Consider the following 72089-nt stretch of genomic DNA (forward strand, 5'->3'; position numbering starts at 1 on the left):
TACACCCAACATTTTGCAGTTTACAAAAATAATCGAACAAAATAGTGATAATACGGCATGCTGTGGTCTCCAGCCGGAATCGAACAAGGGACTTTGCAATAGTGTGATAAACGCTGTATCCTCTCGCAGATAAAAGTGAACGAACAACAAAGCAAACAAAGTGAGATAACAAGACACAATGTCATATCTACATAAGGCGCATGGTCAAAATAGAAAATAAGAATGAGGCAGAATATCACAGTCTCTTATGCAAGTAGAGGCAACACTTAGCAGCAGGTATAACAACAGGTATAGAATCAACATCTGTCGTGCAATACACGTCTGTTGAGACATTTGGTAGCAAATATCAGACATCAGACATACGTTTATGCATAGAGATAGGGCTGCAGTACAGCCGCAATGGAGTGTATTCATAATCATTATATCGTACATAAAAAGAAGCTGATGCTGCTCCATAGTCTGGTGAAATGACTTTTGATTGATTGATTGATTGATTGATTTAGTATTTTATTGTTGAAGCAGGCAGTACAATGGGTTAAACGCAGCAAATGGCTGATACCAAAAGCTAGAGGCTTGTTTCCATTGTGATGCATTAAACATTCAACACGAATTTGGCTAAGTCCAATTTGAATGTTCGAGCTTTTAAGTCATCCTTAAACCTTAAGACTTGTATGGCTGTTGGTGTCACGAAATGAGAAAAGTGTTGGACCCAAGTGCAGAACCACACAGGCAGGCAGATCAAGTTCAATCATGTTTTTGCGTCAAACGGTTACGTTTTGTGCATTTGTGGCGCCCCCTATGGATCAAAGTGGAAACGCTTTTAGGGATTCGTTGAGTAAACCACCCTTGACATGTGATTAAGATTTGGAAAACAGGCCCCTCCCGCTAACTTTGGAAGCCATTTACGGACGAACGGTATGGACTATCAAAATTCCGCTTGAGATGTTTATCGCATGGGTCCAGAGATCATGTGTACCGATTTTTGTGAAATTTGGACAAAATATGTGGGAGGAGGAGCTAAAAGTGTGTTTTGAAGAAAATTCTAAATGGCGGAAAATTTAGCCTGACGCAAATGGGCGTGGCCTACATGGGGAGTTGCGTCATGACCCAAGGAATCTAGGGGGAAAATGATTTTTATTCTATGACCTACGGTTCAAGCGTTATAGGCCAAAACGTAAAGTGGGCTGTTATAGCGCCACCATGAGGCCGACTGGTGTAAAAAAATAACCTTCCCTCAACGTTTTGTAACTCCCTTTACGGTTTACGAGACAAAAATACTTGAATTTGAGTTTTTTCATTGGCCCATTAAAGTGGATGGGGAAATTTAATGCACTAATAAATCAATATAAATTAAACTATACAACCTATCTCTTAGAAAAGTACAATATATGACATATAGCACTAAATTGGGAAAAATAAACTGTGGGAGGAGTAGCACTTCAAAATAAAGTTTATCTAGAAGAAGAATAAAGTTTATCCACCTGTTTCCTAGGCTTTTCACTTCCTATGTGTGTTCCACTTCCTGTCGATTTGATCCAATGAAATCCAATGAAACTGGTCAGATGACTAATGATATCCAATGAAATCCGACAGGAAGTGGAAAACACACAGCCTAGGAAACAGGTGAATAGAGTACTATAGTCTGGTTGCCCTGTTAGGGCAACCACACTAATGACATGAATGAATGAATGAATGAATTAGTTTATTTCGGTCATTAAGCCATGTACAGAGTTTGTCATTTTAACATTTCCAAGGAAGAAAAAATAATAAAATTCATGGACCGAAAAGGTGTAGGCTGAAGCCGTAGCTTATAGTGCCTACCCTTATGATATTATAAAACAAACAATAACAAGACATCAATCAATACTCAAAACAAAACAAAACAAAGACAAAGACAACATTTGTCTTTTCATCTACAAAAAATAACATGTAATGGTTTATAATTCTTTTTTATATTTATCTACAATATTATCTTTAAACATTTTCTTGAATTTATGGATCGAACTGCATTTCTTTAGGTCATTTTCACAACTATTCCATATTTCTCTTGCCATAACCGATGTACATTTCTTTTTAATATTTGTTCTAGCTGTAATAATTCCAAACATAAGTATACCCCTCAACTCGTACTGATTTTCTTTAATTTGAAACAGATTCTGAATACATCTTGGAAGCAGTTTCTTTTGTGCTTTGAATGCTAATAAAACTGTTTTCTGTGCTACTATATCATAGAATTTTAAGGTATTATACTTAATAAAGAGTTTATTAGTCGGTTCATAATATCCTGATCTATTTATTATCCTTATGGCTTTCTTCTGTAATAAAAAAATAGGGTTGGTATTCGTTTTGTATGCATTACCCCATATCTCCACACAATAAGTAATGTATGGAACTATGAGTGAACAATATATTAAGTACAGTGATTTCTGACAGAGGATATATTTAGTTTTATGTAATATTGCAATAGTTTTGGACATTTTTATTTTTACATTATTTATATGTGATTTCCAGCATAGTTTATCGTCTATTATTACTCCCAAAAACTTATTTTCATATACTCTTTCTATTTCCATACCACTGATTTTAATTGTAGCTTGATTTTTTATTTTCCTGGTGCCAAATATTATATACTTTGTTTTAGTTAAATTCAATGATAGCTTGTTAATGTCAAACCATGTCTTAATTTTCTTTAATTCCCCTTCCACTGTATTCAGAAGCTGCTCCAAATTCTTCCCAGAACAATAAAGGTTTGTATCATCAGCAAACAAAACATAATTTAATATTGGTGACACTTTACAAATCTCATTTATATATAGTATAAATAATTTCGGACCTAGAACCGAACCTTGCGGGACGCCGAAGGTGACTTTTTCTAGTCCCGATTTTTCATTATTTATTTGAACATATTGGTATCTATCCTCTAGGTAACTTTTTATCCATGAATTAGCTATCCCTCTTACACCGTATCTCTCGAGTTTATTTAATAATAGGCTGTGGTCTATGGTGTCAAAAGCCTTTTTCAAGTCAATAAATACTCCCACCGTATATTCCCCATTCTCAATGGCAGTTGAAATTCCCTCCACTAATTCCATTACCGCCATTGTGGTGGACCTATTTGCTCTAAATCCATATTGATGATTGCTCAAGAGGTTATGTTTTTCTAGAAACTGATCTAATTTTTTAACAAATAGTTTTTCAATAATTTTGGAAAATTGTGACAGTAGAGAAATTGGTCTGTAGTTATTGAATTGATGTCTATCTCCGTTTTTGAAAATGGGAATTACTTTTGCAGTTTTCATTTTGTTTGGAAAGATACCTGTTTGGAAAGATTGATTACAAATGTGGGTCAATGGTTTTACTATATGCATTATTATATTTTTAACTAGTGACATGTCTATATCTGTCCAGTCAGTAGACTTTTTGTCGTTGAACTGATTTACTACTTCAATTATATCTATTTCATTAATACCACTAATAAAAATTGAATAATAATTACGGTCAACAATATCCTCTATCCCATCTTTATTTGTCGGTTTCACAATCTTATTAGCCAAATTATATCCTACATTTGCAAAATATGTATTAAATTCATCAACAATTTCCTTTGGTTTATTAATATTTTCATTATTGTCATTTATAAAATAATTAGGATAGTCAGCTTTTCCAGTAGGCCTACCTTTTCTGATTACACTATTTATTACCCTCCATGTCCCTTGAGTGTCACTCCTATGGTGTTCCAGTAATTTGCGGTAATACTCCTTCTTCTGAAATCGTATAATATTTACTAATTTATTTTTATAAGTTTTATATCTATTTTCAGTTTCTTTTGTTCTATATTTTAAAAAGCTTTTGTATAATAGATTTTTCTTTTTACATGCATTTTCAATCCCCCTTGTTAACCATGGCTTATTGACTTTCTTGTATTTTGTGGCTTGTTTCCTTATGGGACAGTTTTTGTCATAAAGCTCAAGTAATATGGATAGAAAGATGTCATAGGCTTTATTGGGGTCTTCATTGGCATAAACCTCCTGCCAGTTCTGGTTACTAAGGTCCAAGTTGAGGGCTGCAATGGTTTCCTGTGTTTTTAATCTTGAAAAATTACAAGTATTTATTTTTGGTTCCTTTTTGTTCCTGAAAAAATTGTGAAAAATTGCAAAAACGGGAATATGATCGGATATGTCATTTATCAACAGTCCTCCTGTTATTTCACTGTCAATTTCATTTGTAAATATATTGTCTATTAAAGTAGCAGTGTCTATCGTTATTCTACTTGGTTTTAAAATCAGGGGAAAAAGACTACTACTATACATTAGATTTATAAAATCTGTTGTTTTTTTATTTCCATGTGGATTAAGGATATCTATGTTAAAATCACCACAAACTACATGTACTTTACTATTATTTAAATTTCCAAACATACCAGCTAGTTTATTATTAAATGTATCTAAGCAAGTACCTGGAGTTCTATATACACAACTGATCATTATATTTTTACATTTCTCAACAATAATCTCAATAGTTAGATATTCTATCATATTATCTATAGTGTTTGACATGCTTTTAACCATTCTGCATCTTAAGGCTGTGTCTACATATATTGCAACTCCACCTCCTTTTGTGTCCCTATTTGTTGTAAACAGCTCATATCCATCTAATTCCATATCATAGCCTTTTTTATTATCAAGCCATGTATATATAGCTATAACATTGAATTTCGTGAATTTTGAAATATATTTTTTAATATTTGAGAAGTTACTATATAGGCTTCGGCTATTGAAATGTATAATTGATAGGGCATCATCCATCTTAACATTACTGGTAAATTGTTCGTCTGTATAGTACTCACAATTATTACTTATATTATTATAGAAGTGGTTGTCAGGATCAACTTCATTTTCAATCCCATATATTTTATGCTCTTTAATATCAAACGTTTTAAAGTTCAGGTTTTCATATTTACTATATAATCTGTGGACACTTTCGGAAGTGTTATCTATGTTTGTAATATCCCCATCCTCCATTCCTTCAAACGGTAATATATAGTCCTCATTTGAGTCTGCCATCATTAATTAAACTATTCCATAACACATTTTTGCATATAAAGTCCATAGCAGCATTTTTGTGGGCATCAGAATTACAGTGTAAGGAACTCATGCATTTAAATCCAGCCACACAGACATGCAAACCCAGGTACCTGCACACTATCTCATCGGACCCACACAAAGACTCTACTTTTCTGCACCCATACACACACTCACACTGTTGTAAGCATATGCTCAGGCAAACACACGCACACAAGTTTAAGCATGCACATTCATACACATACATACAAAAGAAGCAGCCAGTCAGTGGGGAAGGTATTGTCCCTGCGATGACAATAATAATCCCAACATACAATAATCCCATAATAATGGCCATAAAGTGTCCTTCCACATAAACGGTATAAGTTCCATCGAAAAAGAATGTATTATAAAAGTATGATCCTTGCAGGAAAAAAGGAGAATTTTCATTCCAAAAAAGTAAAGGCCATGCAATAATATATTTCCAAAAAATCATAGAATATAACATCCATGCAGAAGAAACGAAAAATAAGAGTTTAGTATAAGGAAAAAAGGAGAATAAGGAAAAAAGGAGAATTGACATTCCACAAAAAAGGCCATGCAATAATATATTCCCAAAAAATCGCAAAATATAGCATCCATGCAGGTGAAACAAAAAATAAGAATTTAGTATACAAGTACGATCCTTGCAGGAAAAAAGAAGAATTGTCTTTCCACAAAAAGAAAGGGCATGCAGTATTGTATTTCCAAAAAATCAAAAAATATTGCATCCATGCAGGAGAAACGAAAAATAAGAATTTAGTATACCAGTATGATCCTTGCAGGAAAAAAGAAGTATTTTCATTCCAAAAAAACGAAAGGCCATGCATTGAAGTATTTCCAAAAATATATAGAATATAGCTTCTTAGACATACTGGCGAGACCAGACAGGAAGCGGCAATAAGGCAAAACAGGAAACACTAGGACATTACTACAAAATAAGAGTATACAACACAGGTCATGAGAGTTGGTAGAGCATTCCACTGTGTTGTGGCTGCGTAGTAGAATGCATTTTTACCCTTAAACGAATTGAACTTGGGGGGGACGAGGTCAGAGGAACTACCTCTGGTAGAGTACCTATGAGCATCCCTTTCTCTGGAGAAGTAGTTCGACAAGTACTTAGGAACTGCATCTTTGAAAATCTTAAACCACACACATTGATAGCTGCAGACTCTTTTTTCCACCTTGAGCCATCATAGCCTTATGACGTGGTCTGGGGTTAGGTGAGACCTGGGGCGCATGCTAAGAAGCTTCTTTTGGGAGGTCTGTAGAACGCGTTTTGACAGATATCTACACTATCAATCTGCTCATATATTAACCTCTCTATAACCTTCGAGATGGAACAGAGGATGGATACAGAGCGGTAGAGGGGTTACTCTCGCAAGCTTAAAATAGTTTGGGGTTTGACACTGACTGATGGATACATTTGATATGTGGGCAACAATGGGAGCAATAGAGACAGCTGCGTCTCTGAGGAACCTGATGGGGATATTAGCGTGGCCGTTGGTTGCAGGCCTCTGAGTTTTTTAGTTTTTTTTTTAGCAAATCTTCAGTTGTTACCTTGGTGAATTAAAAGTAGCCATGGCATAATACTCCAAATAGAAACTTTCATTCCCATTTGGCCTTCATATGGGTTGAGACTTATTCACTTGAATGAAACTTACAAGGGTTCAATACCAACGAGTTGAGTCAGAGTTCATTGTAGATGTTTTTAAAATAAAATATCGAATGCTGTGCCTTACTATACAACTGTATAGCTTTGAGCTATTACTACCACCTCTTGAGATTATCAGGTGTTTCCCCCTACGGTGGCCAGGGATCACTTTGCCAATTCCTCTGTAATGTCATGCCAATTAAGGGCACTAATCCCAGACCACACTTGCCGTTAAGAAATGTACAAGGAGGAAATAACCGAATTATTTCACCTATAAGATGTAAATCATAGTTTGGATTGCACACTCTTGTGGCCTTCGTATTTTTGGTGTCGAGGTTCCTTTTGCACACTATCTGTTACATCCCATCAGGGACTAGTAAATAAGGGCTATAATGCTCTTAGAAAGGTTGATCTTGCCGTGTGCCATGACAAAGGTCACGGGTGGCCTGTCCTCTGTTTAGCGGATGGCTGACAGACTGACAGCAGAGAGAATGTGAGGATTACAATGAATACTGAATGGAGGTAGGGAGAAGGGGGATGAGTAATGGATTTCAGGGTGAAAGTCCAGGCAATGCAAATGTTCTGCACTTATGCAAATTCCAAACAAGGAACAGTCAAATTGCACTCTGCCAACCTCATAGACTTCACACGATTTCAACATCTCTGGAAGTTGGAACAAACAAAAAAAAACTGATTGTTAGACAATAGAGCTAACAATTACTTTCTATGGAAACCCTTCTACAGCTCTAGGAATTCAAAGTAATGCCTCTAAATAATCAGTAAGCCCAATTTATGTTGGACAAAGTGAAAGAAGCTCTTTGTGAATGAGATTCAAATCTTTGCACACAAGATTTAACTCTTGCAGGAACCCATCTGATTCAAGCCAGGCTAATATAATGCCATATTGACCTTTGGAAAACCCAATCAATCTTGGACAAAACCTGTTTGATCAGGGGGTCCATGGACACGGACAAGCAGTGGGGAGCGACCAAATGTGGCTTTACTTTGTGGACATTTTCCAATTAGGCTGTGGCTCGCCAGCAGATCAGAGTGAGGATAATCCTTGGATTGGATCGAGTGGCTAGTAGTATATGGGACCCAGATAATGTGAGTGAGTGCCAGTGGGGGCCCGGCTTGACAAATGAGAGTGTCACCATGAGTTATAGGGAAGGAGGAAGTGGATAAGTAAGGAGGAGGGAAGGGAGCAGCGTGCAAAGTGGCGAGATGGGGAAGTGATAGCGAATGAAACTCTCTCATGAGTGTGAGCGGAGAGAGGCAGGAAGAGGGAGAGGTAGGCTACTGTATGGTTGGAGCGCTGGTGCGTGACGTCAGCGGCTTGTTGGATTGAGGTGCCGTGTCCTGCTGATTTTAATCCCATCTGATTAGGGAACAGAGAGCATGTGTGCCCGTGCAAACCATCAGGGGAAGAGAGAGAGAGAGAGAGAAAGGAGAGCTACAGAGAGGAATACTGAGTGTTTCATTAAGGGAGATAAGTGGTGCTAATTTACAGCTTGAGAGACAAGAGGGGGGGTGGGGTTGTCAAATATTTTGTCCTTTGTTTGACCCCGTTCCATGCACACTTCTCCCCTTTTGCCCTTCCCCTCGTTTGTCCGGAACAGTTTTCACTTCACTTTCACTTCCAATTTTGAAGTGAGGAACGGATCAAAGCATGCCCACAAACGGAGTCAACAACGCCCTGAAGCTGCAGTTTGGCCTCATCAACCATGAGAACCGCTATCTGACGGCCGAGGCCTTTGGCTTCAAGGTAAACGCCTCGGGCTCCAGCATGAAGAAGAAGCAGATCTGGTCACTGGAGCACGACGACCACGAGGGACAGACAGTGTTCCTTCGCAGCCACCTGGGACGGTACCTGGCCTCAGACAAAGACGGGAAGGTCAGCTGCGGGGCAGAGAGGCCCGACGCCAACTGCCGCTTCCTCATCGTGGCACAGTCGGACGGTCGCTGGGCTCTCCAGTCGGAGAGTTACACGCGGTACTTCGGTGGCTCTGCCGACTACCTGTCATGCTTCGCCCAAACCATCGGAGAGCCTGAGCTGTGGGCCGTTCACTTGGCGCTGCATCCGCAGGCTAGCCTGCTCAGCGTCACCCGCAAGCGCTACGCCCAACTGTCCAAGTCGGAGGGGGAGATGTCGGTGCAAAGCAACATTCCCTGGGGGGTGACCTCCCTGGTCACTTTGGTCTACGTGGAGGGGAAGTACAGCCTGAAGTCCTGCGATGGCCGCTTCCTCTGCAACGATGGTAAACTGGTGAAAGAGAACGCCCCCGCCACCACATTCACCCTAGAGCTAAAATCTGGCAAGCTGGCCTTCAAGGACTGTGATGGGAAGTACCTGACCCCAATTGGCCCCACGGGCACCCTGCGTTCCGGCCGATGCTCGAAGCCCGGAAAGGACGAGCTGTTTGATTTAGAGGAGAGTCATCCGCAAGTTGTATTCCAGGCTACCAACAACAGATTTGTCTCCGTCAAGCAAGGTAATAAGCCTACAGTGCTGTGCTGAGGAAAAGTTAGGTTTTGTAGCGCAATCACTTGTCCCTCTTGTGTTCCCTTAAGATGGAAGAGTTTAATATGGAGTATTAGATCATCACAAAGGTGATCGATTGGCATGCTTTTGTTTCGGCCCCTATGGTCAAAATGTTTTGGTGGTTTGACGAAAGCATGACTTTCACAATGGGATACATTTTAACTTTTAAGACATGTGTGGTTGAAGCGAGTCCTGTTTGCTAGCAAATAATTGCTTTAACGTTTTCTCTCAGATATTCTCAAAATCTTGAACAGATATTTAAGAGTCTATTGCAGTCTAGCGCAAGAATGTGGACACCACAGGTCAAAAGGTCCTCTCCATTTTGAGACACTTTGGAAGGTATCTTCAAAATGAAAGGTCTTGTATTCATGCCAGTCAAAGTTGACAGCAACAGCTGTCAGTGGCGTTGCATTGCTGTTTGCGCTTATCAAAAACAGAGTGATGTATCTCCTTTAGGAAGGTAGATATTACCAACCCCATTCTTTGGCAAGTATTAGTGGGTAGAGAGGCCGTCTGGTAATCAAAAGGTCACCTGTTCACTATGTGTCACTATGTGAGCGAGACACTTATCCCCCCCCATCATAATCTGAGCAGGAATCAGCTGGGTGAATCAAATCAAATCAAATCAAATCAAATCAAATCAAATCAAATCAAATCAAATAACTAATATTCTGGTCATTATCCACTTCTTCATCATACATTGTTTTACTCATTTGCATTTAGGAAAGCTAATGGGAACCAAACCAGGGTATAGCTGTTGGGATGGCAGTAGCGAGGACTGCTCAGACTGGATTATTGTGCGTCATATACACTGTGCAAAACCATCAACAGGGTGGAGATGAAATAGCACTAGCATTGTCCTTGTTTCCAGTAGATCACATGCACTGAATGAAATAGCACTATATGTTCTTGTTTCCAGTAGATCCATGAATGCACTGAATGCAATGACCTTTAGAAGAAGTATAGTACATTAGCAGTGACACATGGTTTTCCACATTCTTGGGCTAAACGATGATGATATAGCCTAATGGAAATGTCATTATGGATTCAAATTGTCACTCACAAACAACTGAAGAATACCTCACATCTCTTGCCTGCATACTCTATCCAGTCAGTGGCATGCTTAATGTATAGCCTATAGTATTAAGCATAGCAGATTTTACAAACTCGCAGCATATCAAATCGCCACATGTAATGAGCTTTGTAGATGTGCTATTTTCAAAGTGTGAGAGACAAAGTATTGACAGAGTATAATTGTGGCTGTTGACAGCCATTCTGAGTCAGTAATTGTTTTAATGGGCTTTGTCATTTCCACTGTGTGTCCACTGAAGATTAAGTGGAGCAGAGCTGACTCCATGGGGGGTGTTACTTCATTACCACCAATGAGCATCAGACACGCAGCTATTTTCTCTTGCAAAGTATTACCTCTCAAACTTCAGCCCCAAAGTGAGAGTGAAGTCTGTCTCTAAAATAAGTGGTTTCTACTTTATGAATAATGTAAAAAACCTAGATTGCAGTGGACTGTGATCGTTAAGCCTGTGAAAGAGCAGCTAAAAACGGATCATGTCCAGGGGTCACCAGACAGATCACTTACTAGGACCAACGTGAGCTTGGAAGATCTGCGGTGTAGAACAAATAGGTTAACTAGCAGGAACAGATGGATGGAGAATACTGGGGTTGAAAGCAGCAATTTGGCTTTTGAAATACAATTGTAATCATTTCATTCATAAAGCACAGGTTTACTGAAGGTTCACTTGTGGGTCAATCTTCTTGCTTAATTTTTCCGTGGCTTTGAGGACATGGCCTAATTGTTTTTAGATTATCGTGTTTTGTCCTTTTGGTGGCTCCCTTTATGTTTTTAAGGAACAATGTACTGAAAGCTGCTTAGAGAGGCCTGCAGTGCAGATTTGCATTTCACCACAGAGGGAATTACAGTAAGAGAAGGAACAGAACAGGATGGGTGGAGGGGTGCCTGAGGGGGATTAGTGTTGTAACAGGCTTAAGACAAAGGCTGAAGGATATTTCTGTGGCAACTAATTTCAACCACACTAGCAGACAGAGTTCATTTTATGAGGTTATGAATTTGCCACCTCTCCACACACCGCCACAACACGAATAAATATACATTAAGAATCTACTGTTAGCTTTTACACCGGTTGCAGTGAAGCAGTCAGGTCAGGACTAGTGTGACAAGTTTTAATTAAATTTGGGATATTAATTTTGTAATTAATTAGCTTTTGGGGCTCTTTGGATAACTCATGCTTTCATATGAGCTGTGTATTAGAGCTGCATATCTGAGCGTGAGATTTGGGAACGTCTGGGGATCGTTGAGATCTGAAAGTGCCTCAGTAAATCGAGGATTTAAGTAGTGAAAAAAGATGGGACCTTCACCGCCCAGGAGGTAGGGGAGCGGGGACAGCTTAACACTTCAGTGAGGAAGTACAGCAGGAGTAAATGAATTCAAGGTTATGATGGTAGTAAGAGAGATAGCTGCAAAAAAGACTGCTGATGTGTTTTAGCCTGCTAGGGGATCGATCGTCAGGGCAATGAATTGAGGAAGACTGAGGGATTGATTTAGTCAAATGTGATTTTTTTTATGGGGGTTGGGGGGGCACAATTTGAACTTGATTTGATTAAAAAGAAAATGCTATTCCTTTAGCCCATTAAAACCGGGAAAGCATCTGTGTAATTTTAGATTTGAGCTATTTAGCACATTGGTTGCACACAGGTAATTGCACTTTACTGTACAAAAGGGAAATTCAGAGCCAATTCCATAGCGTCGTTTTAATGGAACTATTTTGAGTATAATCGCTGTATAATCAAAGCTCATTAGCTATGCTCATTAACCATGCACTGATTATGGATTGCTTTTATAAAACGATCCTGATGCATGCTCATTGATAGTGGCGTCAGTAAGGCTCTTTTGTCTGCTTTCTGTGGACTGTATGACTCACTAGCTGACCAGCAGTGCTGTTATTATTCCGCTGTTGCTATGAGCCATCTACTTACAGTACAGAGAGCTATATTGTAATTTAGTAATTTGTTCACAAGGACCGACTGTTTTTTTTAGGGTGAAACTAGCCAAGCATCTTTGACGTAGGAAATGAGATCACCTGGAAAAATTTGAATAGTATGTCCTTTCATGTCTCATAGATGTTATATTCATTGTATCTTTATACACAGATTTGTGTGTTAGGTCAGTTTGCACATCCCAAAACCAAATCAGATGGGTGCTGGATACAGAATGACCTTGTGAAATAGAAACAGACAAGTCCACACACCAAGTAGCTCCTGTTAACTGACATTTTGAGCAGCACAGGCTTTTCTCCTCCGACTTGATAATTGACAAAAGGTTGCTCGAAACATCATGTACCTCTTTTGCAAATTAAAAGTTCTATTATAAGTTTCTTTTAGCGGAAGGTGCTTGGTGTGTGGATTATTATTTTCTTTTATTATGTCAGTAGTGGAACATTTGATTCCTCTGATACAAGACATACAATCCATGAAGGCAATATTTAAAGAAGACCGATGCATTAACAGATATGTCATCATTTGTCACTGCAGTGGAAGCATCATTGTATTCTCTGTGATAACATTGATTAGCTTATATCTGCACTACAGAGTTAAACAGCGTAGTGCAAAGGTGGCACTATGGCACCTGAAAGTGCAGAGTTGCAGCTTTTGTCAGTTGATGTGGAGCAACTAATGCCTGTAAGGAGAGATATGCAGCATTGCACATTGTACACAATCAACACTGAAGACTTGGTCATACTGCAATGTAACATCATCATAATACTTTTTTTGTGGCCTGGTCTCGCACAGCCAGATGATCGTTTATATATATTTTCTTTTTATACCTATCACATCCCATGGGGGAACTGTGGGCTGTGATCATCCAGCTGAGGAGCACGGAGGGGGGAGCAGTATGGTTAAGTGTCTTGCTCAGGGACATTTCGACTCATTGCTGAGGGCTGGAATTGTATCTAGAACCTCCAGGACCTCCGGAGTTCTATAGGCGGGCTCACTAACCATTCAGCTGTGGCCTATCTGTATCTCCACCTGTCAATTGTCTGGATACATATAAATTCACTAGCAAAGACCACACCATCAAACAGAGGAATGCATTGGTTATGTGTGTGTGGTGCCACTGTGGAAGGAAGAGAAGGTTAGAAGGTTGTCGGGCTGAGGGGGAGGGGAGCCTTAGTGGGAAAGGCGTGGTCGGGGGCCAGGGGTTGAGGGGGATGAGAGGTTGGCGGGGCGGATGTAGGGAGTGCGGAGGCAAGGTGGGCGTGGAGGGAGGAGAGGGAAGAGGGGTGGGGGATGGAGTGAGGTGGAGGTGATGGGATGGAGGCGGGATGACGTGGTTGGGAGGCGAGTAAGTGAGTGAGTGAAGGGGAGGAGGGGAGGGCTGAGTGGTGGGATGAGGGGCCTGATGAAGGTGGTAGGGAGGAGGGCAAGCGGGGATGAAGGGAGGTTAGTAGAAGCAAGGTTAGTTTTAAGCATGAGGAGGAGAAGGGGAGGGGGCGGGATGCAAGAAACACTGAGCATGAATGCGAGCAGGCACGGCGTGGTATAAATACAACCCTTGATTAGTTTGGTAGGAGGAGATAAGGGAGGAGTTGTTATCAACGCCATCACAAGCAGGTGAGCTTGGGAGGAGTTGATGTCGGCCAGATTGGAGGCGATTACATGGGGGAGGAGATTGTTAATTGATGTGGTCTTCCCTCTGAACTTTCCTAAACTTGAACTTACCTGAACTTTCCTGAACTTGGTCTTCCCTCCTGAACCCATTGCATTTAAATGTATGGGCTTGAGCATCCACCGAAGGCAACCAGTGACAAAGCTTTAACCGATGTTTAGGACACGCCTTAACCGCCTCATTAGGAATTAGGAAGGAACGCCCTCTGTCCTTTTTTTATTTTAATCTCAGAATTGTTACCACCCACCTCTTAGAATTAGAACGTCATTACTTTATCAGCAGGCGGAGATCTCTGAAAATCGGGCTATGCGAGACTAGTATGTCCCCCGTTCCCAGTCCCCTGTATTGTAAGTACAGGGGCCCCCCAAAATTTTGCCCATAATGGAGTTTTCGACCAAATATGGAGATGATCTGACATCCTCACTGCCGCCCTTCCCCCCTTGTTGCCACGGTGCGGCACTGAAGGGTTCGGCCGTCTCAAACATGGCCTCCCACCTGGCTCCAGACTGGCCTTCAAGTCCTGTTGTAATGAAATGTCACATTGTCTGTATGCTCACTAAGGCAATGCCTGATAGTGCAAATGCCATTCGTTCATCTTGTCTGTTTGAACAACGAAATAGTTGCTTAGCAGCTCTCTCTTTATTCCCATTCATTTTGTCAGGTGTGAGCATCTCAGCCAATCAGGATGTGGAGACAGACATGGAGACTTTCCAGATGGAGATTGACAAGGAAAGCAAGAAGTGCATGTTCAGAACTAATGGCGGGTCCTACTGGACTCTTGTCTCTCACGGAGAGATCCAATCAACTGCTAAAGACAAGTGAGTTGCTGTTAATGGTCAGTCTGACTGATACTTCTTGGCACAGACATTTTCTTGTTTCTTATAAACCTGGCTTTTCTCACACCTCTTTGAACTCTGTAATCCCTGTTACTCCATCCACCTCTTTGTGTCCAGAGAGAGAAACACAATGTTTGACATTGAATGGCGAGGTCGTAGGGTGTCACTAAAGGCCAGCAACGGGAAGTATGTATCCACAAGAAAGAACGGACAGCTCTCAGCGGTCAGCGACACAGTGGGTGAGTGCTCAAAAGACCAATGTTCCCCCAATCAATGTAGCGTGCTTAATTTGAAATCATCTTTCAAATCAGCCAATGTTGAGGGATACCGGCTGGATGAATGATTTTCACTCTGTGTTTATGTGTGGCCTTTTGCAGGCGACGACGAACTCTTTCTGATGAAACTCATCAACCGGCCCATGCTGATCCTGCGCGGAGAGAACGGCTTCGTGTGTCACCACAAGAACGCCAACACACTGGATTGCAACCGATCTGTCTATGACATATTCTCCTTGTTCTTCAGTGATGGCGCTTATCACATACAAAGTCAGTGTTTTTTATTATATTCCTGTGCATGCTTGCTTGTATGGGCATATCATTGATTCACTCTCTAAGACCCTACGAGTCATTTTGTTTCTGTAGCTAATACATAATAGGTATTCTCTTAATACTGTCTCCCCAGGCGTAGGTGGAAAGTTCTGGCACGTCTCCAACAGTGGCTTGGTGTGTTCAGACGGTGACAAGCCCGAGGACTTTTTCCTTGAGTTCCTGGAACACGGGCGGATCGGCATCAAAGGATCCAATGGCAAGTACCTCCGTGGAGATCAGGGGGGCACGTTGAAGGGTGACGGTGCCTCTGTTGATTCATCGGCTCTTTGGGAGTACTGACCCCACCCACCACCACCACCACCACCACCACAAAGCCATGAGATGGAGTGGGTGGAGAATGAGAGGCGTGCTCAGAGTCCCACCCCTGTGGAAACAGCTCAGATGATACAGACAAAGAGGGGAATGTTTTTACCCTATCATTTAGCCTCCAGGTGCCCATTTTTACTCTTATTTTTGTTTTTTATTGGTAAGAACTTCAGAAGTGAAAACTTTAGAAATGTATATGTGTGTGTTTCTTGTGAAATCCATGTTAAATGTTTTGCAAAGTGACAATGCCAACATCAGCGAGGACACACTCGGATGTGCAGTTTCACTCACACACAACATACTCTACTGTGGATACTCTAAGGCATTGTTTAATCCTGTTTGAGCCATCTCCTTAAAATGCACAGGGTTGTTGTAGCCCAGTATCAAAGCACAAGGAAAGCTTAAGGAAACATATGCAGGCTACCCACTTAAAGCATCTGTTTTTGTATCAACCACTCATCTTAAACCACTTAACCACTTAACCACTTTAAAGCAGCACTATGTAGTTTGGGGTATCGGTGTCCACTTTGGACACAAATAACATGGCAGCCAACGTCTTTGTCTTCCTTACCCAAGAGTCTCTGCAAGCATGTCCGGCGAGGACGCGCTTGTGATTGGCTAGTCTTCGCTTTGACTGGCAGTTCTGCCTTGGTGCCTTGGCAAATGCCAGGAGGAAACTCATTGTCTCCCCTATACATAGTAATACAGTCAAGCCCCTAGCAGGGACCCCTCTGAGTCTATACATTTATGGAAGGATGATTGTTATTGCTTAATCATGTAACTTTATAATTTTGTGGGACATAAAATGCTATATACAGTAGTTGTTAAAATGTTACATAGTGCTGCTTTATTATCCCCTGCTATTTGTCATATGATGAAGTATAGATTAGAGCCTAAGTGGTTAATACTGTACATCCGGTACCACGAGACATTGTTCCCATAAATGATGTGTGAGTTGCCCCGCAATCTTTGCTTATACCCAGTACATAACTTCAGTGAATGCAGAATTAGAAAAGCTCCAGTGGGTGTATCAGATTGATAGTGATATCATTGTGAAGAGAAGGTCCTGTACTAGTACTGTCCTCACACGTGACTGAGGGCTGCATGGTACGTGCCAATTTAAAGGTGTTTTTCTATGATATGGGGAGCCTTTTCACCCCTATGGTGTGTGGCTGTAAATGGCTACACCATGTGAGCCAGCTGAAACGGAACTATATCTATAACTATAACTAAGTCCTATAAGCACCTTAGCATTACTGAGACATTTTTACAGCATTCAAAGGGGATTCAAATCCAACACTGTAACCCAGTGGTCCTCAAAGTGGGGTCCGGGGACCCCCAGGGGTCCTTGGGGGCGTCCCAGGGGGTCCCCACAAACAGTAGTTAATATAGCATCACATTCATTTTACCCACTTTATCCATTTATATGTTGGCTATTCAAGAATAGCAGATCTACAGTCACTTTGTGCCACGCTGAGAGCGTGTGCATAGATGCTGTTTTAGATTCATTTACTTACACAAATCTTATCTTCGGCGGGGGGGTCCCTGGCACAAAACATTTTCAAATGGGGGGTCCGCGGCCAAATACATATCAATTTGGGGGTCCTTGACATGAAACAGTTGTACTGCTGTAACCACTACATTTCTGGTAGATATAATTAGATGTAGGCTTACTGTCATGCGACAGCAGCCCAGGAGGTACGCGTATAGCGCTCCCCCGGTTCGAGCCTGGGCTCCTCCAGGTTAAGTGCCCCTGAGCAAGACACTTAACCTCCAAATGTTCCGTGGTGCGCTCTGCTATGGTGGCTCAATGCAGAGAAGTAATTTCCCCTTGGGGATCAATACCAGTCCTCCTTCAACGTATATTTCAAATTAAATAGCAGAGGTCTGATTTCTCCCATCAGCTCTGAGCTATCCACCAGCAGCAAGAAATATAACGGCGAAATGTTATTACATGAGATGAGAAAGAAACTCCAGGGGACCATACCAAAATCTGTATTTAATTAAATGTATACATTTTTAAAACAGATATTTGTTAATGTACCGTGTATAGTCAGCAAACATTGCTCTGGTGTTTGCCGAGGGGCCTTAAACGATCTTACACACTATATCGCTAGATCCCCCTTATGCTCTACAGCCACTATTGAACCCTAACCTAACACCATCCATTCTCATAGATTTTGTGTTTTTAGTTTTTGACAACAACCCTATTTCTTACCTATGTTTTGTTCCATTGGTTGCAACCCAGACAATCATCTCAGAATGGTTTGGGGGCAACAGTATCAGTCAGTGTGTGCAGTAAAGCCTAAAGTACAACCTGAATACAATCCAGTAGCTTTTTATCAACTATGTGTCCATATGTCCATATCAATTCAGTTGAAGTGTGCAATTGAAATAAATGGTTTTGTTTTTGTGGACTGTATGAATGCAATTCAATATACAGTAGGAGTGTCATAGGAAGTGGACTTGAGAAGAATAATTACCAATAGTTTTTTTGCATCCTGTACCAGATTTAGCGATACCTTTCAGCCTCATTTTAGAATGTATTTATTTAATAACGTTTTTGTTTGTATTCTGATATGATTTTTGAAAATGTTGATCATAATAAAATCAACAATCTCCATGTAGTTTGATTGTATTCTATTAGGACTGAATGTCGAACAATTTAGAATGTTTTAATTGGGCCAAAAACAGGCATCTGTATCATAAGCATTGGGTCTAAAGCAGGGGTCTTCAACAGGGGGTCCGGGACCCCTAGGAGGTCCTCAGTGTTACTACAGGGGGGCCACCAAATGTGATAGGATTTTTTTTTACATTAACCACTTGAACTTTAGCCAAAAATAGCAGCTCACACACGCCTCAAGAGGTTTGGTGTAGAGGGAAAAAGAGCAGACCAAGTACAGAGTGAAAGGTCATCGACGGTTCAAGTGGTTAATGTCTAAAAATACACATTAACATGAATCCAACATACATGACGGTGCTGTCAAACAAGGCTATGAAGCCATCTATGAAATCTATGAAAAGGTTTAATCTGCAACACAGATTTATACAATATATAGTAGAGTGTACCTGCTTCATATCTCTCTCAGCTAAGAGGTTCTTTGCCTGAACAATGTTGAAGACCCCTTGGTCTAAAGCTTGAAAACACTTTCAAGCTTTGAAAGGGATTGATTTTCCCAGAATCATCTGATGTCTGTGACCTTTGAGAGACTCGGGCCTAAATTTGTGTCCATGAGTCACCAAAGCCAGAATGGATGTTATCATCACAGCCATTCTGGATATGGAACCCAAGAGCATTCAGTCATTGTTACGGTGCATCACAAGGCTGCAAACTCAGTTAGGCTATTCATTATACAGTTAAGCTATTCATTAAACTTCCCCGTGGGTTATGATTTCCAAAAACCATCAGCCTTCCATTACTAAACCAGCCAAATTAATTTTGTGATAAGGTCCCCTTAATATCTCAAAAGTGGCAGTTAGGGTCGACAAATGTACCTGTTATTACAGACTAAATGTACCAGCGCTGGCCTGGGATTCATTGAGCACTGAGATCACAATCTAACCTTTTAAGTCATTTATGAATGAAAAGCATGACAGACTCTGCTATTATTATTATGATTGAACTTTTCCAACACATGGTTAAACATGAATGTGTTCCCGTGTTACAGTCCTGTGAGCCAAACTATATGATTATGACAATTGTTGGTGTATCTCAAACACTTGGTGTATCTCAAACACTTTTAATAGACCCTTAATGTGCATTAACAACTTTGTCTTAAACCCTGTCTATAGGCCTACTTCATTAACTGGAGTCCCCCAGTGGTCTATACTAAAGCCCACTCCTTTTTCCCCTCTACACCAAATCACTTTGCATAATATAACAGAGCTTGTAGATCTGCTATTTTCACTGAATGTTCACCCCAGAATAGGGTTCATGTGGTTAAGCCAGAATGAGCATCAAATATGCACACGGACGTGGACACACACCTTACTGACCCTTGGTATTAACATTTTATAATTAAGTTGGCAGAGGCTTTCTTTGAGAGCTGTAAATCTCTTTTACATCAGCCCTGATAGTTATGCTCCACTGAGCTGATGTCCGGATTAACTTCATTTGTTTCTCTGGACACGGTGTTGGCAAATGAATGCTTAATTCTAAACATTGTGCTTTTTTGCAGTGGTGGAAAAAGTTCTTTAAAAAATTGCGTGAGTAAAAGTATCAATACTGCAATGTAGAAACACTCTGTTACAAGTAAAACTCTGGTAATCTAAATTTACCTGAGTCAAAGTACAAAAGTAAAGGCATCAAAACGTACTTTAAGTAACACAAATAAAAGTATTCATTATGCAGAATGTCTCGTTTCACAATTCGCTGTCATTTGTATAAAATAGCAGATCTATAAGCTCACAACGCGTCGCATAGGGACGCGTTGTTTAGTTATTTTTTTAGTTATTTAATATTTGCCTCTGAGATTTAGTGGAGTAGAAGTAAAAGTATTGAAAATTGTAAATACTCCAGTTAAGTAAAAATACCTCAAAAGTACAGTACTTGAGTAAATGTACTTTACACCACTGCTTTTTTGTTTGTAGACATTAAGTTCTGTGGGATCTCAATGTGTTGTTGCTTCTCAGGTCACCTCCAGCAGAATTCATGCTCTGTGACTTTGATTTGAGTCAGTGACCCATAGAGCCTTCTCCAAGTTTTAGGCTTTTTGTATCTTATCTTATCTTGCAGCAACTAACAGAAGTCATACCCCCTATTATTTTGTCTGCTGGGGAAAGTGCACACTGATAGCCGTTGTAGCAATCCCCCAGTGCCCACTCTCCATTTCTATTCTCCATTGCACTGGCCAATGCAGTATTTTTCAAATGATGTACAGTATAACTGATAAGTTAACACTTACTGTTATACAAAACGTCTCTTTGAAAAAGACTGGTTAGAATAGCATTCAAATTCACAACTACTGAGAATAACACAACAGAATGTATTTGTGTGTGCAGTAAAGACAATACTTTTCTTTAATGTTTTATTATTTACTGATGTTACTATAAACAGTTGTAAATTACATCGCCAACCTGTTACTGTTTTGGGAGGAAAATAAGGAATGTTTAAAAGGTGATAAGGGGCTTACAACTCTAACTAATGTCACATGTTTCACTAATTCAGTCGTTACACTCCAGTTCCCATTACAGTGTGAATCCTGCATGCATGCAATATCAACATACTCCCTGCATAAAGGGTTATTCATGCTTTGACAAAAAGTGTTGTGTGAGATGTTTCTCACAAAAACATGATGTATTTCCAAGTGAAAAAGTGTCATTATGGCTTAACAGACTTGTAGTCGTTGCTGAAACAGCTCACTGAACGGTGAACATTAAAGCTAAAGTGAAAGTCACAGAACCAGACAACTGTGACTTTAAAGTGTGGCCACTGGCCAGCCAAGAGAAACGTTCTGGACTACAGCCACCGACCCTGAGAGCTCAACATCCTAAAAGTCAGATATCTATTCGCTGTCAAAGGAGCAGCTGCAGAAAATGACACTCTACTCATGATGAAGGTGACAACGACGAAGGTGACAACTGACAAAGATGGCATGATAATGATGAGTGGATTACAGTCGATGAAGGCCAACCTTAGTATTTTTTCATTGTGATGTAAATTGCCTGTCACTGAATATGAATGGCAATAAAAGGAAAAAGGGAAAAAAAAGGAAGGTCGACCAGTGACTAAAAGGTCGCTGGTTGGTTGGTTATTTATTGTTTATACATACTTAACCATTGGAATCCTAGCGTCCTCATTCTGGGCCGAACAATAGTCAAAAATAGCAGATCTACAAGCCCACAATGCATCGCAATTGGCTATTTTCTTGCGAAGATATTTGCCGTATAGAGGGAAAAAAGGCCCAAGTATAGACCCCTGGGGGACTATGGTCAACTAAGTATAGGGTTTGAGTGGTTATTACGAAGTTACAAAGTGCTTTTCTGAAGAGAACTGAAAACAACAACAACAAAAACAGATTAAATCTACATTACAAAAAAGGAGAGGAGTACTGCCTAGCCCTAGAGAGACACAGTAAACCATTTGGTGTAAGGGAAAGTGAAAATGCTCTTTGGTAGGAGACAAAGCAACCAAAACATAAAAATACAAAAACAATATCAAGGCCAAAGTTAGAGTTAAAATGGCTTTATTAAATTGGTGTGTTCAAGGTCAAAGAGATAAAAGGGACTCTGACGTGTTTGGTCTCGCCAACATGGCTTTCATCAGGAACAGCTGTATTCCAGCTGTAAACTGGGGATGGGACTGCAGATGACTCTATGGTTTGACCTCTCTGAGGTCAAAATACTACAACTGTATAATACAACCATGTGTATGTGTATCTACTGTAGGTAAGGGATAGGCAAAATGTAACTTTCCATTTGCTACAGTAACTGATAATAAAGTGATTTCTTATCTTCTTCAATTAAATCGGTTGTATAATACAAGCATTTTGTGAGAGGAAAAAAGGGGTGGAACTCAAAACTCATTAACTTAAGGTCCTAAGAGATCCAAGTGGTGGAAAGTCTTTTTCAAAGTTATTTCTTAACCATGCCGCGTGGTCCCACTTTTTTTTTGCTTGCCTAAAGTCCTACAAAATGAAGAAAACTCTGTTAGTCATTCTGTCCTCATTTATCTTCCTCTTCAGTGGCTTGGTCAATCGATCTGAAATTGCACATTGGCATTGACCATTGGCATATACAGGGAGTGAGTACGCTTAAGTGGTTCATTAGCATTTTTGCTATGGGATCTGTCTGTAGTCACGGTCCCATAGCCCGGATAGACGGTGTGGACATGGGGGGGGGGGGGGACTCACGGGAATAGTGCCAAGTTTAATCGATTTGTATGTGTTTCCAATTGTCTAATTGTGCTCCTCTCTTTATAGTAGCGCCCTGGACCTGGGCTCGGGGTTATACAAACACATTCACACAACGCCAGCAGATAGAGAGGCAGAGAGCTGGCTCAGCGGTGCAAAGTTATAAAAGACTTTGATTTAAACATGTGACAAGAAGCAGACCGAGTAAGGCTGGGCTATACAGACTTGGCACACCGGTATAATCCTGTATTGCTGTTCATATACCTGTGTGTAGTCAATAAAGTGCAGAAGCTTTAATTACAGAACCGTCTCATCAATGTGTTGGAAAGAATCCACAGTAGTACACAGTGTGCCTCAGTGACATAACAACCAATTGGCAGATGGGGACATGCAGTACTGTCAAGTGGCCTAGCATTTTTCTCCTTCAATGTTCCTCATTGACCTGAAATTGAACATGGGCATTGATAATTGGGATATGCAGGGACTGACAAAGCAGTTATTTCACTTTTCCCAATTTTTCCCAGTTTGATGATGATGAGGAGAAGAAGATGGATTACAGTCAAGGAAGGCCGATCAGTGACTCAAAGGTTGCTGGTCCTGATCAAACTATTTATTTATTGTTTGTTTGTTTGTTTATACTTCAGTTCAAAGTAGCTCTGATCCATAGCGTTAGAAGGAGTTCTCCTTAACGCTATGGGACTTTTGAGCTTTTGCGCACGCAACACAGGCTGCGCAGCCTCTCGTCTGTAGTAAAACATTTAAATACACTTTTGCTACTTAGTGGGAACACTCAGAGCTCCCCACCTCACGTCTAAAATATACTTTTTGGCCAGAAAATAAAATATTTCACCGGAAGGAAAAATCCGGTCAATAGAAAAATTACATTGACCAGATCTGTAGAGGGCACAGTGGAATAACCAAAACATTTATATTCCTTCCTGTGAAATATTTTATTTTCTGAAAACATTCAGTGAAAATTGCAGATTGATCGATTGATCTGTTTTAATGATTATAATGATCATATTTTGGTCCACACAAGAATGATTACATGTTCAAAATGTTGTCATCTTCAACAGATTATTAGACATTACTAGGATACTATAGGCTACCTACAAACAACTAGAAATAGCATTGTATTAGATGTGAACTGGCGGTGATGGTCCATGTGGGAGTAACCCATATGGTCCATGATGGCTTTTTTTTCAAGTGTTTAAATTTTTTATGTCCTGGAAACTTCCCAGAGAGACCGCTGGAAGCCCAATCACCACAGTCTGCCTTTCCCGTCAGCAAGGGGAGAATTTCTAGCACCTGGGTCTGGTTGGCTGCCTGGGCGTGTAGTTCCCGGTGCATACCCGCCACCTTCATGAGAATTTGGGCCAGCTGGGCCACCAGCTGCTGCTGCGGACCTGTCATTGCTGAACTGTTCCCAGCTAATGAACCAGTATAGGACAGACGACAGCGGTTCTCAGAACTTAATTTTTATTTCCAAGTATCAACACACGGCTTGTCATTCGTGCCCTAATTATAACCGTATAGTTAGCCACAAGAAGGCCTAAATAAGACACAAACCCTGTCTCGACAGAGGGTCTTTCTATGTGTGTGTGGGAAGATGGCTGATTGTGTGCAGCACAACAGGTCACTGCTTAAATCAGCCATTGCCCATCCTACACATACTCTTTCACACAATAGTCATGAATGACAAAATATGTTATAATATAAATTTTCATGACATCAAATACTTAAAGGTAAAATAGCGTATGCTACTTACACATATCAGATCTTGCTGTGACACTGTGGAGACCACAGAAATAAAACTGTCAGTTGTCGCAGTGCGGCAGTAGGCCCCATATCTTTCAAAGGAGGCCCTGCGTTGGATTAGTAAAGACTAAACTGTGGGGCCCACTACATTTCTTGAGTTTCTGGGTATTATGATTGATCTCAATTTCATGAAAGCTTCCCTGCCCTTGATAGAGAAAAGACATTATGTATTCTTTCATGTCAGCAATATAAAACTATTGCTGGGTCATTTTAACTTTACTATGCAGACTTCACCTGAAAAATCCTTGATCTTGCAAATTCCTTGCCGATCCTGCATGACTAAATAATTGTAAATGAAGGAAGCTGCTCAGACCTGCGTTTCGGATCTCTGCTGCTTACGGCCTAATCATCAGAACAGCATTTCTTTCATATTGATCCCTCAGATCCCTCAGTTTTGATTGGTTCTACAAAAAGGAAAGGAATGGTTTATAGATGAATGGCCCAAAGTAATGAACTGTTTGCCGTTAGATGTCAAATCTATCCAGCATTGTTTGACATTTTCAATTTACCCAATCACTAGAGCATGTATTTTGTGGGGCAGTGTAGGAAATGGATCGCAGTTGTCTGTGATGATGAACGCAATATTATAAACAAATCAAGCGTAGAGATAGTTCAGGTAGGTACAGAAGGCAGGAGGTCTACACGCTCAGCCTCACTTCTCCCTCTCCCGTTCTCATTCGCTAACCAGTTAATACACACGAACACCCACGACAGTCAGACGGTCTCTCCACGTTCAACTTCACTCATCTCCCTTCATTCTGATTCGCTAACAAGCTAACACATTCGCCCTCAATCTAGTGGTTCATTTAGGCGGTCTTTTTAAGAAGAACACTGTTCACTCTTCACGTTCAGCATTGGACAAAACTTTGTTCCTGCAGCTGTTTGTGATCAAACTCCCTCCACCTCCATAGCCTCCTCCTGTGCCACACATACACAAGTTAAATGTATGATTTTGTGGATTGCATGTTGTTATATCTGATATAGGTCTATATCTTAACTTATGCCATTGAAGGGCTCGATATTTAAATGAATGTTTTTTGTGGATTGTATTTTATATCTTATGCTTCGGGAGGTTTGTGATCTCTGATTCTGTGTCATGCCTCGTGCAGATTATCTGTTGTATCACAGGAGCAGAGTCACACCGCCAAACTGAATGCAATAGCATTGCAATAAATGCTTAATCCTGAGCTGCCTAAGTGTCTAACTGAAAGGCTTCTTCTGCGCAATTTATTAACAGATTAATTAGATGTTTAACTTTGACCTGTATGAAATGAATCATTTCATTTTAATGGCTGCTTACCGGTACGTGCCAGGTTTTGTCTGAAGTGGCTGCTGATGCTTTATTACATTTTAAATTTCAGGAGTTTCATGGCTTGTGCTCTGAGGCCATGGATATTGCCTAGTCTTCAGTCAGTCAGTAGCTATAGACCAAATCCTTGCCTGTCAATTTATTTGTCAGCTGCTGCGAACTACATGAGGTCTGGATTAGCAAAGTGAAATCCTATGACTCTGCTTAATCGTATACCTCTCGTATACCTCTCATCTTTTTGTGTTGTCTTCCGACCGTGTCCTCTCCCAGTCAACATTTCATACATTTTCATAGTTAATTGCTTTGAGTCCCGCAAACTTCAGGTCTCCTGCATCAATGGCAGTACGGCTGGCATTCAGTTCCATCTTCGCCGCAAGAGAACATTTAGTAAGTATACTGAGCAATCCTTCTGTCCGTCTCTTCCTCAGTGGTCTTAAAAAAACAACACCCAGAAGGAAGAGATAAATTACTTCCCATTACTCTTCCTAAACTCCACAAATTGACACCACCTTCATCAAGGGTTTTTCAGTCCGTAGAGTTTTTTCTCAATACTTTTTTATTGGTTTTTGAAGTGTGGTGAATTCTGTACTCATTTAACCACATGCATGACCTTACCAATAATAATAATAATAATAATAATAATAAAAATAACTTTATTTATATAGCACCTTTCGAAAACAAGTTACTAAGTAACAAAGTGCTTTAAATTAATAAAAAGCTGTGCGATAGAGGTGAGTTTTTAGAAGAGACTTGAAAGAGGGCACTGAGTTTGCCTGCCTGAGATCTCCACAGCCGAGGGGCCTGAGCGGCAAAAGCCCGGTCGCCCTTTGTGACAAGGCGAGACTTTGGAACCATCAATAATAGGGCCCTGCTGGATGATCTCAGGCAGCGGCCTGGCTTACAGGGAGTTAAAAGATCACAGAAATACACAGGAGCCTGAAGCAGTAAAATCTTAAAATCAATTCAAAAACTCACAGGCAACCAGTGAAGGGTGTAATGTGCTCACTTCTCTTTGCGTGAGTCAGGAGCCTGGCAGCTGCATTTTTGAATCAATTGCAGTCTTTGAATATTTCGCTTACTGATACCCGAATAAAGTGCATTGCAATAGTCAAGTCTGGAGGAGATAAAAGCGTGGATGACCTTTTTTTAGGTCTGCAGCAGTAAGGAAGGGCCTGACCTTTGCTTATCATTTGGTTATTGATGCATCATGCGCCCCATTTCACGATTATGTTCAAACACTGAAAATCAAACAGACTTGGGAAGGGTAGGCTATACTCTTATCGTAATTACTCATACTAACACTGCATTTTGACCTTTCTCCTCCATGTCACGGTATCTGCAATGCCACCGATCTGCGTCTACTAATTCCAGCAACGCCATGACCATTTCCTGGTTCTGCACCAAACTCCTCTGCCAACGCCGCGGGCTGCATGCTCAACACGGCACTGCTGGCTCCTTCTGGATTGGCGCAGCTACCACAGCAGCTGCTAAATAGTAAAACTACCAAGCTCAAAGCCTTTGGCCTCGGCCTCGCCTGCTGCATTCAAGATCTAAGGAATGCTCAATACCAAGGGCATCATTTAAGCTAAAAAATGGATGAGCGTCTAATATGCACCTTACCGCTCTCTTGGATGCTCTTGCTGTTGCTGTGTGCCTGTAAATATTAAATACTCTATATCATATGCTTTGCTGCTGCTGCTGCCGCTTCTATATTAAATGTCATATTCTGCTAGTGTTTGATTCATGCTGCTGCTGGTTATTGAGAATACAAAACAAAACACTTTCAGATGGTGCTGGGTAGTTAAAAGTAGAATGTCTCTTTTCTGATCCTGTTGCCTGTGCAATGGATAGACACTTCAACACTGGCGTCCCAATTTTTGGCATGTCATTATAGGCGAAAATAAAAATAGAAATGGAACTATTTTCTATAATTCTTTATAATAGCAGATTTAAAAGCTCACAATGCATCATCGTGTGATGCGTTGTGAGCTTGTAGACCAGCTATTTTCTAAATAAGTTTTGAGGTTAAGTAGTTCAGTCGTTAAGTGGTGAAATGGGATATCATTTAGGATTTCCTGAATTTCAGGAAACAATAGGTGCTCTGTTATACATATAGTTTTGAGCTTACCACTTTAATGATTTGTGCCACTAAGCCAGTATAAATCCCTGATTGGCTAACACAGACTTGTCGGTTTAACAACTGACTGACTGAGCTTCGCTTAATGTTTGTGCTGCATAGCCGATATAAATGGAACGACTTGCATCGTTTCCGACATGCATGGCCCCAAGTGGGCCGTCCTAGGTATTTTAATCCATTACGTTAGTTGTCCCGACTGAAATGAGCGTTGCACATGAAATGTACAGAGCAAGTCAGGGAACTTTTTCCTGGCGGCCAACCTCTGCACCACGTTCTCCCTTTCTCAACCAGTCACATACACCCTTCACTAAATGGGTCACCCCATTTTGGATAAGAAAATACTTTATTAGGGAGGCAGGTGTGTTTGGGGAGTGACGTGTGTGAAACGATACGGACGTAAACACAGCAGCATGGTGTTATCGAGTGTTATGCAGAATACATACATACTGTAACATAACTGTCACGATGAATATATATGCTAATATGCATGCATATACTATACTAAACACAATTTCTTCATGAGGGACAGCTATCAATCAGCCAGTGAACCGTGAGGGGCAGATGATGATGTTATATGGTTTCAGGATGGCGACGGGGGTGCGTGCTGGTGGTGGAGGTTCTGCTTGCCCTCGCTTAAAACCTGAAACCTACAAAACGGATGATGGGAAGGTGATCGTGGAAGATGAACTTTTAAACGTTATTGTCGTGAAAATGAAGACAAAGCCATGATGAAAATGTTATGTTGACAACAAACTACTTTTCATCTAAGTGGATTAAGGAGTCCAAGCGGCTGCTGATTGAACTGCAGCCCGAATACCACTGTACGCAATGTGACGCACAAAGGCACACAGAAGGACGTAAATAACGTTTGTGTCACACTGGATGAACTGCCACCGGTGGGGTTCGGCAATATGGACGCCTCGGCGCAGCTAAGCAGAATGGAGCAGCTGAGCCAAGAAGTGTCTGGTCTGAGGAGGTCACCGGAAACACAGACAGATGTGGGTGAGAACCTGGGAGCTATTGTTTTGCGGCCATGGATCACCGGGTGACAGCTGTGGAGAAACAGCGTATCCTGGGACTGCCGGCGGCACCACACGGGAGGGGGTGTGGGGGCCGCTGGGACCTATATCCGCCACTAATATGAGGCTTGTGGGCCCAAGGCTACTGGCAGCGGGGGAGGGGGGGAGGGAGTGAACTTAAGTGCCTAGGTACACCTGCAGCTCTGCTTGAGAGCCAGTCTGCGTCTGCATAGTCACTGTGAGTGATATGAACTAATCTCGAACATGAACATCTGTGTTGTGTCTTACAATGCGTGAGGGCTGCGTGTTGGCCACAGTGAAACTGATAAATCACACCGTATTGTTGTGGACAAACTGTTGGAGAGATGTGACGTGTTGTGTGTCCACTGTCCAGGAGATGTTCTTAAGACCTGGAAGGTCTTAACCCTATCCATAAGGACTTTCACAGGGTGGGGGAATCCACCACCGACCTGTTTTCTACAGTGGTACGAGGGAGGATTCCAGGGGGAGTTGCCACTCTGTGGAATAAAAAATATGACAATATTGGGAGTTGACTGGGCTATTGGAATAGAGCTGTGCTGTAGCGACAAAAAAAATCATTTTGAATGTTTATACACCATATGAGTGCTATAAAAATGAGGATGAGTATCTCAGCAGAATGGCATGTGTTATGTCTTTCATTCAGGACAATCCCTCTACCTGTATCTATGTTGTTGGTGACATGAATGCTGTGTCTGATGCTAACTCCTTATTTGGTAAGCATTTAAGGCTATTTTGTTTAGCCAGTGGATTGATTTTAACTACCAGGGTTATTTTGCCTGATAATAGCTTTACTTATATTAGCGAGGCTTGGCACACTACTTCATGGCTTGATCATTGCCTCTGTACAGTGGATGCTCATGACTCTATAGTTAGAATGGATATTGTTTATGATCTGGCTACCACCGACCACATACCCTTTCGTATGGTATTAAATACAGGCAATCTACCAGTGTTGTTGCCTGTGGATAACAGCTTAAGTGCAGGGGAAATAGACTGGGCTAAACTGATCAAGAAAGATCTTGATAAATATTTGAATCTTTTTTATGCCTTACTGGGTAATATTAAGGTACCAAAAGATGACATGAACTGCAAGAATGTACAACACTGTAATGATTTATCTTCCCTGTATGAATCTATTGTGGAGTCTCTCTGTATTTCCAGCAGGCCTCGCTACAAACATATAGATCAAAAGTATGTAATGCTAAGCCAGGATGGAATGATCACGTTCAAGAGCTCCAGGCTAGAATTGCTTTTAAGATATGGGCTGAGTCTGGCAAAAGTAGCCATGGCCCTCTCTTTGAGAACAAAAAACAGACTAATGCTAGAGATGCCCTTTGTTTTATTAAAAGAAACGAAAATATAACTAGAAAAAGTGCTCCTCGGAGCACAGGTCTCCGCCAGGTCAGGTAGGTTATTGTGGCCTCCTGGTGGCGCTATAATAGGCCAATGTGAAAAGGGTGGCATTTCTTCCTCGGCCTAGTGGGAATGTGCATGCATTCATGATTTGAGGCATTTTGTTCCAAACATGTGTTTTGCTAAAGTAGACCTGCTGGTGGCGCTATAACAGGGCAATGTGAAAAGGGTGGCATTTCTTCCGCGGCCTAGTGGGAATGTGCGTGCAAACTTTCAGGGAAATCGCACGCCGCGTTCATGATTTGAGACATTTTGTTCAAAACGGACCAATCCTGCAAACTTTGGAAGCCAACTTTTGCCAATCAGGATGGAATATGAAATATCGGACAGATGCGTCTTGATCACATGACTATAGAGATACTGTGTACCGATTTGCGTGATGTTTGGATAAAATCTGAAGGATTAATATCCAATTTTTTTTTTTACATAAGTCGGCCTCCTGGTGGCGCTGTAAATAGCAGATGTGAAAAATGCAGTGCAGATGTTTTTCCTTGGCTTCTAGGGAGTGTGCGTGCAAAGTTTCACGCAGATCGGTGCAGTTATAGTTAAAAATGCAAATCGGCCTGTTATAGCGCCACCATGAGGCTGATTTGAAAAGTTTTAAGTGGCATTTCTTCCTCGGCCTAGTGGGAATGTGCGTGTGCAATTTTATGGAAATGGCAAGCTGCGTTCATGATTTGAGGCAGTTTGTTCAAAACTCACCAATCCTGCAAACTTTGGAAGCCAACCTTAGCCAATGAGGATGGAATATGGGAAATTGAACAGATCCGGGTTGATCACATGACTATAGAGATACTGTGTACCGATTTGCATGACGTTTAGTTAAAAGCTGTAGGAGTAATAGGAAGAAATGGGTTTTGCACACATCGGCCTCCAGGTGGCGCTATAACAGGCCCATGTGAAAAATGTGGGGCAGAGGTTCTGAATTGGCATCCAGGGAGTGGGTGTGCACAGTTTCGCAGCGACCGGGCCAACGGTGCCGGAGATTAGCTGCTAACACACAGACAGGACGGACACACGGACACACGGACACACACACGAACGGACGGACAGGGGGCAAAACATACTCTCTCGCCATGCCTTTCGGCCTGGCGGAGACAAAGAGGTCATATTCACTGGCAAAGAAGCTGCAAAAGAATAATGTGAATGATTTCTGGAAGGAAATAAAAATGTAAGACATCTCTTCCATGAAATATAGATGGTGTGAGTGGTTCCGATGAAATTTCACAGTTATGGCAGAAACAGTATTCTGAGCTGTTCAACTGTGTAAAAAGCAATCTGTTTGTGGTGGATAATGAAGATTTTAATGATGAGGTAATTGTTACCCCTGCTTAAGTCCATGAAGCAGTTTTGAAGCTATGGGAAATAATAAGGCCTGCGGGTCTGGACAATATAACAGATGAACATCTTAAACTAGTCAGTAAGAAACTGTGTCCGTTGGTTGCTATGTGTTTTACAGTTTTTTTTTGTTCATGGGTTTTTACCTGTTTCCATGCTCTCTGTTGTGTTAGTGCCGGTCATTAAAGACAAAGTGGGTAAGCTAAACAGCTCAGATAATAACTTTGGCCAGCGTTTTGTCCAAAGTGCTAGAGACAATTCTACTGAGTAGACTTGAGAGGTTCATCTTGTCTGCTGATAACCAATTTGGATTCAAACGAAAACATGGCACTGATTTGTGTATTTTTGCTCTCAAAGAGATTTTAGATAAATATAATAGGCAGAATTCTACAATGTTTGTATCTTTTATTGATGCTTCTAGGGCATTTGACCGCATTAATCATGAAAAGTTATTTTTTTAAATGACACAATGACACACTTGTTTCTTAGTCAGAATCTTGGTGTTCTGGTATGCTCACCAGACGATGAGAGTGAAATGGGGGAAGTCAATATCTGCTCCCTTTCATGTGACCAATGGTGCCCGTCTGAGGTCTCCTTTTCTTTTTAATGTTTATATGAATGATTTATCATCGATTTTAAATGCATGTGGTATACCAGGGTGTAGGGTTGGTGACACGTTAAATAATCACCTTAAATATGCGGATGATTTGGTCATCTTTAGTCCGTATAGTGCTGGTCTCCAACAGCTTCTGAGTATATGCTCACAGTATGGTTGTGAGTTTAATATAAAATATAACGCTAAAAAGAGTAAGAAAGTAGGGAAGACAGACAATCAACCTTTCCTGACTTCTATCTGGCTGGCTCTGCCCTTAGTGTGTGCAGTGAGATTACTTATTTGGGCCATATTATCTCCAATGACCTTTAGATGACATGGATATCTATTGACAACGGCGGAAGCTGTATGCCCAAGCGAACATGCTGTGTCGCAAATTTAACATGTGCTCAGTACCTGTAAAGATCTCTCTCTTTAGATCCTTTTGTACACCACTGTATACTGCCCACCTTTGGTGTCGCTACAGACAAAGCAGCATCAGACGACTTACAGTGGCTTATAATGACTGCATGAGGCTGCTGTGCTCCAGTTCAAGCCAGATGTTTGTTAGTGTCGGGGTACCCACCTGTGCTGCTGTGCTACGTAACCTTATGTACAGGTTTATGTGTAGGGCATCAGTAAATGACATCATCGCTGTCATAACGGACCCTACAGTACACGCAGTTCTGTCAGGTTCTCCTCTAGACTGTGGAACCATTGGTGCACATGTTTGTATGTCAGAAACTGAACGATGTGGGCTATTTGCATTTTATTGCATTTATTGTCTCCGCCAGGCTGAAAGGCATGGCGAGAGAGTATGTTTTACCCCCTGTCCGTCCGTGTGTCCGTTTGTTTGTGTGTCCGTGTGTCTCACCGTTGGCCCGGTCGCTGCGAAACTGTGCACACACACTCCCTGGATGCCAATTCAGAACCTCTGACCCAAATTTTTCACATGGGCCTGTTATAGCACCACCAGGAGGCCGATTTGTGCAAAACATATTTTTTGACAGTACTCCTACAGATTTTGTCCAAAAATCACGCAAATCGGTACACAGTATCTCTATAGTCATTAAACGAAACGAGTCTTTCAGATTTCTCATATTCCATCCTGATTGGCTAAAAATGTCTTCCAAAGTTTGCAGGAGTGCTCCGTTTTGAACAAAATGCCTCAAATCATGAACACAGCATGCAATTTCCGTGAAATTTTGCACGCACATTCCCATTAGGCCGAGAAAGAACTACCATTTGAACATTTTCAAATCAGCCTCATGGTGGCGCTATAACAGGCCGATTTGTGTTTTTACCTATAATTGCACCGATCTGTGTAAAACTTTGTATGCACACTCCCTAGAGGTCAAGGAAAAACCTTTGCCCTGCATTTTTCACATCTGCCTTTTATAGCGCCACCAGGAGGCCGACTTATGTAAAACACATTATTTTATACTACTCCTTCCAATTTTATCCAAATTTCACGCAAATCGGTACACATGATCTCTATAGTCATGTGATCACGACGGATGTGTTTAATTTTTCATATTCCATACTGATTGGCTAAGATTGACATCTAAAGTTTGCATTATTGGCTTGTTTTGAACACAATTCCGCAAATCATGAACGCACGGTCCAATTGCGCTCAAACTTTGCACGCACATTCACACTATGTTGAGGAACAAATGCCACCCTTTTAACATTGGCCTGTTATAGCGCCACCAACAGGTCTAATTTGGCGAAACACATGTTTTTAACAAAATGCCTCAAATCATGAATGCAGTCAGTGTCCGATTGTCGTGCAAGGCCTAAGAAGAAATGGCACCCTTTTCACGTTGGCCTATTATAGCGCCACCAGGAGGCCACAATAGCCTACCTGACCTGGCGGAGACCTGTGCTCCGAGGAGCACTTTTTCGAGTTATTACTGTTATTTTCCTTTCTGTTATTTATTGTGTTGTGTTGTTAAATTGTGATATTGATCTCCCTATAAAGATTGCAATGAATATTAATCTCCCAGGGGGGAAATTCAGGGTGTTACAGCAGCATATAGAAAAAAAGAAACTACAGTAAATACAGCAATAAACAAATACAACAATTGACATTGCCATAACCTACAGTATACGTGCTTGCAGACACACACATACTCCCTCTCACACGCATGCACGCACGCACGCACGCACGCACGCACGCACGCACGCACGCACGCACGCACAAAACAACAATAAAGTATGCTCGCTCACAAACACTGGCTTGTTTACAAACAGTCCACGAATGGGGAGTGTCTGGGGCAAAGAGGGCACGATTTGGAAATGTCTCAGGCCCCATTGTATAGTGAAGTCTGTTGGCTGTGGGCACAAAGGGACGCCTGAACTGCTCCGTGTTCCACCTGGGGAGATGAGAATGAGTCTCTGGCTGAATGCACACACCACACAATGGAAATAAGCTCTGAAGCGTTTTGCTTTTCATCCTTTTGACAGATATGCCCAAATATATGTTTATGAATATGTGTTTTTGACAATAAGGATGTCAAATGTCAACCAATCACTTCCCCTCTGCCACAACTCATCATAGAGGGGATGGAGCTTCCCCAGCATGCCACAGCAGAGAACAGTGTGCTGGCTACCAGCACTGACTGCTAGAACATCTATAGCACAATGCTGCACACATTGAAGGACCTGAGCTTCCCCAGGAGATCCCTGGTCTGTCCCTTCTGATAGAGAGCTTCGGTGGTGTCCTTCCAGTTCAGTTTTTTATTACCAGCTTGTGAAAACAAGCTGTTCTATATTTAGTAAAATTCGTATTGGCTGTCCTTTAAGCCAATGGGTTCTACGCAATGCCTTCCCAATCCCATACTCTGAACGGGCGCAAGAGCGTCGTCACTGACTGAGTGACTGAATCAGTCAGTGCAACACGTTCACCGAACGTCCTCTCAGGCTATGGCCTCACATCACAACTGCCGGCTACACAAAGAGGGGAATGTGCATCAGACAACATCAAACGTGAGGTGGACTCGGGCAAATACTTCGGCATGATCATGCTGGATCTCCAAAAGACAATTGACACTGTAAATCACTCTATACTGATTGATAAGTTGAAGGCAACCGGCTTTGATAGTGCATCCGTGCACTGGATGGGGATCCTATCTGGTGGGGAGAGAACAGGTGGTGGAGGTGAACGGAACCCTGTCCTCCCCTCTACCAGTGAGCTGCGGCGTTCCTCAAGGAAGCATACTAGGGCCTTTACTGTTCCTAATATATCTCTGCTGTCCAGCCCGAACCTGCTAACTCCAAAACGCTCATTGTTCAGGAAACGAAAAAACAAAATATACGTTTTTTAGGAAATGAAGAAAACCTTATATTTTTAAAACAAAGCAATACTGCCTCATCAAAGTTGGTATAGTGACTTTATATATCGTCAGATACTTGCATGTGTCATTATATTATCACCACTTTACCCAAATCCAGCGCAAGTGGAGATAGTAGTTTCAGACGAGCAGAAATCAAGCTGAAATGGAGTTAGGTGTCCAAACAACAATAGCTCCACTTGCTGCTGAGGGAGAGGTTTCAAAAGATTACAAATGTCCAAAAGCTAACAATGGATCTCCAAGCTCACAATGCATCACAACAACGTGTGAATTAATGCCCTGATGCTTCATGACACTTACAGTATATAGGCCAACAATAATAAACAGGACTTTAAATATTACAATAACTTTTGCAAAGAGGGGTTCACAGAATTGGAGATTCAGTAGAACTAGCGCGAGTTGCGACAGAAATGGGGGTCATACCTATGTTCCCCGGACCTATGTGAAATGCTATCAACTCCTTTCTTCTTGTCACATTGCTCTCTTCATTAAACACTTCATAGATTTTAGAAATATATTATATTATATATTTTCTTGTTTTCATAACATTAGCGTCAGTGCTAAGTTTACATGATACTCCTCCTCGTTCACTGCGCAGCGCGCTCTGTTCTGTGTTGTGAAAAGGCTGCAGCAGAGTAGAGAGGGGGAGTTGTTTGTTTTTGACGGACAGTTTGAGGATCCAATGGAGTTGGGAGGTTTCGTCAGAGGCGCTTTTTAATACTTTTCATTGGCTCAAATGTTTAGATTTTTTAGACAGACGTAAAGGGTGTTCAATAGCGTTGATTTATAAAAAATAAAAAAAAAGCTGAAAATGGAGTTAGCTGGTTCGTCCCGGACACCGACGATATGTTAAAGAGATGACATCAGCATGTGACTGCAATTTGTTCATGTTCGCGGATGACTCGCCACTCCTGGTCTCGGACAAGGACAAATTGCAGGTTGAAAAAGCCCTTAGCTCTGAACTCGGTAAAACCTGCACCTGGCTCACTGATAACAAACTATCATCAGGGCTTTTTGTGTTATCCTTTTAGCATCATTGTAAGAGTGCATTAACAAATCCACTACTGAGCTTTAGATATATATATATTTTGGTAATGTTTAGTAAGCTGCAAGAGTCAAGGGTTTTTATCTTGAAAGAAGCTGGTATAAAATGAAATATAATATTTCTTGTTTGTTTGTGCACAGTACACCCAGGAACTTTAAATGGGGAGCTGTGACTTCTTCCCTGCTGTTCAATGCCTTCTTGCTGTGTGCCTCTGCCTCATGCTCCGCTGCTACTACTGCTGCTGCTGCTCTTAAAATAATTTCTGTTCACACTATTACTGTATATTTATTATTATTGTTATTGCTACTACTTGTATTTGCTTGTATCTCCCTCTCTGTCTCTCTCTCTGTCTCTTCTCTTTCTCGCTCTCTCTTTCCCCCCGACACGGTAGAGGCAGATGGCTGATTGTACCACATGCCGTTTACATTTCTGACTAATAAAGTATTCGATCAATCAATAAATCGCACGCACGCACGCACGCACGCACGCACGCACACACACACACACACACACACACACACACACACACACACACACACACACACACACACACACACACACACACACACACACACACACACACACACACACACACACACACACACACACACACACACACTTCCCATGTTATCCTGCACGAGGCAACGCTCAAATTTGGCCCTGGAGCTGTCTCTGGCGTAAGCTATGGCTTAATTGACCCGCACCCCCACCGCCTTCACCCCCTCAGTCAGTGTCACACTCTATGAGGGCCCTTTTCTTCCTCTTAAGGAGGGCAACAATTTCCTGGTTCATCCAGGGCTTTGCTATTAGAGAAACAGCGTAACCTTTTCCTGGGGACGAGCCTGACCTCTCCTCACAGTGCCTGATGTAATCTACTATAACATGACATAGGCTGTGTACCCTGAAGAACACATCCCAGTCGGTCGTCTCAAGTTCAAAACTCAGCCACTCCTCAGCCATTGCTGAACATAGAGAGAGACAGGGAAACAGAGTGACAGAAATACAAAGATAAGGAGGGAGGGGGGGGGGGGGGGGTGGAGGGAGTGGGAGAGAGATATGAAGTAAAGCTGAAATGGAGTATGACAAGATAAAACACATACACATTTTAGTGAACTTTTGCTTTAAACTGAGCAAATCTCATAAAAGGAAGCCACAATCACTCTCTGCAAAGGCAGATGTATTTATATTTCTGTCTTATTCGTCTTATAAACAGTCTATCCGTGTGGTAACACCATGGTGGATAATGGATAGAGGTCACAGAGAGGGCATTTATTGGCATTTGTTTATGGTCTTGAAGGCAATTTTCACACATGAATAATTCACACTATCAAATAGGGTTGGTCCAAATCAGAATCAGAATCAGAATCAGTTTTATTGTCACATCACAGGTTTACAAGGTAAAAAAGTGGGTGAAATTCTTTTTTGTACATCGTTCCCATCGCAACGTTAGTTTCCATAGAAAGAAGAGGGGGGGGGGAGAAGAAGAGGGTGGGGGGCAGGTGGGAAGGAGATCAAAAACAAGAGAGCAACAGAAGGCCAGACAAGTTATCTACATATTTACAAATTACCTGAGATAATAAATAAAACTAAAAAAAATAAACTAAGGTGCCTGAGCATAGCAGCAATGTATTGTACTGTGCATGTTATACTTATACTGTGCATGATAGACAAAGGACGTTAATGATCAGCTATGCTCTATAAAGCAGGGGTAGGCCACCTTAGGCACGGGTGCCAACATTGGCCCAGTCAATTAAATTAAGTCCCCTGAGCTCCCCTCACATCTGTATAAAAAATACATCCTGCACATATTTGTCAGGCCAAAGTATGTTTTGCACCCCGTCCGTCCGCCCGCCTGTCTGCCCGTCTGTCCGTCCGTGTGCATCTGTGTACAGCTAATCTTCAGATTTTTCATATTCCATCCTGATTGGCTAAGATTGGCTTCCAAAGTTTGCAGGAGTGCTCCGTTTTGAACAAAATTCCTCAAATCATGAACACAGCGTGCGGTTTCGTGACATTTTGCACACACATTCCCACTAGGCCGAGAAAGAAATGCCACTTGAACATTTTCTAATCAGCCTCATGGTGGCGCTATAACAGGCCGATTCGTGTTTTTACCTGTAACTGCACCAATCTGTGTAAAACTTTGTATGTGCACTCCCACTCAAAAAAATACCTTTGCTCTGCATTTTTCCCATGTTCGTTTTATAGCACCACCAGGTGGCCGACTTATGTAAAACATTTTTTTTATATATTACTCCTTCAGATTTTATAGTCATGTGATCATCTGGCCCACAATAACCTACCTGACCTGGCGGAGGCCTGTGCTCTGAGGAGCACTTTTTCTAGTTCTACATTCATTCAAACTCTGACTGAGGAGGGAGTCTGGGATATTGGTGGGGTTATTGCTCTAATGTAATGATCATTGTCCTGATGTGAAAGAAAATATTGAAAGGTTGTTTATATCAGAATCTGATGGAAATATTTTATTTTGATTTGGTGTCATAATTAAAAGTAATGTTGGCACGACTATCAAGTAAATACAAACGTGCCACTTCATGTCAAAAAGGTTGACCCCATCAGGAATTTAGAAAATACTCTAAATGCACAAGGTTAACATGCATGGGTCAAACACAGAGCACATGGAATAACTACATCAAATTGATTGTGGTGGTATGGTCCAACATCATGTGTAGAATGTCACATCTAATAACCACCTCTGGTTTTGAGGCCATGGATGACTGTAATTTGGCTCAAAGGAAGATGACAGTTTCTGTCCATGTTTTACAAGGTTATTATATCATCTCGAACCCCATGGTGCTCACTAGCCGTGTCATAACACTGCACCCCAATGTCCTGGGCTCACACTGACAGCAAATGACACACAGGTTGCAGCCAAGTCCTCTAGCCTCTGACATAAAACGATATCAATACCAGCTGCGACCAAACATTTTGATATTGTCTGGATAGGCATTTCACATAGGCCTAATCCAGGTAATAGAGGATTAATATATGTGCTCTGTGTATTGTTGTTGATTGTGTTATTGTTCTATGTTTTGTTTTGCTCCCTTGATTGAAGTTTTTTTTCTTTTTTTTTTCTTTTTTCTAAATGTATGTATCATTATGTATTCTGTAATCTGTGGACCCCCTTGAAAACGAGATGGTTCATCTCAAGGGGTTATTCCCAATAAAAAGTTCAAATCCTAAAAGCTGATTCATGGTTCGCTTTGAAAGGATTCCTGAAATAGTTGTAGTTGGAAAAAACAGACCAATATCTGAAGGGAAAAAAAGAAAAACAGACGTGGTGGCCTACTGTCTGTAGCAGCAGCCCAGCTCTTTTATCAGGTATGATAGTAGCTCCATTAAGAACCTCTCACTCCGCTATACAGCTCCGAGTAGCGGAGTGAGAGGTTCTTAATGGTATGATAGGTGGTATAACCACCAGTTATTGGCTATATTTAGGATATAACGACTCAACCTGCAGGCTACTGCATATTAGTCTATATTGGAGGGTCATTTGAGTCATTATCTAGAAATTGGTAATTGACCACCACACCACTGATGCAAATACATTGGAACTGTTGAGGATACGCAGTTGAACTGTCAAAAAACCACGCGCGCGAGACGTCGGTCAATCGAATACAAAAAACACTCGCCCCAAAACACAGTCACCCCGGCCCGGGGTAAATCCGGCAACATCGGAACGGTCGCCACCAGGTAATTCTAAACGTAACCTCAGTAAACTATGCGTTAACGGCTAAACCTAACCTCATTCCTAAACCTCAGTAAAACTATGCCTAACTTTATTCCTAAACTTAGCCTCAGTAAAACTATGCCTAAACCTAACCTTATTCCTAAACTTAACCTCAGTTAGAAAAAAAAACTATGCCTAACTCTAAACTTATTCCTAACCTTAACCTCAGTAAAACAAATACAAGAAATGGTGGGCGAGCAGTCCGCGAAAGAAATAGGGGCGAGCGTGTTTTTTAGGGCGAGCTTTCCGGTTACAGTTTCATTATTCTGCTCGCTGCGCGCAGAAGAACATGGGAACGGAGGCATCTCCTCCTTTCTGTCCATCTGGAAGGAGATTTCCTGCGCATTGTGTAATTTTTGTGGTTTCCGATTTCTGATTTTAAAAGCAGTCCTTTTGCCAACTGAACTGCACGATGAACAAGCAGCACTTTTCAACGAAGGATACCATTACCGCTGGAGAGCTTTTACGCACCGAGGAGCCTCGCGTTGTGACGTTAACGGCAGCTGTGTCCACATTATAACAGCCTATACTTCAATTTAAGAAGCTCCTAATCAGCTGTAGGAGATAATGTAATATAATAATACAATATAATACAATATAATATAATATAATATAATATATATAATGAGGTATGGAGTGGTGGTTATGATAATAATAAGATAGTAAGATAATAATAAGATAATAATGAGGTATGGAGTGTTGGTTCTGGCGGCTGGGTTCACCGGGATGCTCAGCTTCAGCCTGCTGGCCGTGGCCATTGGAACAGAGTATTGGTACATCATAGATGTGGACAAACCCAACTACACCGATTCAGAGGATCTGAGCTCTCATTCCGGACTGTGGGCGACGTATGAAGGTATGTGTCAGCCTATAGAAAATGTATTTTTATTGACTTATTGTTATGTTGTATTAGTAAAATCATGAGCTGTACAGTGGTGGAAAAAGTACTCACATTTTTACTTAAGTAAAAGTATCAATACTGCAATGTAGAAATACTCTGTTACAAGTAAAAGTCCACAGTTTAAAATGTAGGCCTACTTGAGTAAAGGTACAAAAGCATTAATTGGTATCAAAATGTAGCCTACATAAAGTAGGCCTACCAAAAGTATACAGCACTCATTATGCAGAATGTCCCATTTCACAAGTTTTCAAATGTATACGAATCTTTTGAAAATAGCAGATCTACAAGCTCATTATGCATCACATGCAATGCATTGTTAGCTTGTAGATCTGCTATTTTCAAATGGCCGAAATGTATATAGGGGCTTAAGTGAGTAATATGTTTTGAAATAATAATTAAAATCAAAGTAGTAACGAAAAGTTTTCAAATAAATGTAGTGGAGTAAAAGTACAATATTTGGATCCGACATCATCCGAGTTGTAGTGGATTAAAAGTAAAAGTAATGGAAATTGGAAATAGGCTACTCAAGTAAAGTGAGTGATCCTCAAAATTGTACTTATAAGTACAGTACTTGAGTAAATGTACTTACTTACTTTACACCACTGGAGCTGTCTAATCTCTCGAAGTGAATCAATGATTAAGAACGAATGGTCTCAAAACCATCGCGTTTCCCCTAGAATGGATGCAACCGCGGTAATGATGCAGGTGGCAGCTATGGGGGGGAAATATATATTAGGCAGATTTCTTGTCGGATTCATTTCTAACAATGATTTACATAAGTGTATTCCGCTCAATAACTGTGGCAATTAGACCACTTTAGCGCGCTAAATGCACTTGCAAGACTCACCACGGTAACAGGATATGTGGCATGGCATGGGCACAAGGGACATCTGGGCACCTCGATGTAAAATTGTCTATTCTGTGCAAAATGTTGCAAAACCTGTATATCCAGTCATTTTGGGGCATCAACAAGAAATTGAAGGATTAAGTCTGATGCATGTTCACATCATGTAGGCCTATACTTTACATTACTTAAGACCATTTTCAAATATTTCATTTTTTAACATTTTGGACAAAATAGCCAATTTTACATGGAGGTGCCTAGATGTCCCTAGTGCCCACCTATGCTGTATCCCTCACCACCATCAAACCGACCATCTCTTTCTCCTTCTCTTTGCTCTCAGTCATATTTCAAGTTAATGTGTGATTTATATTGATAACAGAGTAAAATGTGGTCTGATGTAGACAATTATTGTCGAACATTTAACAGGAGCAGCCTTTTCTTCACCAGTGTATAGACACTCCTTTATGCATTGTGCATAGATGGATAGAGCTTTATTGATCCCTTAGGGGAAATTCACTTCATGATTTGCAATTTTCTGATATGATCACATAATATTGTAGTGGGAATTGTTCTTATTGAATATAGAGTGGCAATATGTGGAGTAGGCTACACAGCAACATCCTGATAATGGTGTGTATAACAACTGTAATTAACACTCATGGTGTACTGTGTATAGATTTACAGATCACCTTCTCTATCATTTTCCCAGGGAACAGCAGTTTCCTTGTCCCCTCACTTCTGGCAGATACCTCCAACCTGTCAGATGTAGAGAGACACCTTCTGGGTGAGTTTGTTACACCACTAACACTTCAGGTGAAACATTTAATTCCAAAAGACAAGCTCACAGCTGACGCGTTGTGAGCTTGTAGATCGTCTTTTTCTTTGGTTAAGTGGTCCCCATGATCTTTCCTTGAGTGCCACCCTCACATTGGCTATTTTTGAAATAATTTAGATTATCTTTTGTGGTTAAGTGGTTACATGTTCCTGCCAAGTTCACAATAACTATTGTGCATGTATTGTAATGTGTGTCTGTAGTGTTGCACAGGGTTGCAGTCATCGTTTTGCCCCTCAGCCTGGTTCTGCTGGTGTTTGGCTGGATCTTCGGTCTGGTCAGCTCTCTCTCCCATAGTCCCACCCTGCTGGCCTGCACAGCGTCCTATCTGCTTTTCTGCAGTAAGTCAAACCTTTCTTCTCCTAGATCTGAGGCCCGAGGCCATGACACAATGTGAATACTGCGTGGGTCTGAGCATGAGCAAGGTCATGGCCCAGCGGGCAAGAAACATTGTACAACATGCATGCTCTTTAATTAGTGCGTGGGTATTCAGTATGTCCTGTAGACTCACTTATTTGTGTGCGTGCGTGCGTGCGTGCGTGTGTGCGTGCGTGCGTGCGTGCGTGTGTGTCTTCCTTGAGCTGCAAAGGGCCAAGGGGGCATCCTTGAAATCCAATGTTGTGTTAACTTGCTTCAAAATGAAGGTAACCAAGGGAATCTAATTTGCGTTCAGAACCAGACACAGAACCACTGAAAAGTAGACTCTCTGCACTGTACTGTACTTATATATTACTACCCATGCATACTACTATAAATACAATACAATGCGTCCATCCATCTATTGTTTGCTGCCAAAAAAGATATATTAAAAAAATCGAATTCTATCACAAATCAAAACTTGCTGAGTCCATTCATGCTCCCTAAAGGTTGAACCCAAACCAAGTGACCCCATGATCTTTCCTCGAGTGCCACCCTCAGGCCAAAGTTTACACTTCTTAGCCATGCAGACCATTAGTGTGGCTTTTAGAGTATTTTTTTCATATATACAGTACAATATAGTAGCTGTTAGGATTGTGTGAAAACAACTCAAATAGCTGGCTGGGGTGAAACACGATTGCTGAAGGCTGCAACCAAAAGGCTGCATATTGTAAATCTCTGTGCCGACATTAAAACGATCTCATTTGAGTTAATTAAGTTGAGTTGAAGTACCGGTAATGATTTTTCATCAGTTACTAGAGTATGCAGTATGCACTTTTAGTAAAAAAGAAAATCAAGACATGTTCAGACAGAGCGGTTTTAAATTAGGAACTGCATGGTCTAAATAACTAACAGTAATGGTTCCTTTCGTAGATAATTATGTGAGAGGTTGTCAAGATGAATTGGATTTTCACTGATGGGGTACAAAATAAGTGTTAATTAACCAAATGGAGATTTTATTTCAGTCAGAATGGAGAACCACTAACAACTGTTTTAAACTCAAGAAGCATAAATAATCAATCCAGTTAGCTTCTGTTTCTCAGTAACATGGGATATAATATTTGATAGTTTTCTTCTGTTTTCGCTTTAATCAAATAATGTTTTGCAGGTCAGAAATGGTGACTACCCACACAATATAATTAATTATTCATGCACACTCATTATTGGCATTGATCACAGTTAGAAGATATTAATGATCATGTTCAAGTGGCAGAGAATTGCAGGCAGCATTGAAGCACATTTCAACAGCAAGGCAATTTGTGCAACACATTATAAAAGTAATTTTAACACCTATCTCCTTTAAGCAAATGAAACACATTATGAAAGTACATTTGAATTCAGTAAAAAGGAAGAAGAAAGAAAAAGAGAAAGAAGTAAAACACCTATCTCCTTTGATAGGAAAGACCTACTCAGGATACAGAGCAAAAACACACTATAAAAAGAAGAGTCATTAACTGCCTTTCACACTCTTTCTCTTTTATGGCATTCCCAGTCACTGTCTACATGGCCGTAGCAGACGGGGGGGACGGGGGGGCGGCCTCGCGTGGGCCGCGAACCGGTATTTGGGCCGCGAGGCCACGGGGAAAAAGAGGAGGAAAAAAAGCCTCAAATGAGGCCGGCACTAACCTAACCCTAATCCTAACCCTATAACCGAAATAAATAAACCAAAAACTGGGGGAAAAACGGACCCAATCCGCCCAGAACCGCGGAAAATTTTCGCGCGCGCGGGGATCCTCATGCACGCGCGCTGCGTGCGCGTGCATGAGGCGCGTGGTACAAATATGTCCCCCCCAACTGGGAATGGCTTCCGACGGCTCTGACTGTCTATATATGTGTTTTAATCAATAAAATGTTCCTTTTGGTGAGTAAATTGAGCCTATTCATCAATTTAATTTAAGCATTTAAGAATTCACAGACCGTATGTCGTTCTGATAATTGTCAGTCTACATCTTCCGACTCCCATATAATCATCCTGCCCGTATTGGTATGGCACTACAGAAACAATTTTCTTCCAGGCTATCTGAGGATGGTAGCAAATATAATCCTAAACATCAGCAGATCACTGCAGGCCGCCCTCGTTTAGTAATAGTATATAAGAGTGTCGTGCTTGAGTAAAAATGTCCTGGGTCTATTACGTACTGTAGCATACAGCAAATGGGACCAGAATGTGCCGATCCCCTTTTTTTATCTTGAATGAGGATGCCGTTTTTATGAGCAGTGTGCACTGTCACCTGGAGTGCTTCGTACTGGAGTAAACAGAAAACCCATCAGGAAAAATGTTTGTGCATTAGACGTGGCTCCACAGCGACCTCAGAACGGGTGAAATCCAATCCTAGGCTGAGGGTTAAATTATACGTGAGGGAAAATACGTGGCTGTGTCATAAAATGCTGGCCGTTACAGCTGTTACTGCTACTGCTGATGGGTGCAGGCTTGCAGAGTGCACAGAGAAGACAGCTCTCATTTTATGTTTGTTTACAAAGTGACTCCTATCTATAATCTCTGCTTCAAAGGTGTCATGGCAACTCTGGTCGATCCTTTTCCCTTATCCTGATCTATTCTTTTATTTTACCGTATTTATTTTCGGGCGGGGGCACTGTCTGTGAGCTTGAGAGCCCTGGAGAAATTCATATTCCAGACTGACACAAAGCCTACTGTTTTTTTACCCTCCAAGGTTTCATTTATTATTGTTGTTTTGCTATTTATTGTTTAGTTTTTTTTGTTTTTGGGGTGAGGGGGCAGTTGCCTGTGTTCTTGAGAGCTCTGGAGAAATTCACACCTCCAGCTTGAATGACACAGACTGACATAAAGCATACAGCTTTTTTTAATCCTCCAAGACTCTCCCAGACATTTCTCTTCGTTACTGTTATGACCCTGCCTAGGGGTCAAGTCTCTTGCACTTCTCCAGCACATATTGCAGCATGCAGGGGTGTACGGTTATAGTGGAGCGCTATGTCGCGCCGACTCGCGCGTACACACGCACGTGAGCGATCACCGATTGAAATAACCTCTTTAATGTAGGCCTATTTATTAACCGACAATATACTGTATATCAAATAATGCTATTCTATTTACTTGCATAATGGGGAAACTTTAGTGTTGTCATAATTATGCATTTACCTTGCAGACCGTCACCTCTCTAATTTAATTAGTTCATGAATCCATCAGCCGCTGTCATCCAACTCTTTTGACTGCTTCAGACAGAACATCTGACACCTACAGTAGGCTTCCTAGCAGGTCACACAATGAACCGTTGATATGCATCCAACCATTCCTGTTCATTCAAGCAGTGACACTCAGCGTCGATCGGCAGGTTTTGTAAGCGAGTTGTGAAAACTGCGAATGGTGCCTGCGCGGGCGTGCGTGCAGCTTCAAAGCTAGTGGAGCTGCACTAGGCTCCACCAGCAGCTCACCCCTGGCAGCCACACCAACATTTCAATCCACATAGTATGAGCATTATAAATAAATGGTCTTGAATCTTGACTAAACAGGATTCCCCTCTTCCCACTGCCAAGAACCACCAGCAAACAAAGACTTATTAAGGGTTTATTTAAATTGTTTACCTTCAAAAATGAATCAAAAACAATTGAGTGACCTAAACTCCTAATCAGAAAAAAAGAACCCAGGAGAACAAAAAGGTTAAACGTAAACACTACTACTCCTATCGATCCTGGGCTGTAATCAGTTAACACTTAGGTCTGATACTTTTCACAGACAGTTAGGCTGGCAGTCAGGCTGGAAGTGGACGGGGGAAAGCCCACAGGAGCTGCAGAAAGCTGGTCTTTTAACCCACTGGCTTGGAGGCTGGAATCAATCCTGGAACAATGTTCACAACAATCAATCAGTCACTCACTCAATCAATCAGCCAAGCATACCTGCACCACAGAGAGGAGGGGTGGGGGGGGGGAGAGAGAGAGAGAGAGAGAGAGAGAGAGATCCACAACTCCTGCACAGAGGAGTGTAAAGCACATACTATACTGTACATTTGAACATGTTCATACAATCTCATGGGGTCTTAATTACACGCAGTGTTAACAGTGTGATACAGCACAAAGTGAACATGTACAGAATTTGATAAGTAACACTCTGTAAAACTTGCACGCTCGCCTGCAGTTAACACACTCACCGCGAAAGGGGAGAATTCTCCCCTTTGCAGTCAATGGTGTTTACCGCCAAAGGGGAGAATTCTCCCCTTTTTGTAATTTTTTTTAATTTTGTTTTTTAATTTCTAAAATGTTTCTCTAATTTTTGAGTATTAATTTTTTTTCGTTATTCACAACGAATTAGGAGATTAAAAAAAATCCATTCACTTCAATGTTAAAAAATACAATTCTATAAAAAATCATTAAAAACGCAGTGGGTGAGTACATTATGAATAAATTCTGGCAGTCAATGTTAATCAGACATGCTTCCCGCCCGCACAAACATGGCCAATTGTGTTTGTTGCAGCACCGGGCCCAGCCTGAACTGAGGCATGATTGAGGATTCTAACGCCAATCTCCTGGGTGGTGGTCAGGAACCTCACACTTGCACCATGCACCCAGACACCACTTGATTCATATTTTGTCACACTTAATGATTAAGACCTGAGGCCCATTCTGCGAATGCCTTCTAAAATCAGTTGCTGTCAAACCTTTTTGTGCCAAGGGACCCCCACAATGATATGTATTTGGCCGTGGACCACCCATCTGAAAATGTTTTGTATCAGGGACCCCCAGAAGAGAAGATTTGTGTTAAAAAAAAAATCTAACACAAAAGATTTTTCTAAAATGTTCAAAAATAGCAGATGTACAAGCTCGCTGTGTGGCCCGAAGTGACGCGCTGTGAGCTTGTGCATCTGCTATTTTTGAGAACCGAGGGTAGTAATCAAAAACCATGAAGTAGTTTTCACTTTCAAAGAATTTACATGACTGGAGTACATTTCTGCAACATTTCAGATTCTGATTAATTCTTTATTGTCCCCCATAGAGGACATCTGCTTTAACAGTCTGTACACAATTAAATACAAAACAAGTCACACAACTTAGTATATATTTTATAGTGTTCCCAGGCTATTAAAGGCATTGATTGCTGAGGCCACAAAGCACTTCCAAAAGTGTCGAGTAGTTACAGTATACGGCTGCAACTACTGATTATTTCCTTAGCGATTATTCTATCGATTACTTTTTCGATTAATTGAACAATCAAGGAGTGTGTTATTTTTTATTTCAACGAATCGACACAAAAAGATTGTAATAGACTTTTAAATCTAATCCAAGAAGTGGGTGAAATTAGTTTTTGTGCAAGCTCATCATTTTGTAGTTTTCAGAAATGAAAAAAGGAGGGAAAGATAGAGAGGGAGAGCAAGGAGAAAATAAAATGGTTAAAAATAACATGTAAAAAATAACAAAATAAAATATATCTTTTCACATAGCATAAAAGAGTACACATGTTGCAATGCAATGTGTTGCGAGCTTGTATATCAGCATCATAACATTTTTGTTACCTACTGTAATGAGTAATGACAAGGAAAGATATATATATTTTCCCCCCATAACCTTCCCAGATTATTGCTGTGCGATTATTGCTGTGCGTTGCCATCCAAACATTCAGTGCACTGCACCCTACTGTACAGTACAGTGCACTGAGTGCGTGCACTGACCGACCCTACTCAGAAGCAGGGTTGGCCAGTGCGTTGACTCTGAACACCAATGAAAACAACAATGGTGGAAGAAGTAGCCTAATTAGTTGATAAATGCCTACTAGACAAGGCTAAATGTGTGCTACACAAGTCATTGGTGCCAGTCAACTGTTGTTTCTATTTTGACAGCCAGTGGGTTAGGCAAGTACAGGAAGCAGCGAAGGACAATACAGACTGCAGGCACGGAGGCGTGAAGCAACAATCCTAATATACAATTGAGAGTCCAGCGCATGCGGGTCCTTTTCATCGAGTGCAGCCGACTAGAGCCGAGCGAAAACGAACCGGCGGCCATTGAAATGTCTGCATCTCCACCTCAACCGGACTGCCCTTTCGCGCACAAAAAGGGAATCATAGCTGCTTTTTCCTTCTTTCAATGTTGTGCGTGTGTATACGTGCTGTGTGTGTGCGTGTGTGTTTGTTACTGTGCCTTTGTACTTTCGCGGTTTGTCTGTGCGGTCTTCTACACCGACGTTCGGGACAGGCCAGGCGCCAGGATGAAATGACTGAGGGGGCAGTTGAAAATTGTGGGGGGGCACACCAGTCGCGCAGCATGCACGCGCGAGAAACAAGCAACCAGGTTTATGAAAACAAGCCCAAAAGAAGCGAGCCCTTCTACCCGCAGTGTCGAACTCTAGAGGTTCGGGCTGCATAGCGGCCTGAATTTCTAGTACTGTACATTACACCCTCCACAGGGAAGGTGCGTTGTCTCTACTGACCGTTCATAAAACTCAACTGAACTCACTGTGAAGCGCACTCTGAAAACTGAGCACATTCTCCGAGTATATTTCCAAACGCACCCTATATTTGCGGCCAGAGGGGAGGAGGGTGATGCATGGTTTGAGGGGTGGCAGTCAGGGGTCGTGTGCTATATGGTCAGTGCTCTGTGAGCGGTGGCAGTGTGACAGCCTGACAGGAGTTGTTTGCTACATGGTCAGTTCTCTGTGACTGGTGACAGTGTCAGTGAGGGGTGGCAGGTTGCAGGGAGGCCAATTATTAATAATCGTTTCAGAGACATCTCAGAGGCATTCCATAGAAACACAGAAGACTGCTCGGTTTTATGGCGGGTAAATGGACCATTAACCTTGCTACATACAACAGGTCATGTTGATAGTGTGTCCCTGTATTGGTACAGACGTGTACCGGCGTTTAATTAAGTGTATACTTAAACACATTTTGCAGGTGAACAGGTGACTTAATCTTCGGCATTGAGTCACAGAAAAGGACACATAGATAGTTGAGAGTAGACTGCACATTTAAATCTAAACCTATAAGCTATAACAGAATGTGCTCTGGAAGCAGAGCATAAATCTTGCTCATGGGTTTAATATAACTCATTGCAGACAGTTTAATGGCAACTGAAGCTCTTAAATCTGGCCACCAGAACAACTTGCGGCCTTGCTACTGCTTGTTTCTGTATTTTCACCTGTTCTAGAAGAGAAAGGATTGCATTGCTGGATTCCTCCAGAACCATAATGCAAAATGTTAGGTGAGGTGTATAGGGGTTTGCTGCAGGTCTTGGTCTATTCATGGCTTCTGCAATATGTCATCAGACATAAACAGACCATTTTCCCATTCATGGAAGTACTTGAATCTCTTCTCCAGGGGCTATTTTCAGTGGATCCTTTCAAATCAATCAGCACTTTAAAATGCATTAAAAGGTCATGATAATGCTAATGATCATTGATTTGGAAAATGGTCACAAGAAATGTCAGGTATACTGTGAGTCATAATCAGTGGGCTAAACATATGCCAGATCACTGGTATTGTCCTTTAATATTTTCTAAAATTCAGAAACACAAATTGGCTTATATAGGTACCATAGCCTACTGGCTAGACACATGCCGTCCTTGGTAATTATTATGAATTATTTTGTAGCCTGACTGAGCAAGCTCAGATGTCCTTTAAAATGTTGCTGTTGGGTTATGATAAGCCTGCCATCTGGGGAGGTCAAATTTCAATTTTCAATTTTGGCAGACACTTTTATTCAGCTTGTTATAAGCTGCTCCAAACTAATTGCCCCTAGCGGGATCAATAAAGCTATTTGAATTGGATTGAATTGAGAACGATATACAAGTGCACAAGGTCAGGGAAAGTGCCATGGACCTTTGGCAGGTGGTCAAGGACTTAGAGTGCTAGCCTAGGAGAGTATGCTACAAACTATATACTGTACTTAAATGCAATCCAATAGCCGTTGAGACAAGGGGAAAATCCTTGTTTGTGCTGCTCATTTGCATGAATACAGAACAACTTGTTGATGAGCCAAGCATTTAAGGTTCCGTCTCTCTTGCCATCTCTAAATTTATAGTAGAACACCAGTTAATGAACATTATAGGCAAGTTGTATTTTAGTCATGTTTAGTTGTTTTGGGGGGTATTTATATTCTTTGCACATACTTCTACTTCTTTCTGCTTCCTCTGTGACTAGTATATCCTCTCTCCGCATCCATGAACCTACTCTTTGGCCTTGATCTCCCCTTACACGGCAGTTCCTTCCTCAGCATCCATCTCCCAATGTACCCCTCATCCCTCCTTTTCACATACCACCTCAAACCATCTCCACTTTGATCAATTTTTATGGGTTTGTTTTTCATTATTATTATTTCAAAAGAAGATGCCATTTAATTTTGTCTTAAGTTTCAAAGTATTATCTTTTTTATCTTTGATTTATTTGATTTGATTTATTTGATTTGCACAACAGTTTATGTATATGCATGATATGATAGTTCTTTCCATGGGAATTTAGTTGTTGTGCCGGTGAGGTAAGAAACCCTAGGGGGGCTTATGCGAGTACCTCACCGTTTACATTACGTATAATTAGAATTATTTAATATTAAAAAAAAATATATATATATATATATATATATATATATGATAAAAACATATGATAAAGAAAATAGGACAAACAATAAATATAAAAGTACAAACTGGGCAGGAGAAAAGAAAAAAAGAATGATTTGGACAAAGCAAAGACATGATACTACTATATATTCATGTGAAAATAGTAGATAAGAGATTTAGAAAATCCATACGTGATGCCTATCATCTAGTTATCCACTCTGGTATTCAATTTACGTATTAGGCTTCTTGTGTAGGTAGGTAGGGAGGATGTGGTAGCTACTACATGGAAATGGGCATTCCATAGTGAAACACCTTTATATTTTATGGCAAACTGCCCCCTGTTGGTGGTACATAGTGGGACATTTAATTGATTTGCTTGCCTGGTTGGTGTAAGAATGAAAGCTGGAATTTGTCTGGAAGTACTGTTTGAAATGATCTGGGTATTTTGTGTTTTGTTTTGTAGGTGAATGTACATGTTTGGACTGGAGTATATTTATATTAAAGATAGTTAGTATATTGAGTGATGAAAAAAGAGGTGAGGACAGATACTGTGGACTAGAGTTTGTTGCTATTCTGACAAACTTTTTTTGTAGCATATATAATTTATGGAGGTAGGAAGGATAGGTACTAGCCCACACAATATTACAGTAGGTAAGGTTGGGATACTAGGCTGTAGTATAGGGTTATTAAACAGGCTCTATTTAGAAATGACAGATTTTTGGGATAATCCCCCCAACTTTCTGTGTTACCTGGTCGATGTGTTCTTTCCAGCAGTAATTCTCATCAACCATTATTCCCAAAAATGGGGTGGCGGCGCCGGCTACTCTACTTATTTCAATACCCTCAATACTGAGCTTAGCTTGCTCAGGGTTGTATTTCTTCCTACCAGAAAATCTCGACTGTTTAGCGATTGTTGTCCGTTTGTAATATGATTTTCTAGACAGTTGAAAACAGTACCTCGAAACCCATATCTGGACAACTTTGATAGTAGTATATTATAATTGACAGTATCAAAAGCCTTTGAAAAGGTCTAGGAAAAGTCCCAGCACATATTGGGATGACTTTAGCCATCTTTAGGTCACTTAGGTACCTCTCCAGTTGTCAGTGAGATTGAACATATAAAAGTTAGTGAGCGGTTCTACGATAGTTTTTACCTCCTTTATGAGTGTAGTTCTGATTTCGTCATGTCCAGCTGCTGTTGGTTTCAGCTTATCCATGATGTCAAGTACCTCCTGTGGGTCAGGAGGTAGCCTACCATTAATTAGAGGGGAAAATACTTTCAAGAAGTAGTGAAAATGGAACATACAAGCTCGTAGATCGTCTATTTTCCACTATGTAGCACCCTCAATTCTGTCACCTCCAGTCATCTTCATTTAACCCATCCTAACTATTAGGAGCTTAACCACTCAAGCCCTATATACTTCATCATATGACAAATATAGAAAATAGCCAATCTACATTCTCACCTCGCGTCATGATGTAATTCATGGTGACCTTGTAGATCTGCTATTTTAGATATATATTTTTTTAAACATTTTTAAATCTGGATGGAAACCTTTCGCTATAATGACTCAATGCCCAAAATAGGGATGCCAGATTGAAAGTGGTTAATTGACAGCAGGGGTGTAGTGCTCTCTCAACGTTATTGTTCCATTACTATCTCTATGTTGGGTAAGAAATGTTATGTATTTATTCCGGTGGGAATTGTTCTGTAATTGTGTCTGTATTTGTCATTTATGTTGGAAATAAAGGCATAATGTTCTGTCTGGCCAATTATGTTTTTTTAATATAATTGCCCTATTACCTATGCTGATTAATAAATATAAAAAAAGAGAATGTTATTGCATCTTTTTTGAGCAATTGCACGCACGCCCGAACATGCACGCCCGCCAGACTGCATCGCGTTCATTCCCATGATGAACCATCCAACATAGCGGTGTGAGAGCATACCTGGCTGCTTTGCATTGCATTAGCTCTTCAACTACATCCCCACACCATCCTATATATCCTCAATGCGCCATCTGTTGTCAATCATTGAGGTGTCAACGTGTACTTACTTAATAAGTGCTTTACATAACAATAGCCTATAGGCAGCTGCAGCACTCGCCCGATTTGCATGACATTAGACGTTTACCTATCATCACATACACAACACACAGAAGTTATACGCACAAAAGAGGGCATGCCCATATATGAGCATATACTGATGACATCGGCGATCTTCATATATGGGCATAAAAAGGACAAGGACTGACAGATACAGAGATCCAGTTGTCCAGAGCAGTCCAGATACCTGTATACAGATATCTCCATATGGGCATAAAAGGGACACAGGTAGACAGACAGGAACAAACATCTCCATATATGGGCACAAAAGGGACAGACGGGTACAACGATTACTCTGACAAAGCCCCCAACACTATCACTCAGACATATTGGTCGGATCGGCAGTGCGACGTAGGTGTGACGGCCGCATAGCGGCTCGAACCTCTAGTGTCATTAAGATAGCGTTCCTACTGTAAAAACAATCCCCACTACACCCTTGACTGACAGTAATTTATGCCGGGTAACTACCGTAAAGGAAAGCCCCAAACTGGGCATGTCTAAAGGTCATTCAGATAATGAGGTCCCATGTACGTAGACGTGACTACTGGGTATTGTAGCAGGTGCAGCAAGTTGACATCCACAGCAATTATCTTTAGATCGACAGACAGGCCTTTATTGTATCCTGTGGGGAAATGCACTGGCGTATGGCGGGTTCTAACGTTGACCGGGCCAGATTCTTAAACCCCCCTCCCCCCTCGGGGGGAGGGGGGTTTAAAAAAGAGGATTTTTTTCCCCCTGGGAGAGCAGGGTTTTACAGACCGGGCCAATGAGAATACACCACTGGGGAAATGCACGTGTCATCACAGCAACTTTAAACAATAGAAACACAACAGGTACAGTTAGTTAAGAGTAGAGGTATAGAACTAAGATCAATGAAGGTAAAAGTTCCGAATTAATTGCAACCTTTATGAACACCATGTAGATGGATGGGCGTGGATGGACTGAGAAGCACTCAGTCAGCGCCGATCAAAAAATTGATTATTCTGCAAAACATTTTCAGCGGTGGAGAAATAATTATGCATGAAAGAACGTAATTTAAAACTGGGAAAGGATCCGTGTCATTTTCGATTTTAGCTATAAAGCAAGTTTTTCTGAAAACTTTTAGGATTTAGAGCAGTGGTTCTCAAAAATAGCTGATATACAAGCTCACAGCGCGGCATTAAGTGACGCTCTGTGAGCTTGTATATCTGCTTTTTTTGAAAATGTTTAGAAAAATCTGTTTGGAAATGTTTGAAAATTTTACATTTATCAGATGGGTCCGCGGCCAAATACATATAATTTTGGGGGTCCTTCGCACTAAATAATTTCAGAACTACTGATTTAGAAGGCATTTGTAGAACCGGCCTCAGGGTCTCAATGGGTTAAATGTGAACACTGAGCGGTGGCAATTGCCATCCCCCCATGAAGACCTCAAATGACACCCCTGTGACGACATCCCTGTCTGTCTGTTGTCTCTGTGTGTGCTGCATCAACAGGTCTGTTCACCCTCTCCGGGTTGAGTGTGTACATCAGCTACTCCCAGCATGCCATGGAGGAGTTCCAGCGAGTGGTCCCCCCCGAGAGCCTGGCCTGCGTCAACGTGTCGTTTGGCTGGTCCTTGGGCTTGGCCTGGCTCTCCTACAGCCTGGAGGTGGCCACCGGCCTGCTGCTCATGTTGGCTACCAGGAGAGCCCAGCAGAAGGGCCACCGTGACTCTGGCGTGACCATCGCTATGGTCTAGAGACAGTCTACAAAGATACACACACACACACACACACACACACACACACACACACACACACACGCTATTTCTGGAAGTGTACACTGTCAAATCTTGAGTGTTCATTTAACTCTGAGGGTGTACAAATGGAACCGAATGGAACCCGTACAGTTTCTCAGAGTTAAAATGGCTAAATGAACACTGACGATTTTTACTGTGTAGGTCGTCCTGCAAAATTGTTTTTCTTACCAGGCAATTCATTAAGAACTAATTATTATTTACAAATGGCTTAGAGAAAAGGTTGAATTTGATTAAAAGGTGGGGTTCGTTTACAGCAGATGACATTGAAACAGGTGTTGAGCAGGGTCCAGTCTGGGTCTGGGTAACCTACAATAGAGACTATGCGTGTGACATCATCATACCCGGAAGTTATGCGGGAACGCCTACTGAGTGGCAAAAAAAATACTTTCTGGCCTTGACAGCCCATACATCCAAACAGAAAAGTCAGTTCTGATTGTATTAAACAACGTTAAACTCACCAACATGGCAGCTGCACGGAGAGCTTGAATTATCCTCTTTCTATCTGCAAAAGTGTTGCATGTGCATACTCTCTAGTCTCTATACATGCCAAACTAAACTGTAATCAGTGGTTCACCTCCTACATTGAAGCTGCAATCAGTAGCTTTTATGTCCTGCCCTGCTTTCAAACACATGTCTCCTGCCTGAGAGACCAAATTTCTATTCCGCTCATTCAAGCGGCAGATTCCACTTTGCCGGGAGGAAATGTTGTGATTCAGGCAGTACTATACCGACACCAGGGTCTAAATGTATGGAAGAGTATAGATGGGTTTCCGCGCGACGTCATCACAGAGCAGAGTGTGCAATCTGCGCATGCGGGAGGTAGAACGACCCGGAAGTGCCATTCACTCTATTGTTATTTTCGGGATTTAGATAGGCATAATGCTGCTATTATAGGCATAATAGGCATAATGCTGCTATTATATACAGACAGATCCAACTTCCGACAAATCATTTTTATTGAGTAAAGAAGATATTACAAACTGCATCATTTAATCTACTTTCATTAAACCCGGTGAAGACCATTTATTTTATCAATGTACAATGGACAGAGATGCTGCGGGTAATAGCGCCCTCTACAGGCTCTTCCCTCCACTGCGCGCGCATCATCGTCTCATGTTTACAAACGGGAAACCCATCTATAGGGAGACCACCTCTAAACACTGCTGCAGATGAATATTGTGTATAATTTGTGTTATTTTTTTGCTCATTGTGATGCTTACCGTGTCCTACTTGTCAAGCAGCTGTGTTGTTATTAATGCCATTGTAATGCTAATGCAATAATGAGAGGCTGCTATTGAAAACTCTGTAACGCTTAACAGCTAGAAGTGAACCGCGACGTGCCGTGAAACATATTTCACGGGTCCTGGATTTGTTTCCATACTCAGATAAGGTTCCCAGAACCTAATGGGCCTTAGCTTCAGGTCTGGGAACCCAGAACTCAGACGGTATATTTTCCAATTATTTCTATAAAAGGGAAAATAGCATATCTACAAGCTCACAACACATCGTATTGTTGTGACGCGTGAACAGTGGCTATTTTCGAATAGCAGAGAGTTAGCGTAGTTTTAACGTAACAAAGATTTATGCAACAATGCATTGCAGCCCATTTCCTGTGTTCAATTATTTAATTATAATTTATTTATTAGATGTATTTATTTTATTTTACACACAATACAACATATTACACGTGCAGACATACAATAAGCGAAGAAAATAATTATAGTTAAATAAAATCTGAATATTCACATAGAACAGAGTAGATCAGATACCTTGAAATACAAACACTGACATGACATTGCTAACATTCAGTTTATGGACTTCCAGTTCATAGGCCCCCTGGTTTGTTAAGTATTTATTACAGCACATAAGCTAATACATATTTTTGTTATAAATCACCTTTTCTTATTGGGCAGATTTGTCTTACGGGAATGTTGGCTTTTCAAGCCCATGTAGATATATATTTTTAGCTGTACTGTTGTTAAAGCGGTACCTATCCATTTTTCTTTAGAAGAAATATGAAAGATAAACCTTTATTGATCCACAGGGGGACATTGAGGTGTCATAGTAGCACTTACAGCACTAGGAGATAAACACAGGAACAAGTAAGAGTCAAGGGCCAACAAAAAGTAAAATAAAGATCAAATAAAATAGGCTTAGATTCTGAAACTGGACTTTTGCACTGGGTATCTGAATGAATATACAGTGTATGTACATTCTATCAATAAATGTAATTATAAATGTACGGTCTATATCTAAGTATAAATGTACAGTCTATCACCATGCAGTGAATATGAATGAATATGCATCTAATTGCCAATACATTATATGAATTGATATGTACAGTACTGCACTATCAACAGTGAATATGAATATATGTAGAATCTATCAACAATTAATATATGAATGAATACAAGTGATTCTCTAAACAGTTACCCTTAACAGGCAACTGTCAAGGTTCTGTAGTGTACATCCCAGTATTCCATGTGCGCCAGAGTCAAAGCCAGAGTCAGTAAATCCAAAAGAACTGACAAGCTTGGTTGTGGAGCCTGAATATAAATGGTGCATTTTTTATATACAATATAAAAGTATGCATGCATACTGTAGGAGCAGAGGCTAAAGTAAGTCAGACCATTTCTCCCAGGTTTTGTATTAAGTCTGTCCAACATTTTTGAACCACTTGGCATTCGCAGACCATATGATCCTTCTGAGGTGAGATCCTTTTTTTAGCGCTGTTCCTACTTGAAAAACTTTCAATCTGACTTCTTAGCATCTAAAAATCGAATAAGGTTGCAGCACTGACGTGAGATAAATATGGAATGGATGGATCACTGTAGATTACAGTGACTGTCAGAAAATGACTGATGTGCATAATTTGTTCCATGTATATTTTGATTGCTTAGTATCTCTGCATCAGCACTTCCTTCTCATCAACTGTGTTTAGATAGATGCTTGGTTCCGTATGTTACTTTGCAGTATATCATCACTGACTGATAGAAACCTTGTATCTCCATAATTCAACTTTTTTGTCACTTAATGCTCTACTTCGTCCTACAATTGTAAAGCAAAAGTAGTGAGAATATGCGATCTATAAATTGGGGGGGGGGGGGGGGAGGGGGGGGGGAACGTATTGGCTACTCTAAATAAAAAATTTGAAAAATAGGCGATCAACAAGCTCACAACGCGTTGCATCGCGCCGTGTTGTGAGCTTGTAGACAGACCTAGAAGTCGAACTCCTTGATCACGTCTAATCTGTTGTTTGGCCTGATGTTCGTGGCACACTTATGCTGGCCTTGAATTCTCTTGAGATCTCTGTCAATAGGAGCATCTGCTAAATGTCTGTGTTGTATGTATGTATTTTCCTCTCTACAACATTAAACCACTGAAATGAGGGCTGAAGATGAGTGCTCTAGTCTGTGCCAGTGATTTTCAACCTTGTTCATTTCAAAGAATCACTCATACAAATACAAGCAGCGAAATCTTGGTGCTGTGCTAACAACAACAATTACAATATAAAAACAAGATAATAATCATGATACTGGATGTAATAAAAAAATGTAAAATGAAGATAAAATAAAGTTGGCAATGAGCACAAACCTGCTCAGGTTGTGTATGTGTTATTATTATTTTCCAGTGATTATTCTTTCAGCATGGCTGCTGTATTTTTGATGGTGACAGTGAGAGAGAGACAGGAAAGGTCGGAGAGAGAGGGGATAACATCCAGCAAAGAGCCTCAGGTTGGATTTGAACCCGGATTTTGTCATATTATTTATGAGGTATGTGCTCTGGCCTGTGGGAAGAAACCTGAGAGAAGAGACATGTTGACAATTTCTATAGCTACATTATGAAACATTTTGAACAGGCTTTTTGGCAGAATATCAAGGCAGGAGGGCCATTTTAGATGTATAAATGTCATCCAAAATCATATTTATTTATGGCCATAGGATAAAATGGTGTCATCGTATTCAAATAAATTTTAAGTGGACACAGATATCCTGTACCCGATATGGATGCACTGACTGCTTGTCTAATTTTCATAATTTTGTCAGTGAAGAAGGAGAAAAGTTCCTTGCAGGCTCTAGTGGATAGAAGTTCGGTGTCAGAGGCACTGACAGGCTACTGACAACTGCAAATTATAAATGCGAAATCTCATTTCAGATGTCATATAATGAACAGCTTTTCAACACTCTTTTTTTCTGATCTTACCAGTGTTGCATTTCAATAAGATCTTTTTCTCACCAGAAACCAACCTTCACCTTAGTGGGTGCAATGGCATCAATAATATTTGTTATTTATTAGAATTAGAATTGAAATGTTCATTGACTGGAGACCCTGACGGAGTGGGGAAGAGAAAGCCTGAATCAATATTTCAGTACCATTGTGTGATTACCTGTGTTTGAAACATTTGTGTTGTCTGCAAAGCCTTAATTGGAAATGTTCAGACCCTTGGAGATTAATATTGAGAGTATGCCCCTTCCCTTCTTATGTGTGGGAGTTAGAAATGTATAGGCTTGTCCTACATATATATAGTTCCAGCCTTGGATCAAGACTGTCATAGATTTCTTTTATCGATTCTTCTGACATTCATAGATAAATAAATGTCAGAATCAATAAAATAAATCTATGACAGTCTTTATCCAAGGCTATAGTTCCAAAGCCCCCTGGTGGGTTAATAGTACAGCTGCATATTGAGTCCCTTCTTGCACAGTCTCTACAAAATTGGTGTGCTTGTCTTACATATTATGTATAGTTCCGAAGCCACCTGGTGGGTTAGCACAGCTGCATATCGTGTCTCTTTCTGCTCACCGGTCTTTGCCTCAGGCAGCAGAGTAAATTACTTCCATGCTGGAGATCTGTGCTGTATGCAGTTGCACTGTTGGTGACCACCGTCTCAATGTTTCTTCCTGAGCCCAAAATAAAGAGCACCTGCGTGAGAGTACTGTGTGGCTGTGTCATTCTTTAATCTTTTTTTTTAAAGATGTATTTTTGGGCTTTTTATGCCTTTGTTAATTATTGATAGAACAGTAGTAGGCTGACAGGAAATGGGGAGAGAGAGATGTGGAGTGACATGCAGCAAAGGCCGTCGGGACCGGGCCTCGAACCCGCGACGCGCTGTCAGGCTACATAGTAGCCTAGGTGCCCGGACCGCTACGCCAGCAGTCCAGGCCTGGCTGTGTAATTTTTGCCTGTACATATTTACCAACATAGCTTCAGAGGAGGAAATCAACCAAAAAGCCAAACATTTCAATAGGTTTCCACGACTGGACTTGGGAGGGGTTGACTCGACAAGAACAGTTGCACTGTTATCTTGGCCAAATCTAAAAAAGAAAATCTTATCTTGAACAAAGTTTCTGTTAAAAACTAAATCAAGATTGTGCTTGATAATATAATAATTGATAGTAAGTGTTTTTCCTGCCAAAGACTTCTGTTGTTCTCTTGTTTTTGATCTCCTTCCCACTTGCCCCCCACTCCTCTTCTTCTCCCCCCCCCCCTCTTCTTTCTATGGAAATTAACGTTGCGATGGGAACGATGTACAAAAACGAATTTCACCCACTTTTTTACCTTGTAAACCTCTGATGTGACAATAAACCTGATTCTGATTCTGATTCTGAAGACTTCTAGATTTAGTGTGTAAAAAGTATTACCTGCCTAATGTTTTTCAGACAAGCTGTGGCTGAGGAATGGTTGTAAAAAGTTGATACATTTGCGGAATTGGTTGGGTGCTTTGTTTCTTAGCAGAATCACCATTCTTTTAGCCTATCAAGACAGAGATTGAGGAATCTACCAGCACACAGCAAGGCCCTAGCTTGTCCCGGGAAGAGTCATGAGTGCCATTAGCCTGGCTGCAGCCTGGACCCAGCAGACATCAGTACATTCCAATCCAATATATTCTGAGGCAAAGGAGACAAGGTTCTTTGGCAAAGGCATATGGATTATACACAGAGACAGAGAGAGAGAGAGAGAGAGAGAGAGAGAGAGAGAGAGAGAGAGAGAGAGAGAGAGAGGTTTTATCATTATTATTGTTGTTATTAACTATGCTGCTGCATTGTCTGAAGGAAGCCAAAACAAAGTTTTACTCTTACAGTATGTACCTGCACACACGATGTAACAATAAAGTACAACCTTGAGTGAGTGAGTGTGAGTGTGGGGGTGAGCGTGTGTGTGTGTGTGTGTGTGTGTGTGTGTGTGTGTGTGTGTGTGTGTGTGTGTGTGTGTGTGTGTGTGTGTGTGTGTGTGTGTGTGTGTGTGTGTGTGTGTGTGTGTGTGTGTGTGTGTGTGTGTGTGTGTGTGTGTGTGTGCGCGTGTGGTTTGTGCCGCAGCAGGTGCCTGGTAGGTGGAGCTGGGAGGTCCATCAGCTCTGATCTGGAGCTCCTGGGCCCAGTGCTCTGAGGGCTCTAAAAGCAGTCCATTTCTACTCTGACCCTCTCTCATTCTCCCCATGCACACTCTGGTCTGTTTGCTGTTTGTTTGCCATCCATCACCCAACACCATACTTTACACACATCACCTACACTACTGATTCCAAAGACTAACACACTCCATAGCCATTTTGTTAATTTGACTGTCTGTCTGTCTTTATTTATGTATTTAATAAATCATGTTTTTTTAAAGATTGTGACAAGAGAAAGACAGACAGACAGACAGACAGACAGACAGACAGACAGACAGACAGACAGACAGACAGACAGACAGACAGACAGACAGACAAATATTGACTTCACAGGAGTCAGGTGGCCATCATTATTTGCATTGCAATATAATGCAGTCTATTAACCTCTAAAATAGCTGGGAGCGACTTACCCAACTGTAGGAGAAATTAAATACAGCATACACAAAATGGAAAAAAATATACAAAGACCCACATATTTCTTTTTATAATTTGTATTAAAAAAATATTTAAACAGGCGAGTCCCATTTAGATTGGCCCTGACCAAGAAATCAAACAAGCAGGACTTACAACTTAAACAAATTAAATTAATTATCTCTAATAAGAGTCCAACCTAAATTACATCCTCAGGGTCAATCAGGCAGTCACTTGTCTGTACTGAGTGGGGTCAATCAGATTGAATGGCTCCCAAAAGCATGTGATTTTAATTAAGCACTCTACATGTCATATTGAAGCTTGAACTGCAGTTGTAGTTTGAACACTTGAATGGAAAACAAGTTGTCACACTCTCTCACACTCTGTTCAGTATTGCATTGTTAAAAACGAATTGCTGCAAACATCTTTGAATTCATACACACTGACATCTGGCTGCACATTTTAAACAGGCAATTGTTCAACCACTCCTCAAAAAACGAACCTAAACCCGTCATTACCGTTAAACTACAGGCCAATCTCCAAATTATCTTTCATCTCCAAAGTTTTTGAAAAAACTGTGGCCCAGTCAGCTCAATAACTTACTAAATCAACACAACATCTGCGACAAATTCAAAAACACTCCACAGAAACTGCTCTTCTTAGAGTCACAAGTGATATCATAATGTCATCTGATGTCGGCGACTGCTCCATCCTGGTGTTGCTAGATCTTAGTGCAGCCTTCGACACCGTGGACCATTGTCTCTGGGAGCGCCCTAGATTGGTTCCAGTCATATTTATCGGACAGGAGCTTCTCGGTGGCCGTTGGTCCCTATTCCTCTGAATCCACTACACTGTCATGTGTTCCACAGGATTCTGTTTGCCCTTAATTTGCTTCCCCTAGGACCCATCATAAGCAGCTTCAAGGGTATTTCTTACCACTGTTATGCCGACGAGATTCAATTATACTGTTGGTTTAAACCAGATAAAATGGATATGATCAGCAAACTGCACAAGTGCAGTGCCATCAAGAACTGGATGGCTGATTGGTTAAATGCTGATTGTTTTATTTTTGTCTTCTTATTTTATTATTGACTTTTTATTTTTTTATTGTTGTGAAGCACTTTGTGACTCTGATGTCTGTGAAAGGTTCTCTACAAATAAAGTGTACTTACTTTACTTACTTACTTACAAAGAAAGATGCCATTACAGTTGATTGTTTGGTTTACCTAAACTTCTATACTGCACTTCTATATTCTATACTGAATTAAATATAATTTTAGGGGAATTGTCCATAGGCTACCATCTCATTAACTTCACTGTAATCACTTCATCGCTGTCCTCCAATGGGAGTGCTGCAGCTGTGCTATTCTTTGAAGTTCTGTACAAGACTTTCCCCCAAAGCCTTTGATTCAAAGTGTTTCTCAACTTAGTTTTTCGGTACCCTCTGGTGGACAACTTTGTGGACAGAGTGATTTAATAAAGAAAGACAAACAGTTTGTCTCATTATAATAGTTTTGTTTCACATAATATACACAATATTTACTCTCTGACTTTATATGCATATTCATTATCAAATAACTTGAATTAGATTTTAAACTACTATATATAAAGTTATTATGTGTCTCTGTCTGTCAGACCAGAGCTCGATCAGCAAGAGAAAGGGAGGGGGGAGAGCCTATTTCACCCATTCAATAACTCTGAGAGGGAGAGAAAGAGAGCCTATTTCACCTATACAATAATCCGGAGAGGGGGAGAGAGAGAGAGAGAGAGAGAGAGAGAGAGAGCGCGTATTTCACCCATGCAATAACCCGGAGAGGGAGAGAGAAAGAGAGAGAGTGTATTTCACCCATGCAATAACCCCACCATAGCTGGGTACCGAAACCTGAACTCGTTGTTCGAGTTGCGCCGCATCGCTTCACATCGCTTCACGTCGCTCCCAGTTTACGCACCCTATAGCAGTGGTTCTCAACCTGTGGGTCGGGACTCCCAGGGGGGTCCCCAGATGCCAGTGAAGTGACAATTTCAGGATTTTTCAGACCATAAAAAAAAACTATAAAACTGGAAAAATAATATAAGAAAGAGGCACAAATAGCTGAGGCAAAATAGCTGATCTACAAGTTCACAGAGCTTGTAGATCGGCTATTTTCACAATATTTATCTGTGGAACAGAATCAAACTAAATGTAATGCCTCAACTCCTACAATTCTACGTGCTTGTCAGGGCGGGGTACCCAGTTCAAATTATGATTCTTGGGGGGGGCGGGGGGGGTCACGGGCTGAAAAGGTTGAGAGCCACTGCCCTATAGGACAATAGCAAAAACAACAAAAATAAGAGCTGAGATACAACAAGTGAGGAAAGATTAGACGGGATGTTGCTGATTTATTCTCCTGCTGGCTTGACATGTCAGAGACAGATAGCCAACATATAGGCTACTAATTTGCATGAGGCCACGTGGTGCTGTCCATGGTACTGAATGGAGCGAAGGGCAGACAGATAGGGTAGAACTAGTCACTTCGGTTCAGCCTAGCTTGCTTTTGTATTTAGAACGTTCAGCACTATAGACATTTTTCAAGACAGACATTTTGAAACAAAATAGTAGCGTAAACACAGGTGTTACCAATGATACAAATTACGGTTCCGTTCCATTCAGTGTATCAGAGCTTTTCCAGTGAGCCAATATACACAATAGCAACAGCAGCACCGAGACTCTGTTTGACGGAACCGTAATTAGTATAATCAGTAACACCTGTGTTTACCCAACTATTTCATGTCAAAATGGCTCCTGTGAAAAAGAGGAAGGGAAGTGAAGCTTCAGTTAATAGTCAGGGGATATTAAAAAAATCTTGGAATAAATTCCTTACCAAAAAAAATCTTCACCAATGTGTTTGTAAAGGTGTCTAGTAACACATCTCACAAAGACTGAAATGCAGTTTCCATAGGAGAATTTGTGACAGCTCCTGAAAGTTGGGGTACCCACCATAACCTTATGCGGGGAAAAAAATCTAAATTTTATTCTGTTTTAAGTAGCATGTGAGGGGTCAAACTAAGGTGTTTTTATGATTCTGAATCCATTGAAAGCATTTGTTTTGCACCAAAACCACTCCTTGGGCTAAAAACGGCCATAGCCATCCTTTTCCAGGTATACTTTTTGTGTAAAAAGCCCATTGAGATTGGGCCGTTTTTAGCACATTGGTGAAGATTTTTTTTTGGTAAGGAATTTTTATCAAGATTGGAAATGTTTCTGCTAATATCCCCTGACTATAAGGAGAGAGGGAGAGAGAGAGAGAGAGAGAGAGAGAGAGAGAGAGAGAGAGAGAGAGAGAGAGAGAGAGAGAGAGAGAGAGAGCGCACATGGCATGAGCAGAAAGACAGACTGCACAATCTGATCATCTTTTTCTTTTACTTTTTACTTTTACGTATTATGACCCTGAAGTGTTTTATCATATCATACTTTAATGAAATTGAATTGAATTGAATTGAATCTTATTTTGCATCGTGTAGACGTAGCACATTCCAAGTTCCCTACATTGTGCGAGGACACTTTTCTGCTGCTTCCACACTACTGTGAAATAAATCTATTATTGTCTCCGCCAGGCCGAAAGGCATGGCGAGAGAGTATGTTTTGCCCCCTGTCCGTCCGTCCGCGTGTCCGTCCGTGTGTCCGTCATTCTGTCGGTGTACAGCTAATCTCCGGCACCGTTGGCTTGCTCGCAGTGAAACTGTGCACACACACTCCCTGGATGCCACAGCAGAACCTCTGCCCCAAATCTTTCACATGGGCCTTTTATAGCGCCACCAGGAGGCCGATTTGTGCAAAACATATTTTTTGACAGTACTTAAGGGTAAGAAGACAAAGCAAAGAGTCTATTTCCTTCGCCGTCTGAGATCTTTTGGTGCTAGCAGACAGATTCTTCTTTTGTTTTTCACTTCTGTTATTATGAGTGTTCTTCAGTACTGTAGTACCACCTGGTATGGATGTCTGTCCGTAGCCTTAAAGTCACAACTGCTGCAGCAACTGAACATTTGTTCAAAGATTGTTGGACAACCACTTCAGAGGCTCTATACAACTACGTATAATGACAGTATGATAAGGTTGGCAAGGAATATCACTTCAAACACTAGCCATGCTTTGTATGGAGAATATAGGTTGCTGCCTTCAGGAAGGAGATACAGTGTTCCTACATACAATAAGGTCAAACTGAAGAGGTCCTTTGTCCATCAGACGACACTGAGGCTTAATCAGGAGTTATAGGCCAGGGGTAGGCTGAGAGGTGGACACTGCTCTTGTCTTTGTATGTCTTTATGTATGTATTTTGTTTTGTTTTTCTTGTGTCATGTCAAATGTGTGTACTGTTTATTGTTGCATACATGGCTGCTGGGTCGCAAGACAAATTTCAGTGTGAACTGACAATAAAGTATTATCGTATCGTATCGTATCGTACTTCTACTGATTTATATATATATATTTCCACTATATCGAGGAAGAAATGCCACTTGAACATTTTCAAATCAGCCTCATGGTGGCGCTATAACAGACCGATTCGTGTTTTTACCTATAATTGCACCGATCTGTGTAAAACTTTGTAAGCGCACTCCTTAGAGGTCAAGGAAAAACCTTTGCCCTGCATTTTTCATATCTGCCTTTTATAGCGCCACCAGGAGGCCGACTTATGTAAAAAAAAAAATTATATTACTCCTTCCAATTTTATCCAAATTTCACGCAAATCGGTACACATGATCTCTATAGTCATGTGATCAAGATGGATGTGTTTGATTTTTCATATTCCATCCTGATTGGCTAAGATTGACATCTAAAGTTTGCAGTAGTGGTTTGTTTTGAACAAAATGCCGCAAATCATGAAAGCAGCATCCGATTGCGGTCAAATTTTGCACGCAGATTCACACTATGTTGAGGAGCAAATGCCACCCTTTTAACACATCGGGTGCCAAACACGGTCTGAACCGTGTTTGCGCAGAGTAGCGGTCCGGTGCCGAACACGGTCCAGACCGTGAAATATGTCTTTTTGTTTTTTTCGTTTTTCTCCACACGGGCGGGGCTAGAGCAGCTCTGGGAGTACCCATTGTGATCTTGAGAAGGATAGGCCAGATAGATCACCGGAAACAAAAACATGGCTCCCATCCACTTCCTGTCTATTTCCTTCTTTAAAACACCTATATCTCCGAATCTGTTTCCGGTGGGGAAAACCGGTCATGCGCGATGCGCGATCCCCCCCCATTGTAACTCGCGAGTGAAATGTTATCGTTCCAGGCTGTAGCCAGGGTCATCGCGCAACATGAATGGATGTTTTTTTTTACATGGATTTGCTCCTCGTGGAGTCTAGAGCTTTAAACAGCAAAGCGCAGTCAATGGGGAGAATGCTGGCACCCAACGTAAGTTGTTATGAAAAAATGCTGGCACCCAATGTGTTAACATTGGCCTGTTATAGCGCCACCAGCAGGTCTAATTTAGAAAAACACATTTTTTGAACAAAATGCCTCAAATCATGAATGCAGTGTCCGATTGCCGTGCAAGGCCTAAGAAGAAATGGCACCCTTTTCACTTTGGCCTATTATAGCGCCACCAGGAGGCCACAATAACCTACCTGACCTGGCGGAGACCTGTGCTCCGAGGAGCACTTTTTCTAGTTTGATTTTGAAGCAATAGTCTTGTGGTGTTGTTTTGAGCTTTTCAGAGGCTGACGCATGTTTAAATCAATGAATTTAATGACACCAAACACATTTTTTTTTTTTTTTTATCCCGCGATTTTTGTAACCCTTTTTTTTTCACCCGGTGCCAATTTCCTAAGTGATCCTGGGCGCTACACCAGCCCTACACCAGCATTACACCAGTCCCCCACAGTAGGGAGGCCAGGGCCGAGCTCATGCTTCCTTCAGGCATGAGAGCCAACTGACCTTCTTGTCACCTGACAGGGGGGAGTTTCCCTTGTTGGACGTAGTGCGTGGAAGGAACACGTTATTCCAACCAGTTCCCTTCCCCTCCATCAGGCGCCCCGGCTGTCATGGGGGAGGCGGTATAGTGACCAGGATTACTACATGTTTTTGTGAGGGTATTAACTACCCTTGGAGACACGGGGAGAACATGCAAACTCCACACAGAGTAGGCCCTTTCGCCAACCCCACCTAGGGTATGGGCGCTGATGACGCGGAGGAGAAGACACGCCCCCAGCGTCCCCGGCGGGAATCGAACCCAGGACCTTCTAGCTGTGAGGCGACAGCGCTACCGACTGCGCCACCGTGCCTCCCCAAACACATTTTCACTCCCAAATGGCCACTTGGTCCCTTCCCTGGGCGTCACTTAATTGATGCCCTTTAGCGTCTCTATTTTTTTAATTAATTAACCGACTCAATATACATAATTATATTGTAGTACCATGTAGTAGCATGTTGGCGTGGTATTTCATTAATGTACTATGGGCGTCTAAATTAGGAAACAGTGTTGGGAGTGAGAATGTGTTGACCTTACACCAGACCAAACTTAGGCTGTGGTGACCTGGCAATCTGCAGCCAATATTTCATATTATGGCCATGACACACGAACAAATGGAAACGGTAACATAGATTGGTAAGAAAATTGTTCCCATGTAGTTAAAACACCACTATATAGCCACCAGCAGGATGAAAAGAAAATGCTGAAAGTGGGATGATAACCTACTCTTTTACTGTATAAAAATATTTTTATATTTGAAGAACTGCAGTTCTTCAACTCTGATTACAAATGCAGTAGCATTTACAATACTTGTCATCATGGCCTATGAGATTCAATGATAGTACAATGCTGCCTCGTGTTCGGGGAAACATTGTCATAAATCTCTTTCAAACACATACTGTATCTGATATAAAATGATTCAATAGACTTTATATCTTTACTCATCAATTAATGAGGACACTGCTGTCTATAGATAAACAAAAGGGCAGGAACACTGGGGTTTATTGTGCATGACTTTTTCGACTTTTCTTAAACAACATTTTTGCGAGAGAAAATATATGGTGCTACAGCACATGAGCAAGTCTTCAGAATGAGAAGTAAAAACAGCTGCCAGTGGATCATATAACCAATTTTTTGCTTTTTACTGTAATCCACCACTCTTGATGAAGCATTAATTCATGTTTTGGGGAGTTGTCTTTTGTTGCCTTGGAGGCAACATCATACTGTAGAGGTAAGCTAAGTAAATATCGATTTGTATGGTTTTCTGTGCCGCACTGCCCCTGAATCAAACTCTGCACTATGAAAGGTTCTGTCCAGTCAGCTGTCTGTGTGCGGCTCCCTGCACTGCAGTCATCAGGTGTCAGATTGTAGCAGGTAGTCAGGACTATGAAGGAATGCCTAGAGCATAGCAACACACTGGCAGCGCTGCTCCTATATCTTAGTTCTGCAGAAATCGCATAAACATTTTATGGGAGATAATAACTCATGCCTCCTCCGGCATAAAAACACCAAGACTAATGCTGAGCCATTACTCTCTTTTTGATTGTAACCCTTGCCCTTGACTGAGTGCACTCATTTTAACTTCTCAATACTGTATCTAGGTTCTGCAATAAGAATTTATTAAAGAAGCACCAGGCACTTAAATTACAAATAAGATCCCTTGCTGGAAATTTCCCTGTAGCAGCCGTTGCAAAGCACTTAAATGATCTGTTTTTAAAGCCTACATACTGTATAAACCTACATCAGTCTGAATACTTGTAGTCTCCGCCAGGCCGAAGGCATGACTGAGACTAAGATTTCGGCCCTGTCCGTGTGTGTGTGTGTGTGTGTCCGTCTTTGTACAGCTACTGTAATCTCCGGCACCGTTGGCCCGATCAACGTGAAATTGTGCACGACCTAATGGTGGCAAAATAACAGGTCGATTCACGTTTTTACCTGCACCGATCGACGTGAAACTTTGTACGCACACTCCCTAGAGGGCAAGGAAAAATCTCCCTACCCAAATCTGCCTTTTATAGCGACACCAGGAGGCCGATTTTTGCAAAACTAAAGTTTTGATATTACTCCTACAGATTTTGTCTGTAGGAGTAATTACATTTTCGGTACACATTTTCGGTACGCAAATCGGTACACATTATCTCTATAGTCATGTGATCAAGACGGATCTGTCCATTTTTTTATATTCCATCCTGATTGGCTAAGATTGGCTTCCAAAGTTTGCAGGAGTGGCTCGTTTTGAACAAAATGCCTCAAATCATGAACACAGCGTCCAATTGCCGTGAAACTTTGCTCTCACATTCCCACTAAGCCGAGGAAGAAATGCCACCCTTTTCACATTGTCCTGTTATAGTGCCACCAGGAGGCGGATTTTTTAAATACAATTTTTGAAATATTACTCCTACAGATCACACAAATCTGTACACATTATCTCTATAATCATGTCTTCAAGACGGGCCTTTCCGATTTTTCATATTTCATCCTGATTGGCTAAGATTGACTTCTACTACCTGGCATGGCGGAGACCTGTGCTCCAAGGAGCCATTTTTCGAGTATAATTTTGTGAAATCTAAGCAGTCTAACAGATACTTCTATGGAGCTAAGATGTGTCACATCACAGGCTTGCAGAGGTCATCTATTCACTAATTGCCTGCCCATATTTCTCATTAAACCTTCAGTGTTGTCAGATCTGATTAGGTTTGGCATTATCATCTCTGTTGAGGGAAAATTATGTATTCTGCAAATAACCACCATCAGATGTCAAATTGCCTAGCCATAATAATCCCCTCATGAGGACTGATAATGATGATGCATCTATTAAAAATATTGCTGAAAGGTTCACATTAACAGGGCCATACAACGCATCATATTAAAAAATTGCAAAAAGTTAATCTATTTGTGTACTTGAATCTGATTTCTGTGTCCCTGCGGAAAAGGAATTTCCACAAGGACTAATGACAAATCTAACTATCTGATCTTATAACAATGGAAGACAGTTCTGATCGGGCTGAAACCATGCCCACATTGTGTAACACATCATAGATATGGCACAGACGACTGACGTCATAGATGACTGATGTCAAAAGGTTGGGTCACACGAAGTACATTAGAGTCACGCCATTCAGATGTGGATCCAGAGATCCACATGATTAAATGTTTACATAATAGTATAAAGCCATATATAGAGGATACTCATTTCAGCAGGGTTTAGCTTATTAACGGTAATGCAACTCAAAGCCATATAACACTAATCAAACTGTATTCACTCACTTCTGATTCACCAAACAACTGCAAGGTCAGGGAGTTGTATTTCTAACCCAGGTTTCAAAGCAAACTCAGATTTGAATTTAGGCTTATTGCTCTCCCACCCATCATCATGAGGGGAAAACAAAGACATCGGCAAGGTTAGTGAAAATATAATTCCTTTCAAAAAGGGTAGTCTTTTTCTTAAAAGCATTCTGCCAAGGATTTTGCCCATGCTCTTGATCATCAAGCTCACAACATGTCACATCTCAACGCATTGTGAGCTTGCACATTAT

General features: G+C 41.2%; 2 protein-coding genes across 2 annotated transcripts; both read left to right on the forward strand.

The window, feature by feature from the left end:
- The first annotated feature begins 8212 nt into the window (after positions 1-8212).
- LOC308099213 (fascin-2-like) lies at positions 8213-16821 on the forward strand. The gene is made up of 5 exons (XM_080447860.1): positions 8213-9245; positions 14656-14812; positions 14948-15069; positions 15208-15375; positions 15512-16821. Exons 1-5 carry the CDS (start codon positions 8423-8425, stop codon positions 15715-15717), a joined length of 1476 nt encoding a protein of 491 aa, XP_080303986.1. The 5' UTR covers positions 8213-8422; the 3' UTR covers positions 15718-16821.
- Positions 16822-41096: 24275 nt separating this feature from the next.
- LOC308099417 (transmembrane protein 235-like) lies at positions 41097-55747 on the forward strand (the record flags this gene model as incomplete). The annotated part of the gene is made up of 4 exons (XM_080448161.1): positions 41097-41268; positions 42834-42941; positions 43193-43330; positions 55503-55747. 4 exons carry the CDS (start codon positions 41097-41099, stop codon positions 55745-55747), a joined length of 663 nt encoding a protein of 220 aa, XP_080304287.1.
- Between the last annotated feature and the right edge of the window lie 16342 nt (positions 55748-72089).

This window comes from Gymnoscopelus braueri (assembly GCF_963280865.1).
Source record: "Gymnoscopelus braueri genome assembly, chromosome: 13".
Lineage (NCBI taxonomy): Eukaryota > Metazoa > Chordata > Actinopteri > Myctophiformes > Myctophidae > Gymnoscopelus > Gymnoscopelus braueri.

Coding starts and splice junctions, on each gene's coding strand:
- LOC308099213 (XM_080447860.1), top strand. CDS start 8,423: ATGCCCACAAACGGAGTCAACAACGCCCTGAAGCTGCAGTTTGGCCTC. Junction 9,246..14,655: donor ATTTGTCTCCGTCAAGCAAG/GTAATAAGCCTA, acceptor TCATTTTGTCAG/GTGTGAGCATCTCAGCCAAT. Junction 15,376..15,511: donor TGGCGCTTATCACATACAAA/GTCAGTGTTTTT, acceptor CTGTCTCCCCAG/GCGTAGGTGGAAAGTTCTGG.